Raw genomic sequence first — 70,363 nt, 5'->3', positions numbered from 1 at the left:
TGAAATCCAGTTGTGTTCCATCAATTCACACGTTTACAGTGGACACCGGAATGCAGCCGGGTAGGAATTCCAAGTATCTGCAATTACAATTTCCTCCCGTCACAAAAACTGAGCAGAAAGTACTGGGTGGGGAAAGCTTACCTTCTTTCAAAATAACGACAAACTTAAAAAGCAGAACAGACCACCTGAGCAACACTGTTAGCCACGTGCAGCTGTGTAATACATTAGTACTTCCTTTACCGTTTCCCCACGTACTTCATATATTTCTTCCTATCCAGAGACTTCTGTGTGGCGGTAGAAAGCGACGCTCTATCTTTAGGTGTTTTGGCTTTATCCTAAAGAGAGAGGGGGGGTGAGAGCACGAGAAAATTAGGTATCAGTCTTACTTACAGTCTAGAGCCCCATGGCGCAGAGTGGTCAGCTGCAGTACTGCAGTCAAAAGCTCTGCTCACAACCTGAGTTCGATCCCTACAGAAGTCGGTTGTCAGGTAGGTCGACTCAGCCTTCCATCCTTCCAAGGTCGGTAAAATGAGTACCCAGCTTGCTGGGGGTAAAGTGTAGATGACTGGGGAAGGCAATGGCAAACCACCCCATAAACTGAGTCTGCCTAGTAAGTGTCAGGATGTGATGTCACTCCATGAGTCAGGAATGACCCAGTGCTTGCATAGGGGACTACCTTTACCTTTTACTTACTAATCGCACTCGGAAGCAACACTCAGCATCGCCAAAGTCAAGAGAATAATATTTTTAAGTCAAATAGCTTCAAGTCAAATAGCATCAACTAATCCTGAACCTCCAGAGAAGCTGAAAGGAAATAAGCCAAAGGTTCCTTTTTTTGTGCCATGGATCCCTTTGGCCAGGGGGATCCCTTCTCAGTATAATGTTTTTAAATGCATCAAATAAAAACACATAGGATTAAAAAGGAAACCAATCATATTTAGCAGAGTTGCCCGATAGCTGGCCAGCTACATCACAGAAGCGTCTGTATAAAGGAAGACCGCAATCACGTGTGATCTAGCGGCGGGTCTAATAACGACTGTAATTTCAAAGTAGTGATGAATGTAAACAGTATTTTGAGATATTGGCGACAACTGTAATGTGATATGAAATATCTGTGATTTCTATTGGTGACAAAGTCCGAAAAACTGCTAATACTACTCTGGTTTATTGCCTACATTCACAAGACCACTGGCCTATCAAGGTCAGTCTTGTCTACCGTTGACTGTGATAATCCAGAGTCTCAAGTCGTGGTCTTTCACATCACCTCCTTTTAACTGGAGATGCCGGGGTTAAAACCCAGGACCTTCTGCTTACAATGCAAATGCTCTACCAATGAGACAGGGCTCTTCCCTACTTCTACCTACAAGCTACTGAGCCAGGGTGGTGTAGTGGTTAAGAGTGGTGGTTTGGAGTGGTGGAGTCTGATCTGGAGAACCGGGTTTGATTCCCCACTCCTCCATGTGAGCGGCAGCAGCTGATCTGGTGAATTGGAATTGTTTCCCCACTCCTACACACGAAGCCCGCTGGGTGACCTCGGGCAAGTCACAGCTCTCTTAGAGCTCTCTCAGCCCCACCTACCTCACAGAGTGTCTGCTGTGGGGAGGGGAAGGGAAGGTGATTGTAAGCCAGTTTGATTCTTCCTTAAATGGGAAAGTAAGTTGGCATATAAAAACTAACTCTTCTTCTTCTTCAAACCATGGCTGCAATCAATCTACCCTTCCCATTATTTAAACACTCATCTCACCAGAAGCTAAGCAGGGTTGGCCCTGGTTAGTAACTGGACGGAAGACCACCAAGGAATACCAGGGGTGCTATGCAAAGGAAGGCAACAGCAAATCATCTTTGTAAGTCTCTTGCCATGAAAGCCCTGTGGGGTCGCCATAAGTCAGCTCAACTTGACGGCACTTTGCACACACATAAGAACTGACTACTGTATGAGCCAACGTCACAACATACCAGCTGCCGCAGCATTTTCTCTTTGCGTACTTCCCGATCATGACGCAGGATATTCATCCTCTCAGACACCTCCACTTTGAAGAATATATCATGGATATCGTACAAGGCTGCTCTGAGCTGGGGGGGGGAGGAGACAGAACACCACATCTCTGTGACATGCAACAACATTTCAAGTTGTATACCTTGAATATTTCAGAGACACAGAGCAGAACCCTCCCACACCCTGAGCAAACTTCAAAAGTTTCAACTCAAGCAGGACTGATGGTAACCCAGGAAGAAGCCTGGTTGTCCTCTGAAGTCTCTGTGAGTCAGGGTAATCAGCCAAGCGCAAAATCCAGAGATTCTCTTGTGCCGGTTTCAGAAGACCATTTAGGACCTTGCTATACAGAAGGGGGAAAGATGCCTGCCAAATGACGGAATGCTTTGAGCCTTGAAAGGTTCCATATTATTCTAACTGAGGCCTGTCAGCTTCAATGTGTCAGTGACATGAGAAATCTGAATAATCCTGACTAGCCCCATCGCATCAGATCTCAGAAGCTAAGCACGGTCAGCCATGGTTAGTACTTGGATGGGAGACCACCATGGAAGTCTGGGGTTGCTACGCAGAGAAAAGCAAGGGCAAACCAGCCCTGCTCATCCTCTTGCCTTGAAAACCCCCATGGGGTCTTGGGCTCGTCATGAGCTGGTTGCAACTTGACGGGCGCATTAAGAAGCTCATCACTTTCAGCATGTCAGAGCACCGGGAAATCTGTATGTCAGCCGTAAAAACCAACTTTTCCCGTGACCCGGAAACTGACACCGTGGCTTGAAGTAAAACCACGTCAAGCACGGTTTGTGTCAGCCTCTGGATTAACGCGACTGTCTGAACTAAAACCCTTGTTATGGCCTGTTGCTCTGAAGGCCCCTGCCCCAAAGAGGTGGAAAAACAAAAAGCCAAGCAGCGACTCTGAACAGGGGCCGAGTGCCCGTTCAATTTAAGAGGGACGTTCCCAAACAGCTGCAGCCCTGGAGGACCACTGGTGGCCAGGAGCAAGCAGTGCCCCTTGGTAAGGAAGGCAGCGAATGGGAGAGCCTGCACCTAAGGATACAAGATAAAAGGAAGTATTTCTCCGCTCAACGCATAGTTAAATTGTGGAACTCCCTGCCCCAGGATGTGGTGATGGCTGCCAACTTGGAAGGCTTTAAGAAGGGAGTGGACATGTTCCTGGAGGAGAGGGCTATCCAAGGCTACTAGTAAAAGTGGATACTAGTCATGATGCATACCTGTTCTCTCCAGGGTCAGAGGAGCATGCCTATGATATTAGGTGCTGTGGAACACCGGCAGGATAATGCTGCTGCAGTCGCCTTGTTTATAGGCTTCCTGGAGGGACCTGGTTGGCCACTGTGTGAACAGACCGCTGGACTTGATGGGCCTTGGTCTGATCCAGCAGGGCTTTTCTTATGGTCTTATGTGGTGATGGCTACCATCTTGGAAGGGTTTAAGAGAGGAGTGGGCATGTTCATGGAAGAGAGAGCTATCCAAGGCTACTAGTCAAAATGGCTACTAGTCCTGATGCATACCTATTCTCTTCAGGATCAGATGAGCAGGCCTATTATATTACGTGTTGTAGAACACAGGCAGGATAAATGCTGCTGCAGCCGTCTTGTTCGTGGGCTTCCTGGAGGCACCTGGTTGGCCACTGTGTGAACAGACTGCCGGGATTTGATGGGCCCTGACCTGATCCACTTGGGCTTTTCTTAAGTTCTTAAGGGGGTCATCGTTCTTGCTGTGGCCCAGGTCCAAGATGAACAGCCCCGCGAGTGCTGCTAGGGCCACGGGAGTCACCTGGCTACTGTCTGCCCTGGTGCCATTTTAACAAGCCGACCCACCAGGCTCTATTTGCCCATCCTGAAGTTCAAGCCATGGCTTGAGCACCACACTACGTTTCACAGAGTATCTGAATGAAGCTGGCGTCATTAGCCGGCTTTCAAAAACCACCTTTCCACTTTTGGGAGATTCTGACACCAGGCCATCGCGTGGAAGTCAGGCTACACCTCACCTGAGCCGCCACTCGTTCTTGCAAAGAAGCGTCTTGAGCAGAAACAGTTCCTCTCTTTAAGGGTGCTTCTGACTGAAAGTTTCTAATGAACTCCCTTGTATCCTAAGCAGAAAGGAAGCACACGCGGGCTTGAGTAAGCAATGAGTAAACGGTTCTCTCTTACCTGTATAACCACACCCAAAATCCCCCCTCCCAGTTCACTCTGCCCTTCCTCCCAGACAAACATTTTGTCGGGCGGGGGGGGGGGGAGGAGAAGGAGGAGAAGGAGAAGAAGGAGAGGAGGAGGGGGAGGTTTTTATATGCTGACTTTCTGTACCACTTAAGGGAGACTCAAACTGGCTTCCAATCACCTTCCCCTCCCTACAACAGACACCTTGTGAGGTAGCTCTAAGATAACTGTGATTAGCCCAAGGTCACCCAGCTGGCTTTGTGTGTAGGAGTGGGGAAACAAATCCAGTTCACCAGATTAGCCTCCGCTGCTCATGTGGAGGAGTGGGGAAATCGAACCTCATTCTCCCGATTAGAGTCTGCTGCTCACGTGGAGGAGTGGAGGAAACAAATCCAGTTCGCCAGATTAGCCTTCGCCGCTCATGTGGAGGAGTGGGGAATCAAACCCGGTTCTCCAGATCAGAGTCCACCGCTCTTTACCACCGTTTTTAACCACTACACCACATTTTTTGCATGGTGTCTTTGACGGATGGGCAGCCCAAGATGTTGGCTGGGCTTTACTTCCTCCCCTACCACAATGTCTGTGCAGACACTGCTTGTTACTTTTTCACTCCCCAGTAATTTTTTTTTTCAGGTCTGCAGAGGGAAAAAACAACAACACTAGCCCTGAGCGCCCTTCTCCCCCACTTTGAAGGGGTTTTTGCTCCCAACCTACAGAGCAGGACCCTCAGGCGAATTAGACATATGTCACAAGTGGATGGAACGCAGGAGCAGAGATAAAAAAAGTGCAGTGATGGAGAAAGAATAAGACCGGGGCTACAGAGAACAACAGCTGGGCAGCACAGGAAAGAGAGAGAGAGAAACAGGAGAAAGGACAGGCAGCAGCTGTTAAGAGAGTCAGAATACGAAGACGGCCTGGCTGGGGTCAAATGCTCTCAATGCCTGTGAGCAGGTGCCTACCTACACCACCTGCAGAGGGATACTTACTTTGACTGTTTGCCGGAGGTGCTTCAGTTTCTCCGTCTGTAAGAGTCTACGCGTCAGAAAGCCCTTGACCAGAGCAGAGATCTTGTTTAACTTCCTCTTCATCTCGGGACTATACACCTTCAAGAGAGATCACGTAACCAGGATTTTATCACATTGCTAAAGAGTCTCACATATTAGCAACAGTTATGGTGTGGGTGGGAGGGAGGGAAGGCGGCATGGTATAGCTGTTTTATACTGGCTGGCTGAAGGAATTTTTACGCACGATGCCTTGGGTTTGCCATGAGCTGACAGCTTGTAGTACAGAATAATTTTAACAAATTAAACCCCAGTTTGCTTCCCCAAATCTTGTGCAATAGTCCATATTTACATTTCACAGAAAAGCACAGAACATACCAAAATGCAACCTTTATCACACCACGGTGAAAACAAAAATTAAACAGCTTATAGGTACAGCGCTAATTAAATGACTACAGTTGCCCTGAAAGCTTGAAATATTTACTGCGCTAGCATGGCTTCGCAAAACAGAACAAACAAAAAACACCCACTAAACTCAGTTGCCCACCTGAGACCACCTCATTTTGCTTCTGGTAATCGATCTGGATGCTGAAATCGACTTCGCACTTCTTGGCGGTTCCCAGAGGTAGAACGGAGAGTCAGCCGTCGAGCCAGGCTTGGTATTGATAAAGCCTACCCAAACACAGAACAAATCATGATTAAGCAGAACGGCTATTCGGAGAGAAAAAAACCTATTCATTATACTCCTTGTTTACCCAACTAGGATATCACAGCTTAGCCTTAACCATCACACTGTGTTCTTCAGACCTGCACGTAGCCAACTGAGAAAACTCAATAAACAAAATGGCAACCCGACGCCGCTGCCCGTGGATTATTTAAGCTGAGCTATGCATTAGAATCGATAAGTATTCCCTTTCCATTTTTACCCATGCTCTCAGAGTTTGCATTATGGAGCGTTTCCACTTGAGTCAGCACCGATTCCAGCATGCAGGTATCGCTGATCTTCCGCCACTGCAAATCCACCCCACCGCTGACAGCAATCTGAGGGATCTCCGTTCCGGCTAAGGCAGCCTTCTCTCCTTTCATCCTTCTCTCCTGGTCTTCTATCTCCTGCAGATTGGGGGAAACCAATGAACTGGTGACGGCAGTTTGGGGAAATGCTTTTTTGGGGAACTCCTCACTCATAATGCTCAAGTCAGCCGGCCTGTACACTGTCTCCATGGGAAAGCTGCACCACAGAAGAAAAGGGTTAACAAAAACTGTACCCTTTTGACCTAGAAGCCATCCCCCTCCAAATTCACCTCCCAGAAGCTTCAGTGAAGAACAGCACTGCTCTGCCTGGCTTTCAGGAGACTTCAATGCTTTTTTGAAAGCAGTAGCAGTTAACACCTGCTCAGGCCTATTTGCTTGGGTTACACAACCAACGCACCTGGAAAGAGCAAAGACCATCAATGCTGATCAGGCCTGGAGGCCAAGAAGAATGTCATTTGGTGGGCGTATAAAAGAGCTACTTTCTGGCAACAAAACAGGAGAAAAGCCACAGCTCAGTGGTGGAACGCAAGACTTCCTGTACAGGTCGCAGGCTCAATCCCTGGCAGCTCCAGTTAAAGAATTCTCAGGTAGATTTTTCTGTATCTGAGACTCTGGAGAACCACTTGCCAGTGAAGGACCGAAATGGACTGATGTGCAGATGTGGCCTAAGGCACACAAGCAGTTCATGCAATGTCTTTGCTTTAATCACAGTGAAAACTTGCTTTTCCTGCGAGGAGAGAGGCAGCTTCCTGGGAGCTCCCCTCCAGGAATCTTCTATGACTGGACCCATTTTGTTTCAGCAGAATACACTCATGGGAGTGTGTGTGGGGGGGAGGTAGTTGTGAATTTCCTGCATTGAGCAGGGGGCTGGACTAGACGACCCTGGTGGTCCTTTCCAACTCTATGATTCTATGTGGTACGGCTGTGTACCATTCTCATGGCTGCAATGTACTGCCCCCGCCCATGCAGGCTTACCTTAACCCATTCCCTCCCATGCCCTTGGCTATTCTCAGCCTGTTTGCTACCGCAACTTAGCATCAGGCCGGCTACAAGATGACTGTAACAATCGTCTGCCTCGTCCAGGCAAAAGAATTCCCAGCTGCCCTTCTTGCCTTTTGCAGAACGCCCTGAGAGTGCACATTAATCATGCCTCCTTCCCCTGGGAACCCCTTCCACCTCAGGACTAAAATAGTCAGCAGGCTCAGCCCGTTGTTGATCAGGCCGTGTTTTCACAGAGGCAAGGGTTGCTACTGGGCCTTCCTTTTGTTTTTGCTTCGTTGCATAATTGGGAAAAGAAGGTAAGACACATGAAACACATGAAGTTGCCTTATACTGAATCCATGGTCAGTCAAAGTCAGTACTGTCTACTCAGACCAGCAGCGGCTCTCCAGGGTCTTAGGCTGAGGTCTTTCACATCACCTACTTGCCTTTCACCGGAGATGCCGGGGATTGAACCTGGGACCTTTCTGAATCTCCCATAAACAAATGTCACACGAACACATGAAGTTGCCTTCGTCCATCAAAGTCAGCATTGTCTACTCAGACCGGCAGCAGCTCTCCAGGGGCTCACGCTGAGGCCTTTCACATCACCTTACTTGCCTAGTACCTTTAACTGGAGATGCCAGGGGTTGAACCTGGGACCTTCTGCGTGCCAAGCAGATGCTCTACCACTGAGCCACAGCCCCTCCCTAAGACGCCTGGCTTGGCACTAGCCGGGGTCAACAGTCTTGGCTTTCAACTTTGGCCCCTCACCTTCTGCAGCCTTTCCTGTTCTCGCTCTTGCTCTGCAATCAGCAAGGACAGCTGCTGAGCGTGCTGCTCCTCCAGCCGTTTCCTCATTTCCTCCAAAGCCAGCATTTTTATTTTCAGAGCCTCCTCTTCTAAATAAGCAAACAAACGACAACACAAAAACATACACGTACATCAAAACGGACTGCAGTGGAATCCTTTGTCCGTGAACAAACTTATGAACGGTCTAAACCCAACCACCCTTCTCGTAGCAACCCAGTGTTTATTCGACAGACATTCCACTGATGCTCCTGAAACTGCATTTCTGCCTTTCCTGTTTCGGCCGCTGGCTGGGTGGGAGGTGGGTTCTTTACCTAAAACTGGATCGCAGCAGTATCTGGGTAAAAAAAACTTGCTTCTACACAGGTGCGTGCTTATCATCACAGCCTCAAGGGAGAATGTGGGAGAGCATTCGGTGTCACTGCTTTAAAGGTTAAGAATGGACTACGGGGGAGTTGGGAACAAGGGCAGGTAAGACCCACAGGTGAGCAGGGTCAGGGGTAGCAGAGGAAGAAGAGTTGGTTTTTATATGCCGACTTTCTCTACCACTTACAGGAGACTCAAGCCAGCTTACCATCACCTTCCCTTCCCCTCCCCACAACGGACACCCTGTGAGGTGGGTGGGGCTGAGTGTGACTAGCCCAAGGTCACCCAGGGAGCTTCATGTGTAGGAGTGGGGAAACAAATCCAGTTCACCAGATTAGCCTCCATCGCTCATGTGGAGGAGCGGGGAATCAAACCCGGTCCTCTAGATCAGAGTCCACCGCTCCAAACCACCGTTCTTAACCACTACACCACAAGCACGTCTAAATAAATAAACTGATAATTTGACTCAAGACATACTATATCAGCACAGTCCTGTCTTGAAAGTATCACCCTAAGAATGCACTGTGCAAACATCTCTGTCCTAAGTGGCAACTTGGTCAGATCCCACAGATCTGCCCCGATAAGGGCTGCAATTTCTGCCGGCGCAAGGAGCCTCCCACTTCACAGCCAGGGCCGTTTCCAAAGCACCTTCTGAACATTTCAGACCCACCTCAGTCGAGGCTTACTACAAAGTGTCTCCTCACCCCTGGAATCTCTGCCACACGCCTCGTTCTTGGCGGTGAAAGCAGGCCCCCCGGGGCGCCTCTGGTCGTGCAGCCACCGTTTCTCGGGCTCGCCGGCGCCTCCCCTCATGGTGCAAGGCACGTTTTCCTTCTGCCCACCGTCGGAGTCCAGCTCGAGCCTCCGCTTCACCTTCTCAAAGCCGTTTTCTGAGGCCTGCTCGCTTCCTGCGTTCGGGGTGTCCATCTGGGGCGGGTGCTGTGCTTGCCTCAGCAAAGGGGAGGGGCTTTCCACATCATAGGATTTATTAAGTTCTGTGGCTGCGCCACATTTGGCCTTGTCGAGCAAAACAGCCTGCTTGGCTCCGCCCACGCTGGCTGCGTTCTGCATGGCGACGGGGTCGCTAGCTGCAGGGGACTCTTGTAGGCTTGGGGCCGAAAAGCAAGCTGCAGATGCCCCTCTACCATCCAGAATCATTCTTTCTCCTCCTCCGGTGACCGCACTGGTGGGAAACAACCCTGCGCTTTCTCGCTCGCTGACAGGAGGCTGACAGGCTTCATTCTGCTTGATGCCCACCGACTCATCCGAGATGTCCGAAGCGCTCTTGTCGAAAGCGTCCGTTTTGCCGGAGCAGACCAGAGCAAAGTCTGAAGTCAGTTTTGGCACAGGGTCAGAGACAAACATTTTATTGCCGGCAGCGTCTCCGATCAAACTCACAGCTCTTCCTTTCTCATTGGGGCTTAATTCATAGGCATTGATAGGGTTGTTAATGACGATGTGCCCCATTGAAGAAGGCCTGGGGCGCCTTCGGTGCATTTTGGGGCTCATGCTTGGCTCGGGACTTGGCAATTTTGAGTAAGAACCTGTCAGGCTTCGGAGGATGCTGCTGTCATGATCAAACAGAGAGGTATTTTTAAAGTCTTCATCCGAATCAGAATCCAGCACAGGCGGGGTTCCAGATCTCATGGGTATATCCACTTTAGAGAAACTGGGTGATGCTACCACCCTTTTGCTATTTTTGGGGACAGAGGTACCTTGCAAAGAAGTAAGGCTTGGCTTGTCAAGGGTCCCTGCCATGCAGCTCCTTTCCATTAACTTTCCTCTCTCTTTCATGGAGTCTTTAACTGTATCATTTTCCTTATCAGAAAGGCTTTCGCTGACACTTCTCTTTGAATTGCTCCGCATGCTCCGTCTGCTTTGTTCTCTCTGTATGTACTCCCTGGATTTTTTCAAGAGGTTCTGAAGACTCATTACATAAGGATCCGGGGCTTCCACGGCAGCCGGTCCCATCTCAACACTCTCTTGCTTTGCAATCTCACTGGAAGAAAGTGAGTTTCCTGGAATGGCAAATGAGCTTTCTGGGCAAACTGTCTTTTCCGACAGGCTAGGGCAAACGTCCTTTTGTTTATCACGTACAAGCCGTTCAGTTTCTCCGAGTAAGTTTCCACCAGATACAACCGGGGTATCTGCTGGCTTAACTTCCGGTGTCTTTTGGGGCTCTGTAGAACCACAAAGAACACTGCTTGATTCAGTTACAAAGCCATTAATCATGTGAGGTTCTAAAGTTGAACAAGGTTTCTCCGTCCCTGAAGGATCTAAATCACTCGGACTGGACAATTTCTTCATCTGCAAAGGAAAAAGAAGCGCTTTCAGTGTTAAAAGCACTTCACACTATCACAGAAACCCCTTCAACAACTCTGTACTGTAGACCTGTATTGCCCCCATATTAGACATGAGGGGGGAGGGACAAGACTCAGAATGAGAAAATCAGGCTTATCTAAAGCCACCAAGAGAATTTGTGGCAGTTTTGAGTTGAGCCGGCAACCTCCCAGATTAAGAACAGCATCTTTGGCATTAGTGATGCTACACTTGAAGGGTTTACATTAACGTCCTTCATATTGTGTGTTTTTTATTTGGTTGAGAGGTGAAGGGTGGGAAACAACAAAAGCTTTATCACCTCCGGGGCAGGCAGAAGGAAAGATGAACGATTTGTGTTTTTATCCCCCACACATGCTCCTGCCATGACTGTCAAATCCCAAGCCAGTTGATGGTTACTAGGCACACACCAACGTTGCAAGGAATTAAACAGCTAGTGTTTGGTCCCCAGTATTATTCTAACTCAACTACCTGAACACAGGGTTCATTCAGCAAAGCAAGATCATTCAAGCACTACAGAGTTTTGCTACAAGCCAGAACGCTCTTTTATTGTGCCTGTCAAAGACTCTGAAGAGCTCATTCAGAGCATTCTGTTAGCACAAATCCCCATATGGCATCACAGTTTGTACTGGCAGCTTCATATTTCTAGTACAGAAGAAACAGGTATACATTTATGACTCACACGTGAAAGCAATTAGAATCAAGAAAACAAGTCGCTTTCCTCGTGAACGAACCAGTGTGTGTGTTTCTAAGTTACTATCTTTGCTTCTGTTCCCCAGTTGCATACGTTTACTTCAGGGGCTCTTTTGGTCTGACATTTTAGTCCAGCTAAACATGTTTACTTGTAAGCCCAGTAGATTTCAGTGGGTATCACTTCCAAGCCATTGAGACTCAAGCATTACAAAGATAATCCACTTTGAGGGTCAAGCAATATAAAAACCAAGTGCTATGCAGCCAGTTTGAGACAGAAGCTTATTCACTTCCAAAATTCCTAAGAAATTAGACCACCGTTATTTCTGCCTAGTTTTTAAAAAGAGTGGGGGATTGAAAGAAGATAATATTTATGGAACAGTTTCCAGTCACAACTTGTATCTTAATTTATATTTTACCTGCACATTTTCCAGAATCTCCTGAACACGATTCAACAAAATTCTTTTCCTGGAATTCTGCCTCCAGAGCTCAAAGTCCAGAGCTTTCTGTCTGTCTTGCTGGATCTCCTTTTTTCTTTCAAGACTAAGCTGCAAAACAGGATGATGGGGGGATGTTGAAAAATAATAATGTTTACAGAGTATTTTACAGCCACAATAACCTGTAACAGACTGTGATATATCACCAGAACAGACATACTTCATTTTTAAGCCTCCTTTTGTTTTGCATAAGAATAGAGCCAACAGATAATATAATTTTGTATTGATAAAATTAACCCCTCCTTCAGTAAAATCCTTATGTCAAGAAGAGACAGGCTAAGTATACTTTAAAAATTAGTTAATAATACTTTCTTTATATCCTGCCCTCCCCTTGCCAAAGCAGGGCTCAGAGCGGTTTACAACAAAATTAAAACCAATCTTCAGTAACAGCAATAACAGAAATATAAAACATAAACAAGAATCACAATTCTAAAATAATGGTGCCTTAGCATACAAAACCCAACCTGGTTAAACAAAGAGAGGAGGAGGCTAGAGAAGAAACTGGAAAAGAGGAGCAAGCCGAAGAGAAGCGTAAAGGTCCAGGCCAGTAGACAGAATACCACACCCACAAGCCTGCTGCTGTTCTCAGCTGTAGGCCTGGTGGAACATCTCTGTCTTATGGGCCCTCCAGAAATAAGAAAGATCCGTCAGGGACCGAGTCTCCTTAGACCAAGAGTTCTACCAGGCAGGAGCCACGGCTGAGAAAGCCATGGCTCTGGTTGAGGACAACCGGATGGTCTTTGAGCCGGGGTTAACCAGGAGATTGTCAGAAGAGGAACGTGAAGCTCTTTTGGGGGGGGGGGATTACAGAAGAGGCGGTCCCACAAATACAAATAAGGCATATAACGATATTTGGCTTTGGAACAAAGCAACACATCCACAATAAGATTAAAAATTCTATGGAAGTTCCTTCTACCAAAGTATTATTTTCCTATTAAATGCATAAGGTTCTGAATTAAATCCCTTACCAAAGGAGGAAGCACAGGAACGCCATGGAACTGGATCAGGGAAACGCTGCTGTGCTGAGGAACCGGAGGCATCTCTCCCTGCAGCGGCTCTCCCTGGAGCCTCGCCAGGCGTTTGGAACAGAACGTCTCGTAGTCCTCCATCTCCCTTCGGTTAGGCTGGGGGTAGATAAAACGACCGCTCTTTAGAACAGCAGTATGGCCATCCGCTTGATGCCAATGGGGCTCTTCTACACAGTTTGGGCCATTTCCTTCCTTGCCCTTCCCAGCCAGCACGCAGGCCATTTGGCCAAACCCTGTACCCAATACAGAAAATCCAAAACCAGCTTAACCTCAGACAGACAACTGTTCGGCCTCTGTTTGAGAACCTCCAGCAAAGTACAGCCCCATTCTCTTGGCATTGTTTCCATCCTGTATTAGAAATACATCCTATTTTTTTTTCCAAGATGCTTCCATTTGTGAACGTGCAAAACCACAAGAATGTATTCCTGTGGCAAATCTGAACGGCGTAAACAGGGGGGAGGGAAACCATAACAGAAACGTCGGAACGAAAGAGGCACTTTTTTCCTCCTTAAAAGAGGCCACGTTGCTGGCCGCTTCTCATGCATGCTGGCAATATTCAACGTCGACAGCGATAATGCATTACCATCTTATTTCATTATTATTGTGCAATAATGCATTACCATTTTATTATTATTATTATTACTATTATTATTACCATTATTATTATTATTATGGGATGATGCATTACCATTTCGACCAAGCATAATTTGAGAAGGAGTAATGATGCACTACCATCTTATTTTATCATTATTGTGTTATAATGCATTACCATTTTATTATTATTACTATTATTATTACTATTACTATTATTATGGGATGATGCATTACCATTTCGACCAAGCATAATTTGAGAAGGAGTGATGATGCACTACCATCTTATTTTATCATTACTGTGTTATAATGCATTACCATTTTATTATTATTACTATTATTATTACTATTATTAATATTATTATGGGATGATGCATTACCATTTCGACCAAGCATAATTTGAGAAGGAGTGATGATGCACTACCATCTTATTTTATCATTATTGTGTTATAGTGCATTACCATTTTATTATTATTACTATTATTATTATTACTATTATTACTATGACTATTATTATGGGATGATGCATTACCATTTCGACCAAGCATAATTTGAGAAGGAGTGATGATGCACTACCATCTTATTTTATCATTATTGTTATAGTGCATTACCATTTTATTATTATTATTATTATTATTACTATGACTATTATTATGGGATGATGCATTACCATTTCGACCAAGCATAATTTGAGAAGGAGTGTGTGTGGGGGGGTCTTCTGCTCCCACCCACTTTCCCCTCCCCGCTTTCTTCAGCGGGAAGCTGTGAGGAGAAAGAGGCCAAGGCGCGCCCAGGGCCTTCCCCCTTGTTATCCCCCCCTGCCCCACCCCCGTACCTCCAGAAACAGGCCGCCGGCCGTGCGTCGGCGCTCCCCGACCACGAGCTGCAGCCAGCCGGGGCAAGAGGCCGCTCCCTGCCCGCCGAAGCGCTCCTCAGCGCGGCCGGGGCGCCTGGCAACGCCGGCCCGGCCCTCCTCCGCCCCGAGGCAAGAACCCGCCTTCCGCCTTCCCCACGGCGCTTCCGGTTCCAAGGAGTACAAAGAGGGGAGGGGGGGCGGACCGTTGCTAGGATACCGGAGCAAACCGAGTCTCCTAAGAAGGGAAAAGGGGTTCTGGAGCTTGGCGGCTCAAGACCGGGCCTTGCACCACTGCATGCTGGGAGTTGTAGTCCGCAGTGGTGTCTGCCCTGGAGGGACTGGACAAAGTTGTTGTTGTTTATTTATTTATTTTGTTTTGTATAAGAGGGGCACAGAAAGGGGGAAAAAAGGGAGGGGGGAATAAAATGAAAGATGCATCATCCTCCGAGTTTTTCTGTGTGTGTGTGTGTGTGTGAAGTGCCGTCAAGTCGCTTCTGACTCATGGCGACCCTATGAATGAATGTCCTCCAAAATGTCTTATCTTTGACAGCCTTAGTCAGATCTTGCAAATTGAAGGCCGTGGCCTCCTTTATCAAGTCCATCCATCTCTTGTTGGGTCTGCCTCTTTCCCTGCTGCCTTCAGCTTTTCCTATCATGATTGTCTTCTCCAGTGACTCTTGTCGTCTCATAATGTGACCAAAACACGACAGCCTCAGTTTAGTCATTTGAGCTTCTAGGGTCAGTTCAGGCTTGATTTGATCTATAACCCACTGATTTGTTTTTTTGGAAGTCCACGGAATCCCTAACCCTCTCCTCCAACACCACATTTCAAAGGAATCCACTATCTTCCCATCAGCTTTCTTCACTGTCCCGCTTTCACACCCATACATAGTAACAGGGCAGTGGCCGGCAAACTCATTAGTCAAATATCAACACTACAACGATTGAGATTTCTTTTGAGAGCCAAATTTCTTAAACTATATAGTTTAAGTACACTGTTTATTAACTTAATAAACTTCAATTAAAGTTTGAAGTCTTAATCGGGAAGACGACGGCATGAATTAATCTAGTCTTGGTTGGGGGGGCGGGGCCAGAATCCCGCGGCTCGGCTCCTGATTGGCCCGACCGCCGATCAGCTGGACGCGGCGGAAGAGGGAGGCGGGCGGGAGCCCCGCCCACCCCCGCCGTCCCCGCCTCCCGTCCGGCGCTCCGCTCACTCGATTGGCCGAGGGCCGGCGGCTGCCGCGCGGCGATTGGCCGGGGGCGGCGGCGGCGAATAATCCTGTCAACGGTCAACGGTCAACGGTCAACGGGCCCGGTGGCGCCGGAGGGCCCGGAGCCGGGGGTTGGGTGTCGCGGGCATGTTCTGCTACGAGGAGGGCCTGGCGGCGGCCTTCTCGGCCCTGCTGGCCGCCTCGCTGGCCCTGAGCCGCAGCCCCGCGCTCGCCTGCCTGCTGGCCGGCGGCCTCTACCTGGCGCTGCGCCTCTTCAGCCTCGAGCCCGTCGCCCCGCAGCGAGCCCAGCTGGTCGTCCGGCCCCGCGGCGGGCCCGCCCGCATCGCCCACCGCGGCGGCGGCCACGACGCGCCCGAGAACACCCTGGCCGCCATCAGGCAGGTCAGGCGGGAAGGGACCCCCCCCCCCAGCACCCCCACCCCCGGGAGGGAGGCAGGCAGGGAGGAGGAGGCCCACCCCACCCCCCACTCCGGGCCCTGCCAGCACAACGGACAGCTCCCCACCCACCACCCACCCCTGGGCCGGCTGGCCAGCCAGATAAGAAAGATGGGGTTGAGATGTGCATTTCCTAAGGGGGAAAAAAGATGGGATTGCAGTGTGCATCTCCTAAGAGAAAGGTGGGGTTGAAATGTGCATTTCTTCAGAAAAAGATGGGGTTGGAATGTGCATTTCCTGAGAGAAAGATGGGACTGAAGTGTGCGTTTCTTCAGAAAAAGATGGGGTTGTAGTGTGCATCTCCTAAGAAAAAACATGGGATTGTAGTGTGCATTTCCTAAGAAAAAAATGGGGTTGAGATGTGCATTTCCTAAGGGAAAAAAAAGATGGGATCGCAGTGTGCGTTTCCTAAAAAATGTGCATCTCCTAAGAGAAAGGTGGGGTTGGAATGTGCATCTCCTAAGAGAAAGATGGGACTGAAGTGTGCGTTTCTTCAGAAAAAGATGGGGTTGTAGTGTGCGTTTCCTAAGGAAAAAACATGGGATTGTAGTGTGCGTTTCCTAAGAAAAAGATGGGGTTGGGATGTGCATTTCCTAAGAAAAAGATGGGGTTGGGATGTGCATTTCCTAAGAAAAAGATGGGGTTGGGATGTGCATTTCATAAGAGAAAGATGGGGTTGCAGTGTGCGTTTCCTAAAATGTGCATCTCCTAAGAGAAAGGTGGGGTTGAAATGTGCATTTCTTCAGAAAAAGATGGGATTGTAGTGGGCATCTCCTAAGAGAAAGGTGGGATTGTAGTGGGCATCTCCTAAGAGAAAGGTGGGGTTGAAATGTTCATTTCTTCAGAAAAAGATGGGATTGTAGTGGGCATCTCCTAAGAAAAAGATGGGGTTGAAATGTGCATTTCCTAAGAGAAAGATGGGACTGAAGTGTGCATTTCTTCAGAAAAAGATGGGATTGTAGTGGGCATCTCCTAAGAGAAAGATGGGGTTGAAATGTGAATTTCCAAAGAAAAGGGTGGGATTCATATGTGCATTTCCAAAGAAAAAGATGGGATTCATATGTGCATTTCCTAAGAGAAAGATGAGGCTGAAATGTGCATTTCCTAAGGGAAAGATAAGATTCAAATGTGCATTTCCTAAGAGAAAGATGGGATTCAAATGTGCATTTCCTAAGGGAAAGATGGGATTTAAGTGTGCATTTCCTAAGAGAAAGATGGGGTTGAAGTGTGCATTTCCTAAGAGAAAGATGGGATTGTAGTGTGCATTTCCTAAGAGAAAGATGGGATTCAAATGTGCATTTCCTAAAATGGCATCTCCTAAAAGAAAGATGGGATTCAAATGTTCATTTCCTAAGAGAAAGATGGGATTCAGATGTGCATTTCCCAAAAGAAAAATGGGATTGAAACATGCATTTCCTAAAGGACGGTACATTTTAATAATGTTTAGAGAAATGACACAGAAAACAGCTGTGCGAGGCTATCAAGCGGGATATATTTTTTCTATTGCTGAAATGTGTTCTTTGAGCAGGCAGCTTCAGAGTGGAATTAATATATTGGTGTTTGTGCGATCCATATCATTTAGCTGTCCAGATATGATAGACGAGAGATAAAATAGCCATACAAAGTTGTAAAGGGGGGGTATGCAGGTCTCTGCTATTGGAATATGTATTTTGTGCATCCTGTAATGAACAATGTATTTTACAATCCTATGCAGAGTTACTGCAGTCTAAACCCAATGAAACCAATAAGTTTGGACTAAAGTAACTCTTTTTTTAGGATGACACTATTAATCATCTAGCTGTAAATGAATGGTGGTCAGATAGGTATAGGTGGAATGCCTTGTGAAACTATAAAGGCAGGATATAATTTTTTTGCATGATTAGGCACAATGGGGGAGCTCTGAAGAGGGCTATATAATTGTGGGTAAATAAAACAGTTTTGTAGGGCTATAAAGAGGGATATGCATCTTACTTCTATTACTGAAATTTATATTTTGCTATGCAGCCCCAGAGTAGAGTATGCATTTTAACAATGTATGATAGATCTTTAATGAAAAGGTGTAACAGAGAAAGGTCCCACAAATGTATTTTATCTACAAATGTATAGCCTGATTTATAGCTAATTATATCTAATCATTTAATAATTTATAAAGTGCTTTATTGTTCCCCAAGTCTACGCATCTTTCCAGCTGTCTATCCTTCTGTCATTAGTCTAGAGGGAGATGCCTGTAAATGATTTAAAATGTATAGTCTGCTATAGGGCTTCATAGCAAAAAAACGAAATCCCATTTTATAGCCACCAAGGCTATAATCATATAATGTAAAAATGTATATCCTGCTTTAAAGTGCTGTTTACCACTTCTTTCTATGATTTGCCTGGACACGTGTAGTTTACTGAAATATATTCTGCTATAATGTACATTTTCATAATAGAAAAACGTGCACTGCTGTTTATAGCTACTTGAGTCTAATCATGTAAAAATGTACATGCTGCTTTATATTCACACAAATTATGCTCATTCTCTGTGTGTGGAAGAGAAATAGTCTCTTTATGCTGCATAGTAGAATATACTTCTCATAATTTATAACCGTTTACCTATAGAAAAATGCATACTCCACTTCAAGGCTCACAAAGCTCTTCATTCATTTACATGTTGCCTATGCAACCAGATTTTGGCAGAAAACATTAACTTCTGGAATCTGACAAGAGTCCAGAGACAGACCTTCGTCCCAGCCTGCTTTATAGTGCCACAGGGCTATACTGCATGTCTTCGTTTGCTATTATATTCAGAAGGCAAATCTATCTTTGTAAACATTGCTTCTTGGGGAGAGTCCTCTGAAGTGAACGGGGCTTGCTCCTCCAGGCAGAGCCTTCCGAGGATTAGAACCCCTTTCTTCATCTTGAAATGTCAGGCTGGTAAACAAACCGAAGCTGGCAATTGCAATTAAACGGGTGACAAACAAAGGATTATGCACCCTTGTTTTGCAGACAGGATTAATACATCAGTGGACCACAGGGACTGCCAGTAGATCAATTAGCCCTAAACAGAGGCAACAAACTAACAGGGGAGATGACGCCTAAATATTTGTGAATCGTTAGTGGTAAATATAGTAACCTTCCATTGCTCAAGATAATCCATAGCAAACCTGGTGAATAGGGAAAAGAGGGCTGTTTACTCTTGTACCGACTTCTGATCTACTTCTGCACCTCAGTTATCTGTCCTACGGATCAAACCACACCACAAACTAGTCCACAGTTTCCTCTCCTTATCTCTGAGTGGACTATAGTCTCTCTCCTCGCCATCCAAGTTCCTTTGCTCCGTCACACACCAGGGAAGGGGAAAGGAGTGCATAGATCAGTATGCTGCATTTGCTTCAGGCAAGTGGGGGGGGGGAAAGGAGTAAAGGTAGTGGAAGAAAAAGGAAATAAGACAGCATGGAGATTACCAGTTACCCCCAACTCCAGTGAGTTGGAACCCCCATTCCCAAATTTTCTGTATTCCATATGATGAAAAGGACCAAATTAGGGTGTTGCTTAACTAGAAGGAATTTGAGCATAACTAAATAACTCCCCTGGTTCTGTAAACCTCAGATAACGCCTGTGTTTGCAGATACCATCCATGCTATTCCATTACCCAATGCAGATCGGGAGAGATTTCCCTGAGCACACCCTGTTGTTGAAATTTACTGGAATTAGGAGACAGGTTTGGACCTTGCACAAATGTATTGTTAGATGGAGTTTGGGCAGGAGGTGCTTCCGGCAGAGTCAATTTAATTGGGGGATTGGCACAGAATCACAAAGATGGCAGAACTGGAAAGGATCGTTTTGGAACTGGCGTTCCGGGACGTGGGCGCTTCTGACCAGGGTTACGGAACCGCTGCAGTGTTTATGGCTTCACTGAAATCTCGCCACTGTGAGTTTAGGCTCGAGAACGAAGAGGTGGTTGTTATGCTGTTTACCTCCACCAGGTTGCAGCGGGCAGCTGCGGTTTCACAGACCACGAGCCGCCGGACGTTTACCTCGTTAAACTGGTTTACTGGGACGAGTTTACTTTTCACAGCGCGATCTGCTTGTTCTTTGCTTTGTGACATTTTGGGTCGGGTCCAGCGCAAAATTTCGACTTGCGGCAGAGCCCTTAGTGCAAGCAAAAGTACAGGAAACAGACCGTGATTGCCACTCACACGAAGTAAAACTTATCGTACCCTCACAAGATTGTGTGCAAGCAGAACTGCACTGTCCACTTATGTTTCTGGTTGTACATTGCTGGATCCAAGCCTTTGCCTAAAGGTAAAGGTCCCGTGTGCAAGCACCGGGTCATTCCTGACCCATGGGGTGACATCACATCCTGACGTTTACTAGGCAGACTTTGTTTACGGGGTGGTTTGCCATCGCCTTCTCCAGTCATCTCCCCTTTACCCCCAGCAAGCTGGGTACTCATTTTACCGACCTCAAAGGGAGGGAAGGCTGAGTCAACCTTGAGCCGGCTACCTGAAACCAACTTCCGTCAGGATCGAACTCAGATTGTGAGCAGAGCTTGGACTGCAGTACTGCAGCTTACCACTCTGCGCCGTGGGGCTATTAACCTTTGCCTAGCCCTCATAAAAAGTTATTACAAGACAATAAATTCAGTTCATTTGGATGCCAAATGTGATAGGAAATCAACCAGCCTGTTCAAAATCCTGCTCCGGATAACTTTGTTTAAACAAGTATGTGCCTCTTCCCCCCCACCCTAAAGACAAATAAAACTGTGCCTGTTTCTTGGTGCTTTGTTAGTTCAACCCGGCTGGTGTTTTCTTACACTACAACCTGCTGTTCCATAAACTTTGTTATCATAGGAATGATTATCACAAGGGTGTTTATTGATGCCTCGTATCCAGTCTGATAACACAGGGGAAAACATTTTGTTGGCGTTTTATTTGCATTTAAATGGTCTTTCTGTGTTACGTAGTCTCAGTTACTCCACCCAAGACATCAAGTTTACACCATAGCTAAGATAGACTCCCACATGCCTGGCTGACTTCTCCGTTGAGACTGGTTGCTGTAACCAACGGGGCAGCACTCACAAATGGTCAGATTCGAAAGGGCTTTCACCTAGCTACTATCAGAGTTTTGTGCTCTCCACGAAACAGTTCTTCACCAAGCAAAACCAGACTCATTGTTCAGACCTTTGTGCGAATCGAGGGCATTTGCCCGTGCTTGCAAATTGCCCATGCTTCCTCCTCTTAGCATGATTCAGCATGCAAAGAGATTGATGTATTTCAGAAAGTAATAGCAGGAGAAAGGGAAGGCTGTGAGAGAGCCAGTCAGATTGACGGTAGTGGTGAAAATAGAGCCAACAGGAAATCTTGACAGTGGGAGGAGAATCTGGAGGACGGGGTGAAGTTCCCTGCCCTGGGTCTTTGCTATATATATTGCCAATTACTCCAAATGCATCACTGTGAACATGAAGGGCTAGAAACATGCTTTGTAAAAAAAATTGAGCTGAGATAATTAGGATAATCGATTCTGTGCAAAAATAGCAGACTCGTGGGTTGCACGGTAACTTTGCAGTCATAAAGGGTTCAGCAGCCTAGCTATGGCTCGTAATTTGGTTAGGCAAGCCAGTACCAAAGCCTTTGTCTGGATCTACCCAGCAAGATGTCACTAGAAATGACATAATTCCTGTATTGTAGATACAGGAATACAGGACAGCTTCACTAAGTGCATGTAAATAAGTGGATTGGATATAATGTGGCTCCAGTACAACATAAATAGAATCACAGAGTTGGGAGGGACCACCAGGGTCATCTAGTCCAACCCCCTGCACAATGCAGGAAATTCATAACTACCTCCCCACACATACACCCCATGACCCCTACTCTATGCCCAGAAGATGGCCAAGATGTCCTCCCTCTCATCATCTGCTTAAGGTCAAAGAATCAGCATTGCTGACAGATGGGCATCTAGCCTCTGCTTAAAAACCTCCGGGGAAGGAGAGCTCACCACCTCCCAAGGAAGCCCACCGAGGAACCACTTTAACTGTTAGAAAGTTCTTCCTAATGTCTAGATGGAAACTCTTTTGATTTCATTTCAACCCGTTGGTTCTGGTCCGACCTTCTGGGGCAACAGAAAACAACTCGGCACCCTCCTCTATATGACAGCCCTTCAAGTACTTGAAGATGGTTATCATACCCCCTCCCAGTCCTCTCCTCTTCAGGCTAAACATACCCAGCTCCTTCAAAATAGTTTCACATTAGCACAGGCCAAGATACAAGTCAGCATATAGATGGTGTACCTGTTTCAGTTCTACAGTTTCCAGTGTGGTACGTTAGCAGAAGGTATGCTAAAAGGCCAAGTCTGCATTGGTCCACACTCCCCTGTTTAAGGTGGGTTTGTCGTTGTTTGTTTAAGGCAGCTGAGAATGGAGCAACCGGTGTTGAGTTGGACCTCGAATTCACTGCCGACGGCGTTCCTATCCTGATGCACGACGAAACAGTAGACAGGACCACCAACGGATCTGGAAGCTTGCGTGACTTGACCTTCGCTGAGGTCAGAAAATTTAACCCAGCCGCTAAACACAGATTACGGTAAGTGGGCCATTTGTATAACACTCATTTCTGGAAATATCACATTTCCCATCAGTTAAAATAAGCCTTTCCTTTTAGCTTCTTTACAATGCATATGTGCATGTGTGTGTGAGTGTACACGAATGCGAGTTCCACATGGGGCAGGAGCCATTGAAAGATTGGAGCCCTATTTTTTTCCTTTAGGGAAAACTAGCTTTCTTCTAAAAGTTAAGGGGTAAGTTATGCTGGGATCATCTTTCCATGCGAACTTGGAGAAGTCGAGACTAGGGAGCATATTTTATTTAACTGCCCTATTTATAATAAGCTTCGACTCGCCATACTATCCCCACTATTGGAAAATCTCTCTGGTTATTCTAACAAATATAAAATTTAGAAAACTACTGGTGGACGAAAACCCTTCGACCACAAGACAGGTGGCCAAATTTTGCTTTGCGGAGATTAAAAGTACGTAGTAAATTAAAAAGCAAAGATGCCGATAAAGTTGAGCTTAAACAACTGTATTTCAAAAGTGGAGAAAGCTGATGGCTGTTTTGTTTATAGGAAAGAGATAATTGTCAAATTACTGTGCGGTAATCTGGTTTTAATTTTGATAAGTTTTTATATCCTATTTTATTTGAAATGCTGTAAGATGGTTACATATAGTGTGTATCTATTGGTCTTTGACCAGAAATAAAAATTCAATTCAATTCAATGCTGGGATCACTGATCCCCCAAATTTTGTTTGATGTTCAACAACAACGGCATGGCAGGGGAGGGGGAGTTAGATTTGGATTGGGCCAAGGCAGCAAACAGAGCATGTAACCTTTCCTACCTTGCTGTTCCCCTGATAGAAATCCCCCTCCCACTATGAATTCCAGTAAGGAAAAAAAAATACACACTCCTTACTGAACCCGTCTTTTCCTTATTGGGCATCGTTGAAAAAGGAATTTTCATTGGGAACATTGTACCAAGCGGAATTAATTCCAGCCCGCTCTCCCCATAAGCATCAGGCTTGTCCAGGGCTGGTTTTTAACCGTTAAGGGATGGGAGAATTGACAGCAGATTCCCTAAAGTAACATTCTTCCATTTTTTCGCCAAAAGAAATCGAGAAACTTAACTGTGTGCCTGTCCTGTTCTTTAATGGGAACGAAGCGTCCGTGACTATTTCTGGATTATACCCACAGAGGCTTCGTGGTGAGGTAGTCTGGACAGGCTTTGGTTTTGGAGTTTGCCTTGCTAGAATTACACCATGACCATTTCATCTTTTCCCTCTAGGAAGGATTACCGTGGGGAGAAAATACCAACGCTGAGAGAAGCTGTTTTGGAAAGCATGCATTATGACCTCATCATCTATTTCGACGTGAAGGGCCACGCAGACCAGGTACCGTTTTGGATTACAAGCTGCTGAATCCTCTTCTGCTTGCGGGGAAAAACACATGCCGGAGTTCTGTCACTCAACCAGATCCGAGATGGAGGACTTTCTCGACACAGCATTAATGAGGCCGACCAAAAGAACAACAGAAGCAATTTTGCTTCTTTTCCAGCTTTGAACAGGGCTAGTGACAATCACACCTGGTATGTCCAAGTTGGCCTTAAGGGCTTGCTGGAATCTCATAAATACCAATAACTTAAGCTGCCTCTTGTTGGAAAGGCTAGTTATAAAATAAACTCGGGCATCCTTTCTCTACTGCTCTGAACTATCCCTTTGATGTGTAGATTGCTACTCTTAGGAAAAACTCTGCTAACTTTTAACAAGGATTTGGGCATAACGAAGCCCTCATAATCCAACACTGACCTCCTTCAGATGTTCCTCTTCCAAATTGAAGCAGGTGCATACCAAATGGTGTGCATTCTGCTCATCCTCTGCCCTCGCGTCTTTTATCCACTGGCCCTAGCCCAGTGTTTCTTAAAAATACTAACTTTACATGAGGCTAATTCTGCAACATGTGCACACGTACAGATCTTCCATGTAATTTATTCTCCGGCAGGCCGTTGCAGCCCTAAAACACCTCTACCTGGAATATCCTCGGCTGTACAACACTAGCGTTGTTTGTTCTTTCATGCCAGATGTCGTCTACAAGGTAAAGTTCCACCAGTCAATACTTATCATGCTTTATGTTACAAATATACAAGGAAGGCTTGGTAGGGCATATACCTAAGAAATGGATGGTTTGGCATAATGTGTCAATAGAACTCAGGTATTAAGGGTCATGGTACAAATAAACATGTTCTAGCAAACATGGTGTACGCCTTGAGGCCAAAACTTGCTTTCTCTATAAAATCCAAATACACTTATGAAGATAATGAAACACAAGAGAGGCAGGCCAGAAGTTGAAAAAGAAGAAGAGCTGGGTTTTATACCCTGCTTTTTCTCTACCGTAAGGTGTGTCAAAGCGGCTTACGGTCACAATCCCTTCCCCTCCCCACAACAGACACCTTGTGGGATAGGTGGGACTGAGAGAGCTGTGACTAGCCCAAGGTCACCCAGCTGGCTTCATGTATAGGAGCGGGGGTAATCAAACCTGGCTTTCCAGATCAGAGTCCACCGCTCTTACCAACTACACCACGCTGGCTCTCACCATTTGTAGTCCTCTGCAAAAGTTACCGGCTTTTTTAGAACCCAGATTCACCTGTTGCCTTTCCTCTGCTTGGTCTTCCAGATGAGGCAAGCCGACCGGAACGTGGTGACCGCTCTGACCCACAGGCCGTGGAGCTTCAGTCACTGGGGTGACGGGAGGCCTCGCTACGACTCCTTCTGGAAGCACTACTTGACTCTTGCCTTCGATGTGGTCATGGACTGGAGCATTCACAATTTCCTGTGGCATTTTTGCGGAGCTTCTGTTTTTCTGGTGCAGAAAAACTTTGTCTCGCAGTAAGCTTTTGGCAGTGGAAGGTTCTCTTCATAAGAACATAAGAAAGGCCCTGCTGGATCAGACCAAGGCCCATCAAGTCCAGCAGTCTGTTCACACAGTGGACCCAGCCCGTTATTGCGCTTTTCAGAGGTTTAGAAGGGGAGGGGGGAGAAGACAAGCAGACCTCAAATTGGGCAACATCCATACAGAAAGGTGGTGGGAAGGGCTATGGAGCCTGACTTTGTTTAAGCATGGGATGCTTTCCAAATTCTCCTCCTCCTCCCAAAATCCATATTTTGGACTTGTGAATTAACCTAGCCTTGGTCTTGAGGTAGAACAAACACATTGCGCGATTATGCTTGGTAATTAGCAGCGCGTTCCAGGCTGAAACGCCCCGCATTTTTTTTTAATTTCTTCACTCTGAACCGTCATTCCAGCCGTACCTGCTTCGCATTTCTTAAGAGCCCCTTTATCGCAACCTTTTGTATTTGCTCCTGCCCCGCATCGAAGCATTCACTGAAGGAACCATGAAAAATCACAACCGTGGCTTAGCTATGCAAAGGACCATTGCTATGCAAACGCAGGAGCAAGAGAGGGGAGGTGGAATTTGTTTGACTTTCTCCTCTTGCAACGGGACAGTGAATAGGCATTTTAAAGGGCGGATTTTTAAAAAGCAGCTTTGAGCAAGCATCAGAATCGACCCTGCATAAATGGCCATTAGGAATTACCAGGGATATGTTTTGATCAGACCGGTCCTTTGCCAACAAGCGTCAACATATCCATAAGAAAGAATTCTCCCTCAGGACTGAAAAGCTGGCATGCTATTTGCATGGTAAAAGGTAAAGGTAGTCCCCTGTGCAAGCACAGGGTCATTCCTGAACTATGGGGTGACGTCACATCCCGACATTCACTAGGCAGACTTTGTTTATGGGGTGGTTTGCCCAGTCATCTACACTTTACCTCCAGCAAGCTGGTTCCTCATTTTACCGACCTCAAAAGGATGGAAGGCTGAGTCGACCTTGAGCCGGCTACCTGAAAACCGACTCCCGTCGGGATCGAACTCAGCAGAGCTTTTGACCGCAGTACTGCAGCTCGTCACTCTGCGCCACGGGGTTCTTCATTTGCAGAGGGAATGCTTAAAAATAAAGCTCTGCTGTTGTTTTTATGCCAACTACACCGCAAGGACTACTCACCCTCCATTGACATCACTTTTCATTTTCCCTCCCCCCCTCATTTCAGGGAGTACGTGAGACAGTGGTCTGCCAGAGGAATCCAGGTGGTCGCTTGGACGGTCAACACGCTTGCCGAAAAGATGTACTATGAAAACGTCCTCCAGGCCAGCTACATCACCGACAGCTTTATTGAGGACTGCGACCCACACTACTAGTTTGCTGCCTGTACCCGACTCTTCCGGGTTTGGTTTTATTAGGCAGACTGATGTCACTCAGCAGTGGCGCCTCAGGGGATTCCGATGATCACGGGGTGCGCTTGTTTTCTCAGGCTGGGCTACGACAAGGCAGACAGCCTCCGACATTTCTCCTTTCGCCACACTGATTAGAGACTTAAAATTACAATCATTTTTTGATCTCGAGAAGGGCTGAGATTTCTCAGTGGTGAGAAAAGACGGCCCTCGCGGCCCTCAGAGAATCAGACCGGCATTACCAACTTGGCGACAGTACATGTGTGGGATTTGCAGATTTGCTAAGTCAAGCTGCTTATTCAAACTAAGCTCTGATATTAGATCTCTGTAAACTACCCTCATGGCTTGAAAACATATTAATCGGCCTGCTTTAGACAGGAATCAGGAGGGGATGCCTATCGCTAGGAGCCAAGCGCATGCACTTTCCCTTCACCTTCTCTCTGAAATCCAGGGGTCGCACTTGAGAAAAATATAGTGCATCTTGTTAACTTTGGGGTCTGCTGGCAAGAGCTAAGGGGCATGTCATTAAGGATCATTAGTTCAGAAGCAGGACTAGGAAATGGTCTGTGCCACAAACAGGACTAGGCAAGTGGGCATTAAGTGGCACATGCTGGTCTCTGGAAGGGCGGGCAGCATATTTTAGAGGTCTGCAAGTATTGGTTTCCAAAGTCACATTTGGTGCTGAAGACACCGCTTTTTGAGTTGATCCCAGAGGTCCATCCACATGACAAAATGTAGGTGAAATTTGTTTGTTCTTGTAAATCTTTCTAGGGCTGCTCCTATGAGCCAGATTCTAGATCTTGTGTTTTGGGTTTTAATCGGGCTGTCCTTGCAGATTCATCCCCAGAGCATTTTAGGCTAGCCAAGCTCAAAATTATTTTGCTGTCTGTAGTCAAAAGATCAATCCGAAAATACTATCCTGTGAGTATCGAGTTTCACAGCATTGGAGTTTCTTGAAGTGCGTCGTTTTGGCATAGCTGGTGTGGGAAATGGGAGAAAAAGTACCCGACCACAGGACACGTGGAAGTATTGACCAGCCAGGAAGAATGAGATACGAAGGTCAATTTAGAGTGGCTTTTTTTTTTTAATGCAGAAGCATCTGGGGAAGGTTGAAATAAGACTGACAATCAGTTTCCCAGATAGGTCACCAGTCAATTCAGAATCTGGTTATAAGAACATTTTAAATGGCCCTTTTCACTTGCTTATTTCAGGACATGAACTAAAAGTCATTTTAAAGTGATGCCCATGAATTTGGTTTTTGGAAACCAGCTTTTACCGTGTAGCAACTGCACAGCTGAGCAACTACTGCAGCTGCCAGGTCACAGACAAAACAGCTCTGTTCTGCAAGGCATATGAGCGCTGCAGTGATCCCCCCCCCCCAAAAAAAAAAGTTGAAAGGAGATGGACAGGGGCTGTGGCTCAGTTTGTAGAGCATCTGCTTGGCATGCAGAAGGTCCCAGGTTCAACCCCCGGCATCTCCAGTTAAAGGGACTAGGCAGGTAGGTGATGTGAAAGATTCTACCTGAAACCCTCGAGAGTTGCTGCCGGTCTGAGTAGACAATACTGACTCTGATGGACCAAGGGTCTGGTTCAGTAGAAGGCAGCGTTGTGTGTTCATGTGAGATGAAGAAAGAAACATGGAAAGAGATTTATGTTTCCCAAACTGTGACACGGTCCCAAAAGACGAGTGTTGTTTTTTAATTCACATATAATTTCCATTCAAAAAAATACTGTGAATAGCAAAAAATCAGTAGTTCAGAGAGAAGGGTATCACAGATGTCCAACAAAACTGTGCGTGGCCGCTCTCGTCAAGAAGAGGGCGGAACTGAACCAGCACAGAAAGCTCTATTGAAAAAGCATGTTCAATCTCCGTGTTTGTTCAAGTAGGGGAGTGGTCTCGGACTCAGAAAAGGGTGGGTGGAAATCGGCAAAGGATCTCAGTCTCTCGATATATTGCACTGCATTTGCAAGAAATCATAATAAAGTAAACTGAAACCAGTGGGGAAAGTTCGATTTTTGAAACAAAATCCTTGTTTTTTAACCCCAATCTTCAAACGCCCACGGTCAGAGTCAATTCTTACATAGACGCGCTCCCCCGTTCAAGTGTGCAAACAGCCAAGTCCTGCCCCCAAAGTGCTTCTTGGTGCATTGTGTACCTCCGCTTCTGCACTCTCATGGTCCGAAATCTTCTTCGTCCGTTTCCCATTCGGCCTCTTGCCTGGCTCTGAGAGCGAGAGCCAGGGCCTCAGAAGTGCCGGTGGATCCCCCTGGCGGCAGATCCCCCTGGACCACTGTAAGCAAAAGACAGACACTGGGGTTGCGTACTGCCAGCTTTCCTGCTCAATCTCTTACGATTCCTGTCCTTACTGTAGTAGCCAGCACCCTGTGGGTCTTTAGTTCCCATAGGTCCCATGTTCCCTGGTGGTCAAACCCTCCCCCCAGAACTTGTACCAGTGGCAAAGCTAGCAGGATACTACAGCCCACTGACCAGAGTCTTGACAAGGCAGAGAAATAACACTCTCAGCGTTTGCTAGAAGAAGAGTTGGTTTTTAAATGCTGACTTTCTCTACCGCTTAAGGAAGAATCAAACCGGCTGACAATCTCCTTCCCTTCCCCTCCCCACAACAGACACCCTGTGAGGTAGGTGAGGCTGAGAGAGCTCCAAGAGAGCTGTAACTAGCCCAAGGTCACCCAGCTGGCTTCATGTGTAGGAGTGGGGAAACCAACCCGGTTCACCAGATTAGCGTCAGCCGCTCATGTGGAGGAGTGGGGAAACCAACCCGGTTCACCAGATTTGCGTCAGCCGCTCATGTGGAGGAGTGGGGAACCAAACCCGGTTCTCCAGATTAGAGTCCGCCGCTCCAAACCACTGCTCTTAACCAAGACACCTGCATTCCTCAACAACTATCACATGTACAGTGCTTGAGTATCTCCACCCAGACTTTTACTCACGGGTCTTGGTACTTTCAAAAAGGATGATGACATTTTAAACCTTGCCGGGCTAAGGAAAGAGGTATCGTCGGTAGGTGGTCTACAGCATGATTTCCAACTGTACCTCCCAAAAAAATCAAAAACTTCTATGTCAAGTGCTAACCAAAGCCAGATAAAGGATTGTAGCTCTGTCCACCTGTGCCAGCACACTACCAACCAGACAATAAAAACCAACTCTGTTCCTTTCCCCCAGACACCAGTCATGACCTTACAAAAGTAAGTAACTTGGAAATGTGGTGTTTCCAAACTTTGCTGCCTGCTCAAACTTTCTGAGCCAGGTACACTGCTTACCTCGAGAGAAGCTTGTCATTTCAGACTGAGGGGGGAAGCTGCTCATTCCAGGGACTGCGGCAAAGTGTGGGGAGAAGCTGTTAAGGGCAGGCATTCCTGATGGCTAAGGGGAAAACAAGTATAACAGAACAATCATAGAGTTGGAAGGGATCACCAGGGTCATCTAGTTCAACCCCCTGCGCAATGCAGGAAGTTCACAACTACCCCACACACACACACCCAGTGACCCCTACTCCATGCCCAGAAGATGGCCAAGATGCCCTCCCTCATGATGTGCTGAAGGTCATAGAATTAGCAGTGCAGACGGATGGCCATCTAGCCTCTGCTTAAAAACCTCCAGGGAAGGAGAGCTTAGTACCTCCTGAGGAAGCCTGTTCCACTGAGGAATCGGTCAGGCAGAGATCAGTCATTTCTTATATTTAAAGGTAAAGGTCCCTTGTGCAAGCACCAGGTCATTCCTGACCCATGGGGTGATGTCACATCCCAACATTTCCTAGGCACACTTTGTTTACGGGGTGGTTTGCCAGTGCCTTCCCCAGTCATCTTCCCTTTACCCCCAGCAAACCAGGTACTCATTTTACCAACCTCAGAAGGATGGAAGGCTGAGTCAACCTTGAGCCGGCTACCTGAAACCGATTTCTGTCGGGATTGAACTCCGGTAGTGAGCAGAGCTTTTGACTGCAGTACTGCAGCTTACCACTCTGCGCCACGGGGCTCCTTATATTTAATATCACCCAAAGCGCAGAGTTTCTTTTGAGCCAGTTTTTTTTTTAAAAAAAACACTTTGGTTTCATCTCAGCCAAATTGTGTCTTTTTCTTAGTACCGAATTAACAATACAGTCCATCTTCGAGGGCGCCTGCATTTCCACCCAACTGTAATAAAAGGTACTGTGGGGTGAAGGGGGTTGAAGCTGCATATTTATCGGGGCCACAGTCAAGCCAAACAGCGAGCAGATATCTGACATTCCCATGATTGTGCCTCGGTTTTCACAAGGCATAGACACTTTTGGAGGAGGTATAAACAGCTGCAAATTAGCTGCTTTACCGAGACTACAATACCAAAGGGAAGCACAAAAACTAGAGTCAGGCTCCCTAGACGGGAGGTCACTGTACACAATCAACTGCAGTTCCGCAAAGGGAAGGAGATGTCACGAACCTCTCCCTCCCCAAAGAAAAGGAGGGAGAAGGAGAAGAAGAATCATAGAATCATAGAGTTGGAAGGGACCACCAGGGTCATCCAGTCCACCCCCTGCACAATGCAGGAAATTCACAACTACCTCCCCTCCACACCTAGTGACCAGAAGATGGCCAAGATGCCCTCCCTCTCATCTTCTGCCTAAGATCACAGAATCAGCATTGCTGACAGATGGCCATCTAACTTCTTCTTAAAAACCTCCAGGGAAGGAGAGCTTACCACCTCCCGAGGAAGTCTTTTCCACTGAGCAACCGCTCTGTTAGAAAATTCTTCCTAATGTCAAGACAGAAACTCTTTTGATTTAATTTCAACCCATTAGTTCTGGTCCAACTTTCTTGGGCAACAGAAAACAACTCGGCACCCCCCTCTCTATGACAGCCCCTCAAGTACTTGAACATGGTTATCGTATCCCCTCTCAGTCTTCTCCTCTTCAGGCTAAACATACCCAGCTCCTTCAACCTTTCCTCATAGGACTTGGTCTCCAAGAAGTAGTGGTAGCCAAAATCCTGTGGGTCTTTAGTCCCCATGGGTCCCATGTTCCCTGGTGGTCAAACCCTCCCCCCAGAACTTGTACCAGTGGCAAAGCTGGCAGGATACTACAGCCCACTAACCAGAGTCTTGACAAGGCAGAGAAAAACACTATCAGCATTTGCTAGAAGAAAAAGAGTTGGTTTTTATATGCCGACTTTCTCTATTACTTAAGGAAGAATCAAACCGGCTTACAATCACCTTCCCTTCCCCACAACAGACACCCTGTGAGGTAGGTGGGGGCTGAGAGAGCTCTAAGAGAGCTGTGACTAGCCCAAGATCACCCAGTGGGCTTCATGTGGAGGAGTGAGGAAGCCAACCTGGTTCACCAGATTAGCCTCTGCCGCTCACGTGGAGGAGTGGGGAATCAAACCCGGTTCTCCAGATCAGAGTCCGCCGTTCCAAACCACCGCTCTGAACCACTACCCCACACTGGCTCTCCGTTTCCATCCATTTGGTGTGACCTACTTAGGCAGGTGCGGGGGTGGGGGGTGGGAGATAATTATTGATGACAGCACAAAATAAATATGCATCTGCTGCTCTGGCTGTACCTCAACATAAGAGCCTCTTCCCATTGTTCCTGGGGATCTCTCTATGTCGTCGGGTGAGAGCATTTGCTGTCTAGGCGGCTGGTGCATGGATGAGTTCCTCTGTGGGGGCGAAATAAAAGGGTAGGAACGGCTGGAACATTTCTCAGTTGTGATTCACTGGCTACAGCGTCCATTATTAATGGCCCCTTGTATCCCAAGGGCATGCCACCTCGTATATCTCCCTGAACGCACAGTACTGTGAGGGTCTCTGTCTTTGTGTCTCTGCTTTCCATCACCTGCGGTGTTATCAGTGAACTCGTAAAAGCAGTTCACACCTTCTGGTCTCAGGCGCCAGGCCTGATGGCCCATGTATCTTCCCCCCCGCTGTTCTTCCTGCCAGTACTCCCTCAGGCCGGTGCGGCCTTGGAAGTGTGATAGCCGCACCAGACTTCCTGGGATCCGTCTGATGTTTTGTATTATGCCAAGCTTGTAACTTCCCATAACAATAAGTGTGAACCCCAGTGCCCCAGTGCCCTGGAGTCAATATATTCTGTAAACCCGTATAGCCCCTCACTTGCAACTTTCTACCTGTGCCTGTCTCATCTCCTGAAGGCTTCAATAAATCTATTGTTTCTGTATCAACGTCTGAGCAACTGATTTGGAGAAGCAAACTCAGAGAGGGGGATCTCTCACATTAAGTTGCAAGTCCTTGCCTCTCGGACTGCAGCTGTACCGCTTTGGACAGAATGTCAGCCGACGAGGACACCACCCCTAACCCCGATGCCCCCAAGGAACCGGACGAGCCGGAGAAGCCGGACCCGAAGGAGGAGGGAGCCAAGCCAAAGAAACCGAAGGATCGCGCCCCCGACCAAGATCGGGACGGACGTCCCCGGGGGCTTACTTATTGGCTGGACTCTCCCAAGGGCTGGTCGCTCTCGCGGACTGCGGCGAAGGATCGCCGGTTGGCCTTCCCCAGCACGGGACTCGAAGGGGACCCGGCCCGCAAAGAGGCCCTCATGGAGGAAGAACGAAAGCAGTGGCAGGAAGACCGCCGGGCTATGCAGGAGCAGATGGAGACCATGCAACGCGTAATGGGTGAGATGGCCACGGCCCTAGATGCGCTGAAGTTGCAACCTCCAGCCGGTGCTCCCCCAGACGGGGCGCCGGTAGTTCCGCCCGCAACCCCTGCCCCCCCGGCCCGTCGGGACCTGAAAGTCACGTATGACGGGTCGGGAGACCAGTTGACCTTTTTTATGGTCCAAGTAGACATTTTTATGCGGGAACAAGGCCGAACCTTCGTTTCTGAGGAGTCCCGGGTGCAGTACGTGGCTTCCTTACTGCAAGGGGAGGCGGCTGCCTGGATGGTGTTGCAGTATGAACTCCGCTCGCCGGTGCTGCGGACCCTGGACGAGTTCATGGTAGCACTCCGAAACCGTTTTGAGGACCCGACTCTGGGTGAGCGGGCTAAAGCCTCCCTGATGCAACTGCGCCAAGGGACTAAGTCGGTGGCGCAGTATGCAAGTGAGTTCCAGTCACTGGCTAGCCGAATTCTGGACTGGAGTGAAGCTACCTTGGTACAATGTTTCAGGGAGGGTCTCAACCCAGACCTCCAACATTGGGCCTTCATGCAAGGGAACCCCCCGGATGTGGAAGGTTGGGTTCGCCATGCTGCTGACATCGAGAATCGCAAACAACTCCTGAACTTGTCCAAGCAACGGCTTGGGCGAGACCCCAGGCCCCGAGGTGACCGTGGCCGGGAACTCCGGCAAGGGGGTGGCGGGGGTCTCTCGGCCGCGGAACGCCGCAAGCGGTTCGAGGCCGGCGTCTGCCTGATCTGCGGGGGAAAGGGTCATTTTGCATCGCAATGCCCCTCTCGCTCAGGCCGTCCGACCCCCCCCCGCCAAACCCAGGCCGAGCCGACGAAACCGGCCGCCGACAGCCAACCTCGCCGCAGAAGTGGACCACTGAGCCGGCGCTCCGGCGCACCCTCCGCTCTCCACGCGCGCCCCCAGGATGGGGCATCCGACTCTACGGTCCCATCGGGGTCCCGGATTACAAATACCGTCTTTGATTCGGACGGCTCCCCGGAAGCCACCACCCCGTCCCCCTCTTCCAGCGAGGAGGAAGAGTGGGAACAGCCGGCAAAAAACGCCGTCGGTCTGCTGTAGAGGGGGCTCCGCAGCAGACCGTCCCTATCGTTGTGCAAGGAGCTCCACCGATGGTAAGCGCCCAAGAGGACAATGTATTTGTGCGTGTTCATCTGTCCCTACCCAAAGGGGGTCCCCCGTTAGAGGTCCCCGCGTTGGTCGACTCGGGGTGTGCCCGCACCATGATAAATGAGGAAACTGCCAAGAAGTTGGGTGTCCGGCGCAAGCGGCTTCCGGGACCCCTCCGTTTTTCCCAAATGGACGGGAGTGACTTTAAACGGGGCCCTGTGACCCACAGAACTGCAGCCGTGATTATGTCCGTGGGGGAACATTGGGAACGGTTGTATTTCACCATCGCCCCTATTGTAACCCCTGTGGTGTTAGGGATGAACTGGTTAAGGGGACACAATCCCTCCATTGATTGGGTTAAACGGGTGCTTTCCTTCCCCGAAAACCCCTGTGGGTTGCATGACAAGGAACGGGTACTCAGAACCCCAGCCGCCGCACTGGTAGGGTCCCCCGCCCCAGTCTCTCCTCAATTACCCTCTGAGTACTCGCAGTTTACTGATGTTTTCGATGTTAGAGAGTGCGACGAACTGCCTCCCCACAGAGAAACGGACTGTGCCATCGAGATTGTAGGGGAAGGCAAACTGTCTAAGGGAAAGGTTTACCCCATGAGCCCTAGTGAAAAGACTGTATTGCGAGACTATCTGGATGTCAATCTGGCGAGGGGTTTCATACGCCCCTCCAAGGCTCCTTATTCAGCCCCAGCTTTCTTTGTAAAGAAAAAAACGGGAGATTTAAGACTGTGTATTGACTTTCGCAGACTGAACGCAGTCACCCAGTCTAATGCTTACCCCCTCCCTCTTATTCCTGACCTTCTAGCACAATTAAAGGAGGGCCGAATCTTCACCAAACTGGACTTGGTAGAAGCCTACCACCGCATTCGCATCAAAGAAGGAGACGAACCCAAAACGGCCTTTTCCAGTTGTTTTGGGATGTTTGAGTACCTGGTCATGCCGTTCGGACTTTCGGGGGCTCCGAGTGTCTTTATGCAATTAATTAATGAAGTTTTGCATGATTTACTGTTTCGGGGGGTGGTGGTATTTCTCGATGACATTCTTATTTACTCTGAGACCATGGAAGAACATGTGCGCCTAGTGCGAGAAGTGCTCCAGCGGCTGCGGGAGCACAAACTGTATGCTAAGGTGTCCAAGTGTGAATTCCACCAACCTTCTATTACATTTCTGGGGTATGTGATTTCCCACCAAGGGTTGGAAATGGACCCCGCCAAGGTCCAGGCAGTGCGGGACTGGGAAACCCCCACTACCCGCCGCCAACTTCAACAGTTTTTGGGGTTTGCCAACTTTTACCGGAATTTCATTCCCAACTTTGCCCAAGTTGCGCTTCCCCTCACTGCCCTGTTGCGTACCAAGGACAGGGGGGCTAGCGCCGCACTCCCCTCAGCCCGTCTGCAATGGTCTCCCCAGTGCCAGCAAGCTTTTGAACGTTTAAAGCTACTTTTTTCATCCGAACCCGTTTTGGCTCACCCGGATTGCACCAAGCCCTTCGTGGTGCAGGTGGATGCCTCGGATGTAGCCATGGGCGGGGCCCTATTGCAGAGGGATGAGGGGGGACGGTTGAGGCCATGCGCCTACTTCTCCAAGAAGTTTTCCCAGTCCGAAATCAACTGGGCCATTTGGGAGAAGGAGGCAGCAGCGGTCAAACATGCCCTTACCATATGGAGACACTTCTTGGAGGGGGCCGAGCTGCCGTTCGAAGTGTGCACTGATCACAAGAATCTTGAGGCTCTCAAGGGAGCTAGAAAACTCAATGCCAAACAAATTCGGTGGGCCCAATTTTTTGCAAAATTCCGGTTCACCCTCAAACATGTCCCTGGCAAAGAAAATGCCCTAGCTGATGCCTTGTCACGACTTCCCCAGTATCGCAACGATTTCGATCGCCCCGTCGACTCCCTGTTCACTCCCGAACAGCGAGGGGAAGTCCCTGGCTTGGCCGTCACCACCCGATCCCAAGCCCGCCAACCGGAGACCCCCCCTACGCTCAAAGGTATCCCGGAAGCATTCCAACAGCGACTCCGGGACGCCTCCTTACAGGAGGAGGAGCACCATCTCCTTCCCACTGGCTTGGAACGAACCAACACTTGGTGGGTGCAAGGGGGGAAACTATATGTCCCATCTTCCCTTCGCAAAGAAGTATTGGGACTTGTACATGGGGCCAGGCTAGCGGGTCATTTTGGTTTCATAAAAACGCTTCACCTGGTTCGAAGGCAATTCTGGTGGCCCGGTATGAGATCTGATGTAGAGTTGTATGTGCGCAGCTGCCCCACCTGCGCCACAGCCAAGAAACGGATGGGAAAACCCCCGGGGCTTCTCAAACCGCTTGAGAACCCCTCCCGTCCCTGGGAAGTCATCGCCATGGATTTTATCACCGACCTACCTCCAAGTCGGGGGAAAACGGTTCTCTGGGTTATCACAGACCTCTTTTCCAAACAGGTTCATTTCGTTCCATGTGCAGGTCTTCCTTCAGCCCAGGGCTTAGCTAAACTGTTCATCACGCACGTCCTCAGGCTACACTCGATCCCGAGGAAGGTCCTCTCCGACCGGGGGGTCCAGTTTGTTGCCAAATTCTGGCGGGCTTTCCTAAAGTTAATGGGAGTGGAGGAACAGGGCCTTTCTTCCGCCTATCACCCCCAAACGGATGGTCAAACGGAACGAGTAAATGCGGTAGTAGAATGTTATTTGCGTTGCTATGTAAATTTCCACCAGGACGACTGGGTCGACCTGCTGCCATTTGCCGAATATGCGTACAACAATGCGCCTCATTCCTCTACCGGCTTTAGTCCCTTCCAAGTTATATACGGGACGGATTTTGGCCCTTTCGGTTCTGCCCCCGTCTCGCCAGAGCTCCAGTCTACCCCTGATCTTCAGGAGTGGATTCAGGTGGTTAAATCCACCTGGCCATGGTTGCTCAAAAATCTGGAAAGGGCAAAAAGCAAGTACAAGGAACAAGCAGACAAACACCGGTCTCCGGGATGGGAACTCAAGGTGGGGGAGCAAGTCTATCTGTCCACCAAAAACCTCCGCTCTCTTCGCCCCTGCAAAAAACTGAGCGACCGTTATGTAGGACCTTTCCCCATTACCAGAGTAATCAACGAGGTTACCGTGGAACTGAGTCTCCCTAAGACTCTCAAGGGAGTTCATCCAGTCTTCCATATAAGCCTCCTCAAACCTTATGTAGCAGCTCCCCAGTTCCACCCCCCTCCCGCTCATGAGATTCCTACCGTAGTAGGAGGGGATACCCATTTGGAAATATCCAAGGTTTTAGATTCCAAATGGAAGAAAGGGAAACTGTTTTACTTTGTTCGCTGGAAAAACCTTGGCTCCGCTCATGACGAATGGGTGGCCGCACCCCACATGGCAGCTCCTCGCTTGGTTCGAGAATTCCACCTCGCTTATCCCGATAAGCCTCGTCCTCTCGGAGGGGGGCCTTAAGAGGGGCAGAATGTGAGGGTCTCTGTCTTTGTGTCTCTGCTTTCCATCACCTGCGGTGTTATCAGTGAACTCGTAAAAGCAGTTCACACCTTCTGGTCTCAGGCGCCAGGCCTGATGGCCCATGTATCTTCCCCCCCGCTGTTCTTCCTGCCAGTACTCCCTCAGGCCGGTGCGGCCTTGGAAGTGTGATAGCCGCACCAGACTTCCTGGGATCCGTCTGATGTTTTGTATTATGCCAAGCTTGTAACTTCCCATAACAATAAGTGTGAACCCCAGTGCCCCAGTGCCCTGGAGTCAATATATTCTGTAAACCCGTATAGCCCCTCACTTGCAACTTTCTACCTGTGCCTGTCTCATCTCCTGAAGGCTTCAATAAATCTATTGTTTCTGTATCAACGTCTGAGCAACTGATTTGGAGAAGCAAACTCAGAGAGGGGGATCTCTCACAAGTACGCTCAAAAGCATCCTAAGCTTGTGATTCCAACAAAGATGGGCAACCCTCTTAAGCACAAGGGAGGCAAAGAGCAGAAGCAACGCAGAATGGTTTGGGATGTTTGCAGAGCATCCCGGACTTGGATTTTCCAAGCAAAATCAAATGTGTGTAAGTCTGCTTCATAAATTTGGAACACAACGGTCTGGAAGTTGCAGGAACGAACATCCATCTGGGTGCAAACGCACAAGCGTCAGCATACATAAAGCAAACCGTGTAAGATGATGTGACAAGAATGGAACTAACATCAAATGCCCACTGCAAAGGCAAGTACTACTGGCTAACGATTAGTAACAATAATTTTAAAAAATCACTTCCTTGGGTGTTGTTTGAAGAAGGGTTGGATTTTATTTGCCGACTTTCTCTACCACTTAAGGGAGAATCAAACCGGCTTACAATCACCTTCTCTCCCCCTCCCCACAACAGACACCCTGGGAGGTAGGTGGGGCTGAGAGAGCTCCAAGAGAGCTGTGACTAGCCCAAGGTGACCCAGCTGGCTTCATGTGTAGGAGTGGGGAAACCAACCCGGTTCACCAGATTAGCCTCCGCCATTCATGTGGAGGAGTGGGGAATCAAACCAGGTTCTCCAGATCAGACTCCATCGCTCCAAACCACCGCTCTTAACCACTACACCACTCTGGCTCCTACACCAAGTTTGGCATTTGGTATGTTTGTGCAGCTGCTATCTCCACCTGCTGGTGACACCCAGGAAAACACAGAACTCTCCGCACTACACAGGGTGATTTGCCACAAGCTCAGAACTGGCTAACCACATGAGGCAGATGTTTTCTGTTTCGTACTGACAGGCAGGGTGAAGTGAGGGGGCCAGAGGCAACAGTCAGGACCATGGCCAGCGCAACATGAAGAACTGGCTATCAAAACGTCAATCAGCAAGCTGAGTGATGCTTCAGCAGCAGGTCTGACCCTGAATGCAGGGAGGGGTGTGTGTGTTAAGTCTCATCCTTTCTAGAGAACATGGTCATAACGTCAGGTTTGGAACCCTTCCTGCTGTCTCAGGACTTGGCATGGAAGGGGAGGGGCTGTGGCTTAGTGGTAGAGCTTCTGCTTGATATGCAGAAGGTCCCAGGTTCAATCCCCAGCAACTCCAGTTAAAGGGACTAGGCAAGTAGGTCATGTGAAAGACCTCTGCCTGAGACCCTGGAGAGCCATGGAGAGGGGCTGTGGTTCAGTGGTAGAGCCCCTGCTTGGCATGCAGAAGGTCCCAGGTTCAATCACCAGTTAAAGGGACTAGGCAGGTAGGTCATGTGAAAGACCTCTGCCTGAGACCCTGGAGAGCTGGTGCCGGTCTGAGTAGACAATACTGACTTTGATGGACCAAGGGTCTGATTCAGTAGAAGGCAGCTCCATGTGTTCATGTATTATAGGGAGGGGCTGTGGCTCAGTGGTAGAGCATCTGCTTGGCATGCAGAATGTCTCAGGTTCAATCCCTGGCATCTCCAGTTAAAGGGACTAGGCAAGTAGGTGATGTGAAAGATCTTTGCCTGGGACCCTGGAGAGCCACTGCTGGTCTGAGCAGACAATACTGACTTGGCTGGACCAAAGGTCTGATTCAGTAGAAGGCAGCTTCATGGAAGGTCTCTGGTGCTTTGGGTGGTTCTGGGGCCCAGCTCAGAGGCCCATCAGGGGAGCAAGGCCACCTTCCTCAGGGGAAAAGATGTCTCTGCCTCTTGGCACTCTTCCTGATCATGTGTGTCTGTGGCGGTGATAGGGGGTCTCCAGGTATTTGACGGGGCTGCCTCCCTGACCTGTTCCTCCTCACCTGAGTCTTCAGGTCTCCTCTGTAACAGGGAGAGGCCAGAGTCTTGGTCCATGACTTCTATAAGGACAGACTTGAACTGATTTCCCTGCCTCATGTATTTGTTTTGCTTTTTTATCCCACCTGAAGAACTCCACGCAGCGCAAAAGGTTTCTGATAGAACCCGATCGGTAAGGCCGGCGTGTTTTAGACTGCTGCCCAGGCAACAAGGGCAAACTCAGCTCCTCCTGGGAATCTTCTCATGGGTTCTGCAGCCCGGTTCACCCTGTTTTTCCAAAGCAATCTGAGCCAACGCTCAACCACTCAGCCGCCAAGTTCCACTATCTGAACGGCTTTTCCAAGTTCCATATTCTTTCCACTTGCAAGGAAGGCAATTCCCCAAATTGCAGAGGGCATAGACTCCGCCTGCACATGCAGAGCTACACGCTGGACTTGGGTGTGAGCTTTGTCTTCCTCAGGATGGTGCAGCAGCTCCCCCCACCCCCATTCCCACATTCACAGAGAACAAAGCACACGCCAGAATTCCACATTCTCAAAACTAACCTGTTGCCGCTCTCCAGAATTTGGGAGTCTGGCTGCCTGAAGCGCACGTAATTTCTTCAGCAAGAACATCTTATCTTTGCCTTCCTACAGAAAAAAGAAACATTTCAATATTAGTGAGCTTCTGATTCTAGTCAAGGCAGGATTTGATAGCCTCCAATGGTTCCTTTATCCTTCCGCCAACAGAAGGCAGTTGACATCGATGGTTTTTTCCATATGGGGGCAGTTTCCCATTTCACTCTCACTGCTGTAGCAAATGCAGGTTTGGGGAAAACCCCAGCGGAGCCTGGGAAAACCTTGAAGGTGGGAAACGGCACGATAGGGGCAGAAGACCCCAAAAGAACCACTGCGGTTTGAGAGGCAGGGTGGAACAAGAACTCTGGCTGGAAGCAGACTCCATTTCTCAGTCTTGGGATGAGCAGGCAAACCAAGCTAGATCTCTCAAGAGTAGACAGTGAGGCCAACTTTCTCTACCACTTAAGGCAGACTCAAACCGGATTGCAATCACCTTCCCCTTCCCACAACAGACACCCTGTGAGGTAGGTGGGTCTGAGAGAGCTATAGAATCATAGAGTTGAAAGGGATCACCAGGGTCATCTAGTCCAACCCCCTGCACAATGCAGAAAATTCACAACTACTCCCCCCACCCTCCCAGTGACCCCTACTCCATGCCCAGGAGATGGCCAAGAGGCCCTCCCTCTCATCATCTACTTAAGGTCATAAAATCAGCATTGCTGACAGATGGCCATCTTGCCTTTGTTTAAAAACCTCTAAGAGAGCTGTGACTAGCCCAAGGTCACCCAGCTGGCTTTGTGCAGAGGAGTGGGGAAACAAATCCAGTTCACCAGATTAGCCTCCACCGCTCATGTGGAGGAGCGGGGAATCAAACCCGGTTCTCCAGATCAGACTCCACAGTTCCAAACCACAGCGCCACGCTGGCTCCCTGCAACTGGAATCCTCCCTGCCATGTTGTGCAGAGGAGGGCAAAACATCCTTTCACTGGGAGGCCATCGTTTCGTTCCCTTCCCTTCGTACAGAAACAAAAGTATACTGTACTGCAGCGCAAACTATCCACCAGACAACACACTTACATTAATGATCTGCTCTTGTAGCAGTTTGACCATGATTTTCCGTCCATCTATTATCTGCCAGTAAAGGTACGTGATAATTCTAGAACAGAACAAAGACATCCCAATCAGCTCATTGTGTACTAACTAATCAATGAATCTGAAGAAGGGAACCATGGCTCACGAAAGCTCACACCCTGCCAGAAATTTTGTTAGTCTTTGAGGTGCTACTGGACTCTTGCTCTTTTCTACTGCTACAGACAGACCGACACAGCTACCCGTTGTGATCCGCTCAATTAAAAAACGGGATCTTAACGTACATTCTTACAGTATTTATTTTTTTAAAAAATAGATGTTTGGGGGGGGATTAATTTCCATACTAGTCACGCAGAGGATTTGAAAGAGGGATGCTGCTGCTCCACTTTTATAGGGGTTTGTTTCAATATGCAGCCTCTTTCCCTGAATATTTAACAGGCCTTAACATCTTCTACATGTTGGCTGATCATTCTGCCCTTAATTGTACTGCGGATCAAAAGTCAAAGGCAGTCACCAGTGTTCCATCAGTGGGAACTCATGGTTCGGAGCTCAGCTCCTGATACCTAGAGTCCTACGTTTGTGAACATAATAGCTGTCAGAGCTCAGAGAAGGGGGTTAAACCTTCAGGGGTGGGGGTGGGGAGACAGACAGGCAGCAGAAATGGATGTTTAACAATCACATTGGTCAGAGAGAGAAAGAGTGGCCATTTATGCAGGGTCAATTTTGATGCTAGCTCAAAGCTCTTTTTTTAAAATACGACCTTTCACAGTCCCCGATGCAAAAGGAGAAATTCCAGGCCCCCCCACTTGCCTGCTCCTTCCTTCATTCCATTAGCAACCTCCATTTGCATAGCTAACACATGGCTGTGAGTTTTGCATGCTTTCGAGGTGGGGGCGGGATTCTTCGAGGTGGGGGCGGAGCAAACACAAAAGTTTGCGTTAAAGGGGCTCTTAAGAAATGTGAAGCAGGTATGCTCCAGCTTCGCAGTCACTTCTTGAATGACTTCAGCGTGAAAAACTCAAAAAACTATGCAGGGCACTTCAGCCTGGAACGCGCTGCTAATGACCAAGCATAAATGGCCAGTGTGTTAGCTGAAAGGAGGGGTAAACTTGGAGAAGGATTCTGTTTGCCAGCAGCTATGTCTACGCCCTCTATTTAAAAACATAGAATGGTATGTTAAGTCTCCTAGCCCAGGCTAGCCTGATCTCGTCAGATCTCAGAAGCTAAGCAGGGTCGGCCCTGGCTAGTACTTGGATGGGAGACCACCAAGGAATACCAAGGTTGTTACGCAGAGGCAGGCAATGGCAAACCACCTCTGTTAGTCACTTGCCTTGAAACCCTACTGGGTTGCCATGAGGAGTGGGGATTACATAATCTATCACAGAAATTTTGCTCCCTTCTATACAAGTTGGGCCCACTTTCAAATGCCCCTCTTGAAGGAACAACTGCACAAGAGACACTCACAACACAATGACGGAAAGGATGAAGAAGAAATGCACACTTTCGAGCAAATTGTGATAAATCCACACGACCCATAGCGAGTTGGGGTAAGTGGCCAGGATAGCTATCCAGCCAGAAACCGCTGCAAAGACGGTCTCCAGGCCTCGGAACGGACCACACGTTTCGGAAGGCTTCATTCTGAGAAAATAAGCAAAAAAGGATATTCGGAAAGACGTCTGTATCTCTTGAACACAGGGCTCCAGCGTTAATAGTTCCCATGATTCTCATACCTGAAGTCCTAGGCATAAATATTTTCATCAACATTGGCAGAGATTTTAATACAGGATTGTAATAAGCAACTGTCTCTGGCAAGTCAGAGAAATGGGCAAGAATGTATTACCGTGCGGTAATGCCTCTTCAAGCTTAAATGCAGATGGTTGGATCATAACTGTATTTACCATTAGCAAAAAGCGCTTTTGTCAGTGGAATGGATTCCCCCACACACACGCACCCTCTCTCACTGCTGGTCACTGATTCCCCAAAACGCTAGTTCTATGGGACAGGAGAATATTTTGCAAAACTCAGTGGGAGGTGGTTTTCCTGGCTGAAGTGCCTTGCCAGAACATGAAAGGCCCCTGTTAATATTGGAACAAAGAAGAAGAGTTGGTGCTTTTCTCTACCGAGAGGAGTCTCAAAGCGGCTTACAATCGCCTTCCCTTCCACCCCTCCCACCACAGGCACCTTGTGAGGCTGAGAGAGTTCGGAGAGAATTCTGAACCAAGGTAGTTGTTAAATTCCTGCATTGTGCAGGGGGTTGGACTAGATGACCTTGGCGGTCCCTTCCAACTCTATGATTCTAAGGTCCACTCAGCAGGCTTCATATGGAGAAGTGGGGAAACAAACCTGGTTCTCCAGATTAGAGTTTGCTGCTCTTAACCACTACACCATGCTGAGGGGCAGCAAGAGGGCAGTTAGATAGGACAGTGAGGTAAGGCCTTCTCTCCTGTTCAGTATCCCTCCTTGTCTGTCTCCAGATTGCTACTCTTACGGCAGTATCCTGCTTCTTCTCAGAAGTTCCAAACTTAGTCTCTTTCTCAGCTAGCGATGTAGTTGGGACACACTCCCTCTACTCTTTACTATCAATTATGTTAGTTCCTTAGTAAACCTTTATCTACACTTTAATCAGGTAGTGGTACACCTTGGCTGCGTTCATGATTCTGCCAACAGTTACCTCCAGACGACGACGGCTATGACAGAGAGGACACCGGTAAAGGACGGGAAAAACAGCAGGAAAATGAAGAGGGTGTTCATCTGAGCGGCTCTCCAGGCTTTGCGGGGCGGCTGGCAGTTCATCATCAGACTGACCTGCCGGAAGAATGGATGGAGAACACTAGAATCTCGCGATGTGCATGGCTGGTTCAGAAAGTCCCGTTCACTTGACCTCAGCGGGCAAGGTATTCACTTTAGCCAGCATGCCCAAGAGTTCATGTCAGTAATGCAGTGACGGGGAACTGTCACGCCCTTCCTTTTGTCTTTATTTACCCCACAAGCAGCAAAATATCTGCAGATGTTCTTGAAAGGCTGTTACTGCGAGTGCAGGCTACAGAGTCTCAGCGTGTTTCAAAATTCTGTCTGGTCACAGCTGACTTATGGCGACCCTGGGTGGGGGTTTCAAGGCAGGAGATGTTCAGAGGTGGTTTGCCGTTGCCTGCCTCCGCGTCATGACCCTGGTGTTCCTTGGAGGTCTCCCATCCAAATACTTGCAAGGGCCGACCCCGCTTAGCTTCTCAAATCTGACAAGATCAAGCTAGCCTGAATTACAGTACAACTTACGAAGGGGAATACATGAAGCTGCCTGATACTGAACCAGACCCTTGGTCCATCAAAGTCAGTATTGTCTACTCAGACCGGCAGTGGCTCTCCAGGGTCTCAGGCAGAGGTCTTTCCCATCACCTACTTGCCTAGTCCCTTTAACTGGAGATGCCAGGGACTGAACCTGGGACCTTCTGCATGCCAAGAAGATGCTCTACCACTGAGGCACGACCCCTCTCCTTGAGTATCTTGAACTGAGATAACCAAGGCTACATTAGAACACCACCCTGAACCAAGCTTTGTGCAACAAGGTCAGGTTAGTGACAGCAACAAATCCTGGTCTGTGCATAAACACTGATTTGTCTGCTTATGTGTTCCACCTCCCCAGCCAAGGAAGTCACCCTCCCTGTACTGCCGCTTATGTAGTCAAATGGCTACCAGGGACAACATGCCCCCACCAACTGTGGTCTGTAAATTCAGCTGGGGAAAAACCAGAGTTAGGGACAACAGTGACTAACAAACCCTAGTTTGAAATCCAGTTGTGTTCCATCAATTCACACATTTACAGTGGACACCGGAATGCAGCCGGTAGGAATTCCAAGTATCTGGCTCTCCAGGGTCTCAGGCGGCGGTCTTTCACATCACCTACTTGCCTAGTCCCTTTAACTGGAGATGCCAGGGATTGAACCTGGGACCTTCTGCATACCAAGCAGATGCTCTACCACTGAGCCACAGCCCCTCCCCATGCCTTACTTTGCGTATGGCTTGCTCTGCATAGCGACCCTGGTATCCCTTGGGCGGGGGGTCTCCCATCCAAATACTAGCCAGGGTCGACCCTGCTTAGCTTCTGAGATCTAATGAGATCAGGCTAGCCTGGGGCTATCCAAGCCAGGGCATAATATATTCTAGCTAAGAGTAAAAATAGCTGCTAGTGGTTCTTAGAGGTTACATGAAAAGCAAGGTACCTTTTTCACATAAAATATCACGAAAAATGATATTATCTGAATGGCTGGAATCAGAGGTGAAAAGAAGATGCCAATCCTGCAGAAAAGAAAACGAGGAGTAAATCAAAATTTTGGGTTGGGGGGGGGGGGTTGCACAACATGGCAGTGTAAGCAGAAGATCTCCTGCCTTGCTTGTTGGTAATTAATCCCCTTTCTACATTTTTACTGTCGTGCCATTCTGCCAGAGCAAGCTACCCTTTCAGCTTTCAGGACAAGTGGCTCTCTCTCTCCTTTTTTGCCATTCTCTGATTTAAGTGCAAAGCAAAAGCAAAGCCTTAATAGGGGAAGAGTGGGTCAAAGTGAACAGCCCTTGTCTCGGGTCCATGTAGCCCCCGCCCCTTCCGGCTGGTGCCAAGGAGGGGGCCGCCCAGCCAACCCACAACCCCACTGCGGCCTCACCCCCAAGGTCCCACACTGCCTCTCCCCCATCCCACTCCAAGCCACAAACGCGGCCCCAAGTAAGTCTGGGTCAACAGCTTGTCTGTAGGGTTGCCAACCTCCAGGTACTAGCTGGAGATCTCCTGCTGTTACAACTGAACTCCAGACGATAGAGATCAGTACCCTGGAGAAAATGGCCGCTTTGGCCATTGGGCTCTATGGCATTGAAGCCCCTCCCCAGCCCCACCCTCCTCAGGCTCCGCCCCAAAAACCTCCCCCCAGTGGTGAAGAGGGAACTGGCTACCCTACTTGTTTCTCTGAGAGAGGGATGCTGCAGAAATCTTTGTTTCTAGGTAGTTTCCACCGCATGCCTTTCTGACGGAGCATCAAGACCTAGTGATCAGTTCCAGGTTAGACTGCCTATCGTTGAACTTGAAAAGAACAGGAACAAATTAGAAAGGTATTGTTTGTATCTGGATAACCTGCTGAAGGACAGCTATACCCTACCTCTCATAAGCCGCATATTTCAGAAAATTTCTCGAGCAGTTATCACTAAGTTCTTCTGAAGGTAAAGGTTTGTCACTTGCCATGCCAATGTCTGGGCGTAGATCAAATCCAAAACATTTCGAGCAATGTCAAACTCTGGCACGCCAAGTCGTTTGCAACATTTTGTGCCAATGATCCTGGGAAAATACCAAAAAAATAATTTTAATCACGAACATTTTGATCTGCCAGCACACTTCATTTACACACTGTCATATATTTTAATGATACGGTGGGGTGAAATAGTCCACACTTCCACCTTGTCTAGTGGCTCACCCTGATCACACTTCCCCTTCCCAGGAGTAGCCTTTAAGTGGTGGTGGTGTGGGGGACACATCCTTTATTTATTTCGTTTATTGCTTTATTTCTGTTCTTTATGCTCGCAGACCAATGGGTCACGAGCAAAACAAATTCAATAAGCTCGGTAATACAAATATAATCAAACATACAGAAACACCAAATCCAGAATATACAGTTAGAAGGAAGTATCATTAAAAGCCATAGATAAACATTTTGCCACAGCGAGGGTTACATTTGGATCAGTATCAGCCAATAACTTTGCTCTTATCTCTTGCTTTAGAGCAGGTCCCCACTTCTGAATGTCTGCTGTAATCCATTTATCTCTGCTGAGATCATACTTTTTACAATCAATACTTTTTACGATCGATTTATCTCTGGCGAGATCATACTTTTTACAATGCCAAACAGTATCAAAATTGCCTGATTTATAATCGCAAAATTGCTCAGAAAAAGGGATCCCTGAAAACCTGCCTGCTAACTCCCCCAATGGTGGGGGGGAGGGGCACATCAATGTCCCAATAACAGATCTCCAAAATATGGTTACTAGATTAAACACACAGAAATCAGGGGACTGGGAGATGAAGAATTCTCCCTTTGTAATACCATCAGAGTGTCATTTGAATCATTCACATACCTTCGTACAAATTCGCCAAAGAAGGACCCCAGTAAGCAACAGATGAATTCGGCCACAATCAGCTTGTATATATCTCGGCCAACCAGGGTTTCCCAGCACTAGTTTAAAAAAAAAAAAAAAAGGGCAGGGGCATGAAAAGTCAGAACATACACAGCCTGTAGACCCACAGCCTGCATGGGGGGAGTTTCGGAAAGCAAAGCGTTGATGAAAAGTAGAGACCTGTGTGTATCTCGGGGGAAGTCTGCGGGCGCTTTCACACATGCCGAATAATGCACTTTAACAATCATTTGAAAGTGGATTTTGCTGTTTCACGCAGGGCATTTATTAGCAGCGCGTTCCAGGCTGAATTGCCCCGCTTTTCACGGTGAACGGTTGTTCAGGAAGTGACTGCGAAGCAGGCGTATACCTGCTTCGCATTACTTAAGAGCCCCTTTAACGCGACGTTTTGTCTTTGCTCTGCCCCCACGCCGAAGAATCCCCTGAAGGAACCGTGCAAAACGACAGCCGCGCGTTAGCTATGCAAACGGCGGTTGGCTAATGGAAGGAACAAAGGAGCAGGCGAGTGGGGGTGTGTGGAGTTTCTCCTTTTGCTTGGGTCGCATTTTAAAAAAAAGAGCTTTGAGCTAGCTTCAAAATTGACCCTGCATAAATGGCCACAATAAAATCTAGCTGCAAGTTCACTGAAAGTGGTTTGAAAGTGTATCATTCGGCATGTGTGGAAGCACCCTGCGGCTCCTGCATAAGCCATATGACTCCTCCAGTTGACCTTGTGGCAAACTGAGGAATTCCTGGGGAAATTGAGATCAACAGGAGGGGTCACATGTTAGAAGGGTCACCCCAACCTGGTAGATCCTTTTTTGCAGGCCCTGATGGAGCATCTCAAAAAATACCAGAGCAGGTGGTCTCCTTGGTGTTTTGGACTTCATACTGCTTCAGACTGCAAGAAGAAATGCTCAAAACATCATAGTGGTATGTAGAAAATTAGCATCTCAGGGAGGATAGCCTAGAATCTCTTTCCCAACACCTAGTTTTTTTATGTTAAGTGATTGGTTTTGTTTGGAGCAATATTTCATTACATGGGTAAAGTGGTGTGGTAGTCAAGAACGGGGGACTCTAATCTGGAGAACCGGGTTCGGTTTTCCACTCCTCCACATGAAGCCTGCTGGCTGACCTTGGGCCGGTCATGGTTCTCTCCGAGCTCTCTCAGCCCACGCGGAGGCAGGCACTGGCAAACCACCTCCGAACGTCTCTTGCTTTGAAAACCCAATGGGGTAGGCATAAGTCAGCTGTCACCTGACGGCCCACACCCACACACACAAAGCGGTATAATCAGGTTTACCACTTTGTCTGCTGTTTGTCAGAACTGACTGCAGGGGGGGGGGAAATCATTGGTAGAGACTTTTCAATGGTATATAAAGACTGTGTGTGTGTGTTGTGCTGTCAAGTCGCTTCCGACTCATGGCGACCCTATGAATGAAAGTCCTCCAAAACGTCCTATCTTTGACAGCCTTGCTCAGATCTTGCAAACTGAAGGCTGTGGCTTCCTTTATTGAGTCAATCCATCTCTTGTTGGGTCTTCCTCTTTTCCTGCTGCCCTCAACTTTTCCTAGCATGACTGTCTTTTCCAGTGACTCTTGTCATCTCACGACGTGACCAAAATATGATAGCCTCAGTTTAGTCATTTTAGCTTCTAGGGTCAGTTCAGGCTTGATTTGATCTATAACCCACTGATTTGTTTTTTTGGCAGTCCACGGAATCCTTAACCCTCTCCTCCAACACCACATTTCAAAGGAATCTATTTTCTTCCTATCAGCTTTCTTCACTGTCCAGCTTTCACACCCATACATAGTAATAGGGAATACGATGGCATGAATTAATCTAGTCTTGGTGGCCAGTGACACATCCTTACACTTCAAAATATTTTCTATTAAGACTAGGGATGTATGAAAACTCTTTTAATTAATTTGTCCTCGTATATGGTTGTTGTGAGTCTCTTCATCCGAATTGCCTTCATGGTTTTGTGCTCCTGAAGCAATGACTTCTTTTATGCCATTTTAACATTGTTACACAACCGATACACACAGATTTAAAACGGCGCCTAAATTTAACAGGAAGAAAGTTGGCCACAACGGAACACGGTGTGGAAACTATGACTCCTGGATTCAATTTCCACAAGGGAGAAGGAACATCAAAACCCGGGGATTTTCAAGTTGAAATATGGCTCCGAGAAATTCATTAGAACCTCTAATTCAGGTGCACAGCGGTATAGGAACGAGATCGGAATCTTACCTGTTCCTCTGATGCAGCCACAATGTTAAGCCAGTAGTAGCAGAGGATCCCAATTATTGATATTTTCAGGATAATATTCCTGCAAAGCAATTAACAGCTATCAGGATTAAGTAAAGGGAAAACCCAAAGACTGACAAAAAAAAATCTCTATTCTAAACTCGTAAAAACGGCATGCCAAAAACAGGCAACGGTAGAACCAAGAGTGCTCTGAGCTACATGCAACCCTTCTTGATAAAGTAGCATTCCCTTTGCTTAGTGAACAGGTGATGTGGATGTGGTAGTCTTCATTTTCAATGCCGGGTGTGAGGGGAATGGCTTGTCTTTATTGCGAGAAGTATCAAATAAAATGAATTGCTATAAGGGAAGAAAAACACTTAAAGAAGAAGAAGAGTTGGTTTTTATATGCCGACTTTCTCTACCACTTAAGGAAGAATCAAACCGGCTTACAATCGCCTTCCCTTCCCCTCCCCACAACAGACACCCTGTGAGGTAGGTGGGGCTGAGAGAGTGTAACTAGCCCAAGGTCACCCAGCTGGCTTCATGTGTAGGAGTGGGGGAACCAACCCAGTTCACGAGATTAGCCTCCGGTGCTCCTGTGGAGGAAGTGGGGAATCAAACCCGTTTCTCCAGATCAGAGTCCACCGCTCCAAACCACCGCTCTTAACCACCACACCACGCTGGCTCCCACTATGGATTGATTTATAAACAGTTTAGGAAGGGGTCTAACGCAGAGTATGTCCAAAACAAAGGACAGAGGGAGTTCTTCCTCTCAATCTTCCTCTCAAGCCTATTGATGAACCTTCCACTTGCTACCTTTTAGCAACAGGGGGGAGGGGGAATGCATACCTGCCAATGGATGTGTAGATTTGGTGCTTCGGATAGGTGAATTTCTCGACAAAGCCAAAAAAGGAATAGAAGAAAGGCACCATGTGATTGAGCAGACCAACGACAACCGGCAGGACCAGCGTGACAGCTTCGCTTTCCAACTTGGTTTGATCTTCTTTCAGAAACAGCTACAGAGAAGAAAAGGCGGGGAGGGACCAAAAAACAACCTGCGGTGATTTCCCTTTTTGTTCCTTCACAGTAATTTAAGATACTGACAGATTCATTAGAGAAACAAAACCTGTGATGCCGGGCAGCTGAGATTTAACAGAACTTGCTCCCGTTATAGCATCAGGCCTGACAAAGAATGAGAAGCGACGGGTGTAGATGGTAAGTATACCAGATAGCCCAGGCTAACCTGATCTTGTCAGATCTTGGAAGCTAAGCAGGGTCGGCCCTGGTTAGTATTCGGATGGGAGACCGCCAAGGAATGTCAGGGTTGCCATGCAGAGGAAGGCACTGGCAAACCACCTCTGTTTGTCTCTGGCCTTGAAAACCCTACGGGCTTTGCCATAAGTTGGCTGCGACTTGACGGCAGTTTCTACCACCACACTAGCTGATGGCAGAACCATGTCTTTAAACTAGGGTCATAAGAACATAAGAAAGGCCCTGCTGGATCAGACCGAGGCCTATAAAGACCAGCAGTCTGTACACACAGGGGCCAACCAGGTGCCTCCAGGAAGCCCACAAGCAAGACGACTGCAGCAGCATTCTCCTGCCTGTGTTCCACAGCACCTAATATATCAGGCATGCTCCTCTGATCCTGGAGAGAATAGGGATGCATCATGACTAGTATCTATTTTGACTAGTAGCCATGAACAGCCCTCTCCTCCACGAACATGTCCACTTCCCTCTTCAAGCCTTCCAAGTTGGTTGCCAGGTCCCCGCCCCCCCGCCCCCCGCAGCCGCTGGCAGTGGATGCAGGGAGTAGGGTTGCCAGATCCTTACTTTTAAGTTATCTGTGGAGAAGAAGTAAATGCCAGCACAGGAAGCCACCGCAGTACCCAAGGAGACAAGCCACGCAGCAAGATGAATAGAAAGCTGAGCAAGTCTCTGACCGGCAGAAAGCTTCAGCACTTCGGTATTCACTTCAGAGAGCATTTCCTGGAATCAAACAGCCTCTTGTCAGCTCCTCAACGGTGTTATTTCAAAAACTCCTCATCCCTCAGATTAAAGAACAGCCATGATGTTACAGAGCAGGCCCGGCATATAGAAGGAGAAGAAGAGTTGGTTTTTATATACCGACTTTCTCTACCACTTAAGGAAGAATCAAACCGGCTTACAATCATCTTCCCTTCCCCTCCCCACAACAGACACCCTGTGAGGTGGGTGGGGCTGAGAGCTGTGACTAGCCCAAGATCACCCAGCTGGCTTCATGTGCAGGAGTGGGGAAAGCAACATGGTTTACCAGATTAGCCTCCACTGCTCACGTGGAGGAGTGGGGGATCAAACCCGGTTCTCCAGATTGGAGTCCACCGCTCCAAACCACCGCTCTTAACCACTACACCGTGCTGGTATAGTTCTAACAATCCAGGCTTCACTTCGCACAAGCAACTTCAGACAAAACACCTGAAGCCCCGACAGTCTTCATTCTCCCTCCCAAGGGCCCATGTGCAAAGCGGCTCTCATACAAGAGAGCGGTGGTTATTTAGAAAGCCGGTTTCTTTTTTAAATATACTTTTCATTCCATACCTTCATCTGAGTGCTGAGGTTTCTCTGTTTCAGCTTCACGGCTTTCTCGTTGGTTACACTGAAGTCCCAGACGCACAGAAGTTTGGCCGCATTCCCAGAGTACATGGAAGGATTAACGAAGTTGCTGCGGAAGGACTTTGCCATGCTAATGTGAAAATGGAACACGTAAGGGAAAGACTACTGAAAACTCAAACACTATGAAAGGGGAAAGAGAAAATTAAAAGATCAAAGCAGCCCTTTCTTACAAATGATGGGGAACTTCCCAGCATGCAGTGTGGAAGTGTGAACGGAAACTGTGGCCCATTTATGAAATTTCTCTCTTTTTAAAAATGAAAAACAGATTTTGAGCAGAGAAACAGCATACACATGTGTGTATGCTTTAACCCTTCCACCTGTTATTCTGACCCAAACTGCTCCCACCCCCAGGTGCTTTTCCAGATGTGGTTCTCCACTTACAGCTGTCCATCTGGAATCTTGCATGAGAAAAGCAGCGGGGAGACTATTTGCAGCAGAAAATGGCTTGTGGGGGAAGAAGAAGAGTTGGTTTTTATATGCCGACTTTCTCTACCACTTAAGGGAGATTCAAACCGGCTTGCAATCACCTTCCCTTCTTCTCCCCACAACAGACACCCTGTGAGGGAGGTGGGGCTGAGAGAGCTGTGACTAGCCCAAGGTCACCCAGCTGGCTTAGTGTGGAGGAGCGGGGAAACAAATCCAGTTCGCCAGATTAGCCTCCGCCGCTCATGTGGAGGAAGTGGGGAATCAAACCCGGTTCTCCAGATTGGACTCCACCGCTCCAAACCACCGCTCTTAACCACTTCACCATGCTGGAAGGATTAAGCACATACACTCTGCTACTTCGCTGCTCAAAATGCATCCCGAAACCTTCTGTCCTTGACCCCACAGCCTAAGCTTCACTGCATGCATTTTTGCTTAATGTTCTCAACTTGCCACCCAGAGATTCTGACAGGAAATATTTCCTTCCTGCCCTTAGCAGCAAACAAACCCCGGCTTCCAAAACAAGGGATCCAGAACTGTTTTACTAATAAATAATATTCTAAAGATTAATACGTTCCCCCCTAAGTAATTAAAAGAAATTCACTTTTAAACAAAAGAGGCATATAAAGCAAATATACCTGTATAGCAAGCTCAGGAAGCAGAGGATGAAATAGATGCCTATTGTGAAAATATAGGCCAGCTGCATGTCATACGGAGAGCCGTTCTTGTTTTTTGAGATTGTACTGTTGGTATAGAAACCATAATAGAGCACCGTTTCTGTAAAATAGCCCTGAAATAACAGATAGGATATAGAAATTAGAGAACTCCTTGGAGGGAAATCTATTGAGAGGGGAGAAGTGGCATTTGCAGGGGAGACTGGTGGGTAGGAGACAGGTGAATTTCCTCCCCCCCTCCCCACCAATTCTGCCTTGCAAGGGTCCCTTCCCCCTGCTTGAGCATTACAAACACGCGCTTGGGACCCCCGCATCTCCCTCAGCCTCTACAAACCGGACTGAGACTTCAGTGCTCAGATTCCAGATCGGGGAATGTCTTTGCCCTTTACCAATTTCTTTCTGGCTTCTGGCAGGTGAGGAGGAAGAGTTAAGCACCCACCTTCCCCCCCCCATTTCCCCCCTGCAAATGGCTTCTCCCGCTTGCCCCTGAGTAAAAAGGACGACAGAGATGGGGACTCTTTATCTTATAACATCTTATTTAAGGAGCTTCCCTCTAGATTAGGGTTGCTAGGTCCCTCTTTGCCACCGGCAGGAGGTTTGGGGGGCGCAGTCCAAGGAGGGCAGGGTTTGAGGAGGGGAGGGACTTCAATGCCATAGAGTCCAATTGCCAAAGCAGCCATTTTCTCCAGGGGAACCGATCTTTATCAGCCGGAGATCCGTTATAACAGGAGATCTAAAGCTAGTACTTGGAGGTTGGCATCCCTGTGTTAGATCCAAGTTAGAAGAACAGCTCTGCACAATACTCAGATTATTTAATGGGTGGCGGGAAACCCACATCAGATGCTCTTTTAAAAAAGAGAAGAAAAGAAAACTGCACACTTACGGCGCCAGTTAAAAACTCCAGCCCCGTGAAGGAAAGGTTATTTGCTGTGGCTTCAAGGAGCTGTGGGACGGTGATAAAGCTGAAGTTCACAAGGAACGAGAAGACATTGAACATCAGGAGCCATGTGAGGAAAATGAAGTAAGAGCAGACGCCGGTCCCAAATTTGCCCCCAATGACCTTGAGAGTCTTCTGCCAAAGCTGGAAGAACTGAAAGCATTCCGACAAGCCGTTTTTAAAGTGCCGAAAGGACTAGAAGGGGAGGGAGGGGAAGAGACAAAAACATGAACCCTCTTTAGTTAGCATAGCATCCGATTATGGTTCTGGTTGCTTTAACGTTTAGCCTGCCTCCGCCTGGTATTACGGTATACTGATTTGTTTGCCTTTTTTAAAGATTCAGTTCAGGTTTATATTACATCACAGGTTTCTAGTTTAATCTTTTAACTGCCAGCCTCTTTAACTTACTGTTGGATTACGATTTTACAGGTTGCTGTTATGTTTTATACTACAATTTACAAGCCGGATTCACTTTAAGCTGCTTCAGAGGTCTTTAACGGAAAGCTGGCATGAAACATGCTTGGACAGGCAAACCAATATTGGGACTGGGCTTATTTTACTACCATGCGGTGTTTTCAGAAAGTAACCTATGTGTATAAACAAATTACTTATCTTTCCTATTATATTATTTTACAGGTTCACAAAGAAACTTTTACTAGGATTACCACTGCCTTTTCCAGCTGGATTTCCTTTCGGTTTACAACTCTGTCTTTGCTGCTGCAGGCATGTCGCCCTGGCAGTATCACAGATTACAAGCATCGCCTGTAATACGGTTTTGATGAATTTCTGAAGGCACCAAGAGTCACATTCCATCGCCACCCCAATAAACCGAGAGACGTTTTCCTGAAACGTGGAATCCAGGCCAGCTTGGTGTAGTGGTTAAGAAAGGTGATTTGGAGCAGTGGACTCTAATCTGGAGAACCGGGTTTGATTCCCCACTCCTCCACATGCGCGGCGAAGGCTAATCTGGTGAACTGGGTTGGTTCCCTCACTCCTATACATGAAGCCAGCTGGGTGACCTTGGGCAGGTCACAGCTCTCTCAGCCCCACCTACCTCACAGGGTGTCTGTTGTGGGGAGGGGAAGGGAAGGCGATTGTCAGCAGGTTTGATTCTTAAGTGGTAGAGAAAGTCGGCATATAAAATTCAACTCTTCTTCTTAATAACACCATGTAACCAACAAGCCACGCATACACCCCTGCTACAAAAACCTGTTCTCTCATGGCCAGGAAAATTAAGCATGGGTACCTCAGGGCAATGAGACTCTACCACCCAGCCTCTGTGCAACTCAATAGTAATTAACTGCACACTTCCTTTTAGCCCCACCAACTTCACAGACTTCATAATGCCCCGTAAAGAAAGAAGACTTCTTGACTCTGAATGAGAGGGTGCTGCGGCAACTACATTGTCTTGTAACTGGTATGTTAGAAAATCCTCATGGAATGCTTCTTCCTCAATGGAAGTCACGCGTGCTACACTTACCAAAGCGATGCTGTAGAAGCATTGGGCGCAGCAGTTAATTTGAGCATCCCGGTGGCGTGTCTTCGTTTGCTCCCTAAGAACATGATTCCTGTTGGGTGGTGAAAAGTAATGGATAGTTGTGCACAGAATTGACTGGAAGTCTCCCTTGCTTGCATCCGATCGCATTCTCTGCTTACATAGTGCCCAATGTTTGCTTTGACAGCAAATGTGCATTTCCTAAATAAGTCTCTGTAGGGCAATGCTCACACAAGAGGGGATGAGAGCATCTTTTGTGTAAGGGCAGAAGGTAGGAGATAGGGTTGCCAACCTCCAGGTACTAAAAATAAACACCTCTGTGCTATTTCCAAGGGTTAGGCAATAGATTGTATCCCTTTGAGGAACCTAGTAACTTGTTGAAATTGTCTGTGCAACCATGTATATTGGAAAATCAATATCCTGACTCAGGAATTTATGAAATGAAAATTTTGTATATGGTTGCTTGTTTCATCCCGACAGGAGAATTGTATGGAGAGCTGTAAAAGCTGTTACTTAAATCAAGTTGGCACATTAATGTTGACATTAAACGGGACTGAGGAAGATTTAAAAAGATTGTATCCCTTTCTACTCATTCTTCGTTTGAAGACGTTGACCTTGGATTGATTGTTACTGTATTACTATTTGGAACTATCTTGTATCTTACCTTGTACATACTTACCTTTAAGATAGTTTGCTACACACATTGTTGTATACTCTGTGTTTAATATATTTCATTGTTAAGCCATGCTATCGTCAGTCAACCTCCAGGTACTAGCTGGAGATTTCCTGCTATTACAACTGATCTCCAGCTGATAGAGATCAGTTCCCCTGGAGAAATGGCCTCTTTAGCCATTGGAATCTATGGCATTGAAGTCCCTCCCCAAACCCCACCTTCCTCAGGCTCCGCCCCAAAAACCTCCCGCTGGTGGCAAAGAGGGACCTAGCAACCCTAGTAGGAGGAGAGTTTCACCTTTCCCATTCATTCCCCTGGTTGGATCCAACCCACTATTCTGTATTGAATTAGTGAATGTTAAAGATGTGTGTCTTTTCTAATTGTTCTGTGCAGAGTCAGCTGACAGGGACGTCAGCAAATGTTGGTTAAATTCTGAAAAAGGAACATGCACGCTTACATTTAAAAAAAATGCTCAGTTTACTTTAAAATGTTCTTCGTCAACCTTTCCAACCTAGGCATGCCCAGAGCACGTACAAATATCCAAGAGCCTTCTTTTACCTGAGCTCCCTCTTTTCTTTCATTGCCTTTGGGATCTTCTGGATCGCTTTGATTGTCTCCCAGGAGGACAAGCTTGCGAGACTTTGGATTAGTTTTTCTTCTGCGTAAAAACAAAAACGTGGAAGTAGTAATATGGAATAGTATTGCTGTTCTCTAACATCAGAACAAAACAAGAGGGGAATAAAACCCAACCTAAGAGCCCCGTGGCGCAGAGTGGTAAGCTGCAGTACTGCAGTCCAAGCTCTGCTCACGACCTGAGTTCGATCCCAACGGAAGTTGGTTTCAGGTAGCCGGCTCAAGGTGGACTCAGCCTTCCATCCTTCCGAGGTTGGTAAAATGAGGATCCGACTTGCTGGGTGTAAAGGAAGATGACTGGGGAAGGCACTGGCAAACCACCCCGTAAACATAGTCTGCCTAGTAAACGTCGGGATGTGATGTCACGTTGAGATCTATAACCACATGCCAGATGCGTTTCGGCCTGTTTGGCCTTCATCAAACAGTTTAAATCAAACCAGGCATGTATATAGGTGGTATAATATATTACCAATTATTCAAACATCTGGTAAGATTGTGCAGTTATCAACCTTGCTTTACTAGGTTGATAACTGCACACATTGTATATGGGAAACATATATAAACCAGTATTACAACTAGAGTCAATCTTACCAGATGTTTGAGTAATTGGCAATATATTATACAGCCTATATACATGCCTGGTTTGATTTAAACTGTTTGTATGTGTATATATTTCTGTAAACGTATGCAGGTTTTACATGGGTTTCAATTGACCACCGGGGAAGGCCAAACAGGCCAAAATGTGTCTGGCATGTTCTCTAACAACGCCAGAATGCAACTGAGAAAACTAAAGCCGAGGTGGAAAGTTCAGAGATGTGGCAAAGACAAGGAGCTGTACTGGAGGGCAGGGTGGGAGAGAACCGAGCAGGCTTCCCTGGGATCCCTGGAGGATGGGTGGGATAAAGATGCAGCTAAACAGCACTGGGGTGAAATGTCTGCTCGGACTGGCAATGTCACAACACTGACCTCGATGGTCTGATTCCGTATCAGACAGCTTCATGCGCTGGTGGCAGATTGTGGATCTGAGCCCCGGCTGCCTAGATCCTAGCCCACCACTACCCCATGCTGGGTTTGGGAGATGCATGCCCAGGTTCCCCTTGTCAAAGAACATTTGGGAGATAGCAACATTTCTTCAGTACATAAAGTGAAAGGGGAAGGAGAAGAAACACTCACTCACCTTGCTTTTGCTTCTCTTCATTGTATCCTGGGTCCAAATGACGCAGACTGGAAGGCGCCAGGAATGCCATATCTACTTCTTGCCCGCCATGCTGCCGGATGACGCTAACTGAGGAATTAAACAGAGCATCTCTTTTATGACTCTAAAAGCTTTGTAAGTGTATTGTCAAAGAGAGAGTCTTAAAGGAACTAACAACATTTTATTCCAGCAAAAACGTTCTTGCCCACTTCCTCAGGGTGTCTAAGGAACACTTCTTCGAATATACTGTATACTATTTATGAAAGAGATTTTTATTCAGATACATAACATTCTTAATGTCATTCTCCCCAAATATTTTTCTATCGAAAACTCAAAGTTCTACAATGCTGTAAGACATTTATCCCTTATAACAGGGATGGAGAACATCAGGCCTGGGGGCCGTTTAAGGCCCGCAAAATAATTTGGTCTGGCCCTTCGTGGGTCCTGGCAGTTCTCTAGCTCAGAAGGATCTAAGACTGGCGATCCGCCCCCTCCCACGGACAGGAATAGCCTCTATTCAAGGCAGATGTGAGTTTGTTTTGCCGAAAAAAGGAACTCCCCCCCCCCTTGCAGAAGAGTCGTTAGCTATGGAGCTACTAGGACTGCCCAAGAAACTGTGTTAACCCTTTCCCACCCAGGCCGTGGAGAAACGTATTCCCTCTGTACTACAAGAGGGCTGGGGGAGGAAGTGGCGACAATGGAGGGATTAAATGGCCCTTGGAGGAAAAAAGGTTCCCCACCCCTGCCTTATAATCTTACCTCCATCTGGGGTATCGGGTCTATGCCCGTACTGATCGTGAAAGGTGTCACTGGAAGTTGGTAACATGTATGGAAACTCTTGCTCATAGTCAAATGAAGGATTAACTGTAAGGGGGAGGAAGAATACAGACTATATGGCTCTCGCTGTAGTCAACACAGTGCAGGTTTATTGACAGAATAACAAGGCTGTAGATGTCTGTATATGACATGGGTTGTATTCCATAATAAATGTAGTCCTGAGTGCCCGTGTGGTCCACTAGACAACTGATTGCCTCATTAACTCAGCCTTTCCACCCGCCCCATGCAAAGTCACTCACACCTGAGAGCAATATAAAGCACGCCATAGCTCATTCCCCCCTTCAACAAAAAAGCCAGCGTGGTGTAGTGGTTAAGAGCGGTGGTTTGGAGCGGTGGACTCTGATCTGGAGAACCGGGTTTGATTCCCCGCTCCTCCACATGAGCGGCGGAGGCTGATCTGGTGAACTGGATTTGTTTCCCCACTCCTACACACAAAGCCAGCTGGGTGACCTTGGGCAAGTCATGATCTCTCAGCCCCACCTACCTCACAGGGTGTCTCTTGTGGGGAGAGAAGGGGAAGGAGACTGTAAGCTGGTTTGATTCATCTTTAAAAAGGTAGAGAAAATTGGCATATAAAAACCAAATCTTCTTCTTCTTTTTCCATTAATGCTATGGAAGCTTGCTGGGTTACCTTGGGCCAGTCACTCAGCCCCACCTACTTCACAGGGTTGTTGTGAGGATCGAATGGAGGAGAGGAGAATGATGTAAGCTGCTTTGAGTCCCCATTGGGGAGAAAGGCAGGGTATAAATGCATTAAGAAGAAGAAGAGTTGATTTTTATATGCCCACTTTCTCTGCCACTTAAGGGAGAATCAAACCGGCTTCCAATCACCTTCCCTTCCCCTCCCCACAACAGACACCCTGTGAGGTGGGTGAGGCTGAGAGAGAGTGACTACCCAAGGTCACCCAGCTGGCTTCATGTGTAGGAGCGAGGAAACCAATCCAGTTCACCAGATTAGCCTCCGCCGCTCATGTGGAGGAGTGGGGAATCAAACCCGGTTCTCCAGATCAGAGTCCATCGCTCCAAACCACTGCTCTCAACCACTACATCACTCTGGCTAACTTAACCACTACACCCCTGAACATTAAATAAATGAATAAATTTAGTATAAAAAATCACACACATATTCAGGATTTTTATAACAACGTGAGGACTCAACATTCTGCAATAGAACCCTCAAAACGATCTGTATTCTTATAATTTAGATACACGTGATGGAATAACGTACTGTGCGAATTGCCATATGGATTTGAATCCGTTGCCTCAAATGCAAAAGCTCTTGGACTGTATTCGGCAGGAGACTGAATCCGCACAGCGTCCATAGGTATTTCCACTGGCAAATTCTGCCCTTCTCCACTGTCGTCACCACAGGGATCATAAGGAGAGGAATCGTAAGGGTTGCGACGAAAAGAAGCGCTCCAGCGAGGTCTTCTAAATGGATATGAAGAGAAAGTGAAACAACCGTTGCTTTAAACCCTTGGGGCGTGCTGATTAATGTAGGATCAAAACAAGAACGATTCACTAGATTCACTTTATGGACCTGAATAGTTATTCTCCCGGTTAGTCAACAAAAGCAACTGCCGGTAGCCTTTTCACTAAATTTCAAACTTACACTCTGTCAAGCTCCAGCGTTTCAGAGTCATGGTAGTCGGGGTTTTCAAAGGCATCGTTATAGTGAAAGGCCATTTTGCAAGGAAAATATTTGGAAATTCATCCGGCAGAGCACATCAGTTTTTCATTAGCGATGTCTTCATCCCGAACCTATTTTAAAAAAGAAATTGCATTCAATAAAAAGTTTTGGCTGAATTCTTTACGGAATGCATTTGCTATGGATTCACACACTTTTGTTCACACACTTGAGAGCCAGCATGGTGTAGTGGTTAAGAGTGGTGGCTTGGAGAGGTGGAGTCTGATCTGGAGAACCGGGTTTGACTCCCCTCTCCTCCACATGAGTGGCGGAGGCTAATCTGGTGAACTGGGTTTGTTTCCCCATTCCTACACACGAAGCCAACTTGGGCAAGTTACAGCTCTCTTAGAGCTCTCTCAGCCCCACCTACCTCACAGGGTGTCTGTTGTGGGGAGGGGAAGGGAAGGTGACTGTAAGCCAGTTTGAGTCTTCCTTAAGTGGTAAAGAAAGTCGGCATATGAAAACCACCACTACCACTACTACTACTACTTCTTCTCCTCCTTCTGAACCCAACTGGATTTAGTCCCAAATTAAGTTTGATCCTAAACTTAATCATATGCTGTATTCGTAGTACTACTGGCTAGTCAAATGCATAAGTAAGTCCAGTCACCTGTAATAACAGCAAAGTTGAAACACAGGATCCCAAAAGTTACTCCCTTGCAACAGATCCATTACATTTATTGTTACGGCCATTGGCCGGCATAAAATAACAGAGCCGTGCAAGTACCTATATAACATTAGTAAAAATAACAATAAAAAGGGAAAATAAAAATACAGTAAAATAATCAAACATAAACTGATTAAATACATTATCAACTTAATAGAGCACCAGATAAACATTGTACATTATATATTGTGCATGGCTTCACCCTTCACTCATCATCTGATATGTCACTAGTAATATAACCCTTTGTTTTGACCGTTCCTTTTAATAATGGCCTTCCAGCAAAATTTAGCTACATCATAAGCAGGGTTGCCAGGTCCTTCTTCGCCACCGGCAGGAGGTTTTTTGGCCGGAGCCTGAAGAGGGCAGGGTTTGAAGAGGGGAGGGACTTCAATGCCATAGAGTCCCACTGCCAAAGTGGCCATTTTTCTCCAGGGGAACTGATCTCTGTCGGCTGGAGATCAGTTGTAATAGCAGGAGATCTCCAGCTGCTACCTGGAAGTTGGCAACCCAAATCATAAGAAATAGCAGGGTTTTTATCTTCAAGCAGAAATTGGATAATTAATCTTTCTTGCAACAGATCCAATGGGGATACATCAATAAATTAGACTCAAAAAGTGAGTGTGATGATTCTTCTGTAGAAGCACCTCTTAACGAAAGTCATAGAAACGGGCTTTCAGAGTCCTACTGTTTAACTTCTGACCACAACCACCCAAGACTTTTTTTTATTATCACCAGCCCTCCATTACTCTTCCTGTTAACATACCCGTGGTTACTGAAATATGTGGTAAACTGCCATTCCACAACCATGTTCCTGAGCACCTCTCTATCATGCTGCATGTATTTTTTTTTATTTTGCAAAATTTATATCCTGCTTTTCTGCCCTCATAACTGTCACCGAACAGAAAAATAGCCCCTCGGGGAGTAACTTTCTAGCTAGGGATGCCAGCCTCCAGGTGGGACCTGGGGATCCCCCAGCTCATCTCCAGACCACAGAGATGAATTCCCCTGGAGAATATGGATGGTTTGGAGGATGGACTCTATGGCCGTGTACCCCACAGAGGTCGTCTTCCCCAGGCTCCATGCCCAAATCTCCAGGGGTTTCCCAACCTGGATCTGGCAACCCTGCCCCCCCATCCCCTCCCAGTGGCCAGGGAAGACCTGGCAACCCTATTTTGAAAACATAAGGAAATACACAGTATCCATAGAGTTTCTGAACATTTGGCATTTCTTCAGTGAATGGAGCAAACAAAGCCTATGGAAGTCTATAGATATTTCGCCCAAGTATAAACACCTAGACACAAAGGTCATATTACGGTTGATCAGAAATTTCTTCACGTCATGAGAAACGCAAGCTACTTATCTGCAATCTTGTCTTCAGGAAATAGCTGGAAGCAAAATCCCCAGTAAGCCATTTAATACGTCCTAGCTGACAAGTCAACAAAAGCGAATTGGACTCCAACACTAAGAGTGTCAGGGGGGAAAAGGTGTGGTGCGTGCACCAAAACTCTCTCCGGGCTAGCTTGCTCTTCATTCGTTCACTGACACTGTCCCTCCCCCAACTGCAGCTAGAAGGAAGAAGAAGAGCTGGTTTTTATATGCTGACTTTCTCTACCACTTAAGGGAGACTCAACCCGGCTTACAATCCCCTTCCCCTCCCCACAGCAGACACCCTGTGAGGTTAGGTGGGGCTGAGAGAGCTGTGACTAGCCCAAGGTCATACTGGCTTCATGTGGAGGAATGGGGAAACCAACCAGGTTCACCAGATTAGCGTCCTCATGTGGAGGAGTGGGGAATCAAACCCAGTTCTCCAGATTAGAGTCCACCACTCTTAACCACTGCGCCATACCACGCCGGCTCACAGGATCATAAATGACAAAGGATCACAAATGGCAAAGGTTTGCTTCAGCACAGTCAAATTGCTCGAGCCATCAGCCTCGAAACACGGAGACTGTTTTGCAGCGCAACAGCTTCTGAATTCATTCTAAACCGGAAAGGTAAAACGGAGACCGAGGCTTGCTGCTGGTGCCAGATTATAATTTAATGAGCTGTATCAGTTACAAGCGCCACCTTGACGAGTTTATTTGAACGGGGAAGGGAAATGTCCAAACAAACTATAATTTTAACTCAAGACCAACTTGAAGAAGGTTTCTGTTATTGTAGCATGTACAAGAAGGTAACGAAACCTGAATTTGTTGGGATCGGGAGACCGCTCTTTTTCGCCAGACATGCTGCCTTGTTTAGCTGCTGGGTACACAGACTGAAGTCGGTCTCAGGTAGCCGGCTCAAGGTTGACTCCACCTTCCATCCTTCTGAGGTCGGTAAAATGAGGACCCAGCTTGCTGGGGGTAAAGGGAAGATGACTGGGGAAGGCACTGGCAAACCACCCCGTAAACAAAGTCTGCCTAGGAAACGTCGGGATGTGACGTCACCCCATGGGTCAGGAGTGACCTGGTGCTTGCACAGGGGACCTTTACCTTTGCAGGGATTTGAGCCATTGCAGATGAAAAGAAATCCAAAGTGATGTCAAGAGAATGACCCAACTGTTGCCAATATTGTTTTGCTTAGTTAAAGTTTCGGACATAAATGGCAAAGTGTGTCATAGTCTATTGGGTTTGTCCTCAGCACAAAAAGTTAGGCTGTATCATGGCACAGTTTTCATCCAGGTGGTAAATCTGTATTCCTGGCTGTACCACATCTGAGGGCAGGTGGGCGGGTAGCAGAAAAAACGGCACGTCCCTGGTAAGGAGGGACAGTATGCATCAGGCCAAATCATTTGCATACACACCTGAGCCACAACTTCTGTCAACAGCTGGAATGCTGTTTCCATGACCCATACAAAGAAAGAAAAAGAAAAAGAGACGCCTCTTTTATAATCCCGATTCCCACCCCCCTTTCTACTATGGTAATGGAAGCCCGGGTTTTCCCTGGGCTTCCCTTTCCGGCAGGGACCAGATTCAAATCCTGGCCATATATGTATGCAATGTATCTTTTATATACTCACTGTTTTGTCCTTGGAATTCGACCCTACCCCTTTCAGGAACCGTGACAAAGTTATGCTGACATTAGTAATCATTAATCAGCTTTCCTTAGATCACTTTCTCTCCCCCCCCCCGCCCCGTCAGTCCGATATGTGGCTTTCCACTTCCTTATTGGCAAAATGTCCAAAGGTGGCTAATGCAATTAATATACATTCAAAATACAGTGGAAAAGAGCAACTTCAAGAACAGAAGGGTGTCCTGTGCAAACATTAAAATTCCTCCCTTTCCCAAAGAGGGGCACACAAAACCACTAGGCCTTCTGAAGGAACAGATTCCCCCCCCCCCCAAGTTTCTCCTCAATTTCAACATTTTAACATAGATGATTTAGCTTAGCACTGGGCTGGCTCCAAGCTCAGTGGGAAACTATTTCAAACACGACTTTTGCTACAAACACGTAGAAGACTGTCACACAACAAGCGACCCCCGAGAGTACAAGTTTGAAGCAGGATCAGCCCACGCTAAGTCAAGTCTATCTGAAAGAAGGGCCAGTGACGCTGAGCTATTCATCCACTACCACCCACTAAGGATTCAACATTACAATCAACCAGCGTTCTGGACAAAGCAACATGATTTATAGCGGCATTGCTGCCAAAGCAACATTAAATAAAACTGCACAGCCAATCTCCAATAGTCAATCAGAAGCCTTGCTGGGCAAAAGCCCTTCCTGGCCCCACTCACTTCCTAAAAACATCTGGTGGGCACCAGAAAAGGTAGTGGACCCTTGGTCTAGACCCACATTACAAAAGTCACACACCTTTCCTGACTGCAATAAGGAAGACAGTCGCGTAAAGGAACAGTTTTTCCAAGACAAGCTTGACACAGAATGATTTTAATTTCAAAATATAAGCACTTTCTGTAGAGATCATGGATGAGAAGGCAGGGGGCCTGAAACCATAGGTGGGTGCATGGAAGAGACACCGTTGCAACAGGACGAGAAGGGGAGAAACAAGGAAGGTTTCTTTTAAGACAACAGACAGACAGAAAGAATTCCATCGCTTACCACAACCATCTAATTCAGAGTTAGTCAGTTGAAGTACTCCTCCAAGGCTGAAAATTGGTAGATACGGTACCGCCTGGAATGTATACGGGAACGTCAACGCACTGCTGAAACCCTCCTTAGTCCTCTGGCCGCTGCTTCTTTCTTCAGGAAGGGGCTGGCACAGGATCCCAGGGGAAAGGGAGGAGGCAGCATTCCGCTGCTAACCGAACAGCAGGTGCTGACACTTAAACCACTTGAACTCCGGGAAATCCACTCAGAATTAGCATCCCACAGAGGCACACCAGGGCTGGGATGCTCAGTACTGTCCTAAATCTTGCTACATCTCCGATCCTGAAAGAAAGCCAGGGCACACAGAGATAAAGTTGACTGAAGTTCTGCTAGACACACGTCCTGGTCCCAAGTCCTCCCTCCCAGCGCATATTTCTTTTTCTAGTCTCTCTCTCTCCTGGCCGAACTTAATTTCTCTGCAGCATTTATTGTGTTTGTTTGAGCATAACTACTTGTTCATTCATTCTTCGCAGCCAGGATTATGGTGACTTGTTACGAACACTTAGCGCATACACAAAGTACACACATCATTTATCAGTGAATTCACAGTAGATGGGCACACCCTGGTTATTTTCACAGGCTGTCCGATCAGCATTGTTACATCCTTGTTCACTGCCAACATTTCAGCTCACGGTGAGATGCTAAGTGATGCACCCCCAAAAGCGCAGAAGCATTTAGCCCATGGTGTTACTTGGCTATTAAAATTTCTCGGCATCGAGCAATTATAAGGCCACAGGGCTGGACATGTGGTTTAACGCAAACCACCACAAATGAAATCCAAGAACACAGAAGACTACTGGCCAACCTCCAGGTGGTAGAGCATAAGGCACCACTGTACTAATATCAAGAGATTGGAAAATCAGTACAGGAGCAAGATATATTAACAAAGTACAAAAAGTTTATCTATAAGCTACAAGTATTAACACACTCAAAAATACAAGTAAACACATAACAAGACAACTCAAATACAACAAACAAGGTGAAAATATGTACAATGATATCACAATCACAAAGAGTTTCAAGGAAAGTCTCAGAAAAGGTCTCAATGGTAAAATACATATGTGATGGAGTAAGTTAATGCCATGTAGTTTTTTCAAAGAAGCCCAAGTCTCAGTGAGGATACGGCCGTTTCAAATTCTTAATTATAAATTCTTCATCAGTCCTTCAACTGGTAATCTTATAACTCTACATATTCACCATCAAGGAGTTGCAGGTTACAAATCCCACAAAGGGTAAGAAGTGTGTATTAATCCATACTGAAACAGTGTATAATTGCAGGTTACAAATCCCACGGAGAGTAAGAAATGTGTAGCAGCTCATACTGTAACAATCTGATAAAGCTATTTATCCACCCCCAAAAAAATCTCCAGGTATTGCCCAACCCAGACCTGGCAACCCTACTAACTAGGGGGGAAATGTTTTCAGAAAATAATGACAAATAAATATATGAATGTGTTCTGTGAGCAAGTGTGCATTAGACGCAAGGTCACATCCTATACTTTGGTATATGGCTATACTCTATACAGTATTATTTATTAGATCAGATGACCCCTTCGTGGCACCCATGGAGTCTCATAGATTGCAGAAAGAATTATTGCTTGGCTCAGGTTTCTTTTCCCCCAGCTAATCTTGGGGGCAAAAGAACAATTTGTAGTTTGGGACAGTGAGTATGGAATACTTGCATCTTTGATTTCGGGTCACTTTTACCAGCCAGCGTGGTGTAGTGGTTAAGAGCGGTGGTTTGGAGTGGTGGAGTCTGATCTGGAGAACAGGGTTCGATTCCCCACTCCTTCACATGAGCGGCGGAGGCTAAGCTGGGGAACCAGATTCGTTTCCCCACTCCTACACACAAAGCCAGCTGGGGGACCTTGGGCTAGTCACAGCTCTCTTAGAGCTCTCTCAGCCCCACCTACCTCACAGGGTATCTGTTGTGGGGAAGGGAAGGGGATTGTAAGCCAGTTTGAGTCTCCCTTAAGTAGTGGAGAAAGTCAGCATATAAAACCCAACTCTTCTTCTTCTTCTTAAAAGTCTCTCAAACAACCATATTCTAGTTCTGAAGGTTTACTTGGGCAGATCGCCACCTGCCTACTGCAAACTTTTGCTGATAGGCTAAACAAACAGAGACGTGGGAAGCATTTTCTTGCGGAGTCTAGTACTGAAGTCATGCCAGTACCCTGTGAGAGAGCAAGCACGAAGGATTTTAGAAACATGGAGGCGGACGGAAGGAATTGTCCTAACAAGGGGTTTTGTGCCCATAGGCCCTTAATTGCTTGTACTGCAGCAAACTCAGCAGCCAAAAGGAAGAAGCAGAGTTGGTTTTTATATGCCAACTTTCTCTACCACTTAAAGAAGAATCAAACGGCTTACAATCACCTTCCCTTCCCCTCCCCACAACAGACACCCTGTGAGGTAGGCAGGGCGGAGAGAGTGTGACTAGCCCAAGGTCACCCAGCTGGCTTTGTGTGTAGGAGTGGGGGAAACCAACCCGGTTCACCAGATTAGCGTCCGCCGCTCATGTGAAGGAGTGGGGAATCAAACCCAATTCTCCAGATTAGAGTCCACCGCTCTTAACCACTACACCACGCTGGCTCTCAAGGACAACAACCTTCTAGCCAAAAGGTTGGGGTAATGCTTCAGCAAGCACACTTTTGGGCCAAAGAGGAGCATTACAGTCCTATGGTCCAGCGTAGCCAGTAAGAACTACTGAGAGAAGCGAAGTCTTATATTTCTACTGCAATGTAAAACACGACCTGTTCTACTTAAGTGACAAACTAAACACAGAAGCCTGGTTTCATCATCTACCTACAATTTACCACCTCAAGCATTTATTGCATTACTCACAGCAATTTAGTTGTCACTACTGCTGCAGGGAATAAATCTTGCAGGCTTCCTAGGTATACGCTTCCTGCAGTAAACGGATCCTTTTCTTGTAACGGCATCTTTGCCCCTGCAAAACAAACAAGAAATAAGAGTTTTATTGCCAACATGATGGGGGAGCTGGCGGGTCAGTCTCAGTGTCTCCTGAATTATGTTTTTAGAGTCCCTGCCTGCAAGGAATATCATTCAACATAATTTGACAGCTTGTTCCCTTTCTGTCAGCTGAGCCACATTTTATACACACGCACAGATAGAAACCACCAACCACCTTTACTCAACCGTTCCACGGCAATACAAGAACTGCAAAACAGAACACCATCCTGTCCTCCCCACATAAAACCTTATTACCCTTTAAGATTAGATGGATAACCTCTGCTTTTCTGGTATAGCTCTGAACTGTTCAAGACTCTCTCCCTCTTGAAGAAGAGTTGGTTTTAATAAGCCAACTTTCTCTACCACTTAAGGAAGAATCAAACCAGCTTACAATCACCTTCCCCTCCCCACAACAGACACACTATGAGGTTAGGTGGGGCTGAGAGAGCTGTGACTAGCCCAAGGTCACCCAGCTGGCTTCATGTGGAGGAGTGGGGAAACAAACCCAGTTCACCAGATTAGCCTCTGCTGCTCAAGTGGAGGAGTGGGGAATCATATGGAGGAGTGGGGAACCAGTTCTCCAGGTTAGAGTCCATCGCTCCAAACCACCGCTCTTAACAAATACACGATGCTGGCTCCCTGCAAGTATCCACTTGCTGAAGCGAGTGCCAACACCCAAAAGCTTAAACTAGAATTTTGTGTGTGTCGATCTTTAAGGAGCCGCTAAATTCTTGTGTTAGCAATTTACCATTATGAAACCCCTCCTTTTTAAACATGTTCATTATTTATTTTATTTAAAACGTTTATTAGCTAGCTGCCTTTCTCCCTTGCAGAACTCAAGGCGGCATACAATATTAAAAAAGGATTTTTTTTAAAAAAAAAACCAATATAAACAAAACAATTATAAAAACACGTAAAATGTCAAAGTTTAAAACTTACTGCGGAATGAATTTCGGGTCCAGTAACCCCTTAGAGACCAACACATTTTTTCCCCAGGTTTCCTAAGCCAAAGCCCACTTCGTCGGATACTTGTGGCCAAGAATAAGCTATATATTGCACATAATGGGGCATGCATCAAACCAGACATGCCCTC

The 70,363-nt window shown here is 47.3% G+C and overlaps 3 protein-coding genes and 1 non-coding gene across 5 annotated transcripts in view; 1 reads left to right on the top strand and 3 right to left on the bottom strand.

The window, feature by feature from the left end:
* CCP110 (centriolar coiled-coil protein 110) overlaps window positions 1-12,984 on the bottom strand; it is an 18,540-nt gene extending 5,556 nt beyond the window's left edge. Inside the window, exons 1-10 of the mRNA XM_056866343.1 lie at window positions 12,844-12,984; window positions 11,798-11,926; window positions 9,056-10,658; window positions 7,950-8,077; window positions 6,092-6,275; window positions 5,713-5,837; window positions 5,151-5,267; window positions 3,996-4,097; window positions 1,957-2,073; window positions 241-335 (exon numbers count right to left, since the gene is read on the bottom strand). Of these exons, the coding sequence (XP_056722321.1) occupies window positions 241-335; window positions 1,957-2,073; window positions 3,996-4,097; window positions 5,151-5,267; window positions 5,713-5,837; window positions 6,092-6,275; window positions 7,950-8,077; window positions 9,056-10,658; window positions 11,798-11,926; window positions 12,844-12,984 (2,741 nt within the window). The remainder of the gene's footprint in view (window positions 1-240; window positions 336-1,956; window positions 2,074-3,995; window positions 4,098-5,150; window positions 5,268-5,712; window positions 5,838-6,091; window positions 6,276-7,949; window positions 8,078-9,055; window positions 10,659-11,797; window positions 11,927-12,843) is intronic.
* A 2,727-nt stretch (window positions 12,985-15,711) lies between these two features.
* On the top strand, window positions 15,712-26,804 carry GDE1 (glycerophosphodiester phosphodiesterase 1). Of its 2 annotated transcripts, XM_056866397.1 has the most exons (6): window positions 15,712-15,966; window positions 22,411-22,586; window positions 23,841-23,946; window positions 24,554-24,646; window positions 25,226-25,437; window positions 26,657-26,804. In XM_056866397.1, exons 1-6 carry the CDS (start codon window positions 15,712-15,714, stop codon window positions 26,802-26,804), a joined length of 990 nt encoding a protein of 329 aa, XP_056722375.1. The 2 variants fall into 2 exon arrangements, with proteins under 2 accessions (XP_056722375.1, XP_056722376.1); XM_056866398.1 differs by lacking the exon at window positions 24,554-24,646.
* Window positions 26,805-29,009: 2,205 nt separating this feature from the next.
* Window positions 29,010-61,546, bottom strand: TMC5 (transmembrane channel like 5). Its single transcript, XM_056866602.1, has 22 exons — window positions 61,473-61,546; window positions 61,089-61,291; window positions 59,783-59,887; window positions 59,006-59,113; window positions 57,754-57,853; window positions 56,508-56,595; window positions 54,974-55,222; window positions 54,055-54,206; window positions 52,919-53,063; window positions 52,175-52,330; window positions 51,191-51,357; window positions 50,345-50,423; window positions 48,056-48,153; window positions 47,166-47,261; window positions 46,162-46,237; window positions 44,616-44,749; window positions 43,409-43,582; window positions 41,933-42,011; window positions 40,845-40,928; window positions 40,305-40,323; window positions 30,120-30,173; window positions 29,010-29,128 (listed from the first exon to the last, which is right to left on the bottom strand). Exons 1-22 carry the CDS (start codon window positions 61,544-61,546, stop codon window positions 29,010-29,012), a joined length of 2,559 nt encoding a protein of 852 aa, XP_056722580.1.
* On the bottom strand, window positions 45,864-45,935 carry TRNAT-GGU (transfer RNA threonine (anticodon GGU)). The gene has a single exon. It is a non-coding gene; the product is annotated as a tRNA-Thr (tRNA).
* Window positions 61,547-70,363: the final 8,817 nt, after the last annotated feature.

This window comes from Euleptes europaea, chromosome 21, assembly GCF_029931775.1.
Source record: "Euleptes europaea isolate rEulEur1 chromosome 21, rEulEur1.hap1, whole genome shotgun sequence".
NCBI classification, from domain to species: Eukaryota; Metazoa; Chordata; class Lepidosauria; order Squamata; family Sphaerodactylidae; genus Euleptes; species Euleptes europaea.
The sequence above is the reverse complement of the archived record's forward strand: the minus strand, read 5'-3'. Positions and strand labels throughout refer to the sequence as shown.

Bases quoted from the DNA above. Each gene is read 5' to 3' on its own strand.
- GDE1 (XM_056866397.1), top strand. From the start codon at position 15,712: ATGTTCTGCTACGAGGAGGGCCTGGCGGCGGCCTTCTCGGCCCTGCTG. The intron at 22,587-23,840 runs GTAAGTGGGCCA...TTTTCCCTCTAG, and splicing joins GCCGCTAAACACAGATTACG to GAAGGATTACCGTGGGGAGA. The intron at 23,947-24,553 runs GTACCGTTTTGG...ATTCTCCGGCAG, and splicing joins TGAAGGGCCACGCAGACCAG to GCCGTTGCAGCCCTAAAACA.
- TMC5 (XM_056866602.1), bottom strand. From the start codon at position 61,546: ATGGCCTTTCACTATAACGATGCCTTTGAAAACCCCGACTACCATGAC. The intron at 59,888-61,088 runs GTACGTTATTCC...TCCCCCTTACAG, and splicing joins TCCATATGGCAATTCGCACA to TTAATCCTTCATTTGACTAT. The intron at 47,262-48,055 runs GTATGTGAATGA...GTATTTTCCCAG, and splicing joins TTTGGCGAATTTGTACGAAG to GATCATTGGCACAAAATGTT.